This window comes from Papio anubis, chromosome 1 (assembly GCF_008728515.1).
Source record: "Papio anubis isolate 15944 chromosome 1, Panubis1.0, whole genome shotgun sequence".
NCBI classification, from domain to species: Eukaryota; Metazoa; Chordata; class Mammalia; order Primates; family Cercopithecidae; genus Papio; species Papio anubis.
Window position 1 is genome coordinate 155,923,117 of NC_044976.1, and position 60,948 is coordinate 155,984,064.

General features: G+C 40.4%; 2 protein-coding genes and 1 non-coding gene across 12 annotated transcripts in view; all 3 read left to right on the forward strand.

Annotated features, from left to right (window-relative positions):
* The window catches only part of RAB29 (RAB29, member RAS oncogene family), a 9,344-nt gene extending 7,206 nt beyond the window's left edge, over positions 1-2,138 (forward strand). For all 9 annotated transcript variants that reach the window (XM_009188756.4, XM_003893215.5, XM_009188757.4 and 6 more), the window contains one exon: positions 1-2,138. This exon is cut by the window's left edge and continues 309 nt beyond it. The gene's annotated coding sequence lies outside the window, so the exon portion shown is untranslated.
* Positions 2,139-19,573: 17,435 nt separating this feature from the next.
* Positions 19,574-56,664, forward strand: NUCKS1 (nuclear casein kinase and cyclin dependent kinase substrate 1). 2 transcript variants are annotated; one of them, XM_003893218.3, is made up of 7 exons: positions 19,574-19,888; positions 39,590-39,639; positions 41,708-41,813; positions 45,487-45,542; positions 48,884-49,036; positions 50,160-50,309; positions 51,348-56,664. In XM_003893218.3, the coding sequence occupies exons 1-7, from the start codon at positions 19,872-19,874 to the stop codon at positions 51,545-51,547; spliced, it is 732 nt and encodes a 243-aa protein (XP_003893267.1). In that variant the 5' UTR covers positions 19,574-19,871; the 3' UTR covers positions 51,548-56,664. The 2 variants fall into 2 exon arrangements, with proteins under 2 accessions (XP_003893267.1, XP_009187055.1); XM_009188791.2 differs by having other exon boundaries at positions 50,163-50,309.
* On the forward strand, positions 37,873-38,001 carry LOC116272132. Its single transcript, XR_004180855.1, has one exon. It is a non-coding gene; the product is annotated as a small nucleolar RNA SNORA72 (small nucleolar RNA).
* Positions 56,665-60,948: the final 4,284 nt, after the last annotated feature.

Sequence of the window (60,948 nt, forward strand, 5' to 3'; positions counted from 1 at the left end):
CTGGCTCATGTTAGTGCCAGTTAGTGCCTTCTGTGTAAGATCATCTCATCAGCCCTCGATTTGTGATTCGGAATTTTGTGAGAAGGATTAGAAATCAGCACCTGCGTTCTAGAGATGATTCTCACGTACTTTTGAGCTTATTTTTCCATTTGATATTCATTGATATCATGACCTCCAATTGAGAGGAAAATGAGATCAAATGTCATTCCCCAAATTTCTTGTGGGCCATTGTTTCAGATTCTTTCTGTCTTGGAATGTAAACATCTGATTCTGGAATGCAGAAGGAGGGGGTCTGGACATCTACAGATTTTTGGCTGTTAGAAGTGACCCAGAAGTCACTGTATTTTTGAAACTTCTAAAGTCATAATTAAGTTTCTCTTGTCTTGGCATCAAGAATAGTCAAGTTTTTTGGCTGGACATGGTGGTTCATGCCTGTAATCCTAGCATTTGGGGAGGCCAAGACAGACAGATCACTTGAGGCCAGGAGTTCGAGACCAGCCTGGCCAGCATGGCAAAACCCCATCTCTACTAAAAGTACAAAAATTAGCTGGGCGTGATGGCACGTGTCTGTAATCCCTGTAGCTACTCTGGAGACTGAGGTGGGAGAATCGTTTGAGACTGGGAGACAGAGGTTGCAGTGAACCGAGATCATGCCACTGCACTTCAGCCTGGGTGACAGAGCAAGACTCCATCTCAAAAAAAAAAAAAAAAAGTCATTTTTAAACTACCTATTTCATGCAATGAGAGCATTTTCTTCCACAAAGAGCTTAATCCTCATGATGGGGTTGTCTAGTGTCTCCGATTTGCAGGTTTCTGGGTTGATGTCTTAATGCATAATACTGCAAGTGGCATCAGTTGGCTGTGATGCTTCGAAATAGGTCTGCTCCTCACAGCTTTGGGAATCTAAATGGAAGAAGAAAAGGGAGAAGTTAACAGCCTCCACTGGGGCAAGTTTGTGAGCACATAGGCACTTAGTCATAGGAAACATATTACATGCAGGCCCTAGCCTGGGGGAGGAAAGTGGATAGACAGAAAATCATTAGGTAATTTAAGTACTAAATTGGGCAGGGCTTTTTAGTATCAAATCACTACTAGACTGTTTAATTTGTTAAATTCTCTCTAGGATGGTGGCTTATAACCTAACCAAAGTTATCGATATTCTTGGTAAACTCAGAGGCCTGAAGTTCTTTGATAGACCTGAAATAAGTGTGCTAAGTCAGTGGTTCCCAAGTCTGGCTGATCAGGAATACCTGGGAAGTTTGTTAAAATTTTTTTAAATGTTTTAAGATTTTTGGGTCCTGAGCCACATGTGGCAGCTCACGCCTGTAATCCCAGCACTTTGGGAGGCTGAGGCAGGCGGATTGCCTGAGGTCAGGAGTTCAAGACCAACCTGGCCAACATACTGAAACCCCATCTCTACTAAAAATGCAAAAAATTAGCTGAGCCTGGTGGCGGGCGCCTGTAATCCCAGCTACTTGGGTGGCTGAGGCAGGAGAACTGCTTGCACCCGGGAGGTAGAGGTTGCAGTGAGCTGAGATTGCACCATTACACTCCAGCCTGGGCAACAAGAGTGAAACTCCATCTCAAAAAAAAAAAAAAAAAAAAAAAGATTTTTGGGTCCCAACCTCAAACCTACTGAATCAGAATTTCTAGGGAAGAAGCCTAGGACTGTGTTGTTTTCAAAGCTTCCCTGGTGATTGTGATTAGCCTTGTTTGAAAACCATTCCTGGAGAACTTGGTAAAGATACAGAGACCCAGGCCTTTTGTATTTACATTTAAATACAAATCCTGGGTTTCTATATGTTCTGTTAGCTTTTCGGGTGATTCTGCTACAGGGACGTTGAAAACCACTGCCCTAAGAGATCAGAGGCCACATATCAGAGAGAGAAAAGGGGCCAAACCCTTTGGTGGTTTGTTGTGTGTTTTTTGAATGCCAATTATTTTAACTTACACAGTCTTCTGAAACCTTGTATTAATAGTTCTCTTTTGTATTACCATTTTCAGGTAGCATTTTGATTACTATGATTCTGAAGATAATAGTGGAGTAGCAAATTTCATTGATATGAAGAGATCATTGATTTTCATTCATTGGTTTGAACACCTGCAAAATCACAAATAAATGAGAACTAAGTCTTGTATTCATGGTAGTTATTGGCCTTTAATGTGAGTTTGTCAAAGCGCTGTTTTATACTGATAGCTCAAGAGGATTGCAGAAATGGAGACTTTATTTTTTAAATACCTGTTTATTTTTTAAATACCTTTTCATTTTTTAAATTTTCGATTCAAGGGGTACGTGTGCAAGTTTGTTACATGGATATATTGTGTGATGCTAAAGCTTGGGTTTCTGCTTAGCCTGTCTCCCAAGTAGTGAACATAGCATCCAGTAGGCAGTTTTTCAACTCTTTTGGGAGTTCTCTCTCCCCACTTTTGGGAGTCCCCAGTGTCTGTTGTTCTCATCTTTATGTGTGTGTCCAATGTTTACCTCCCACTTATAAGTGAGAAATGCGGTTAAATACCTTCTTTTAAAATGAAGGTAAATATTATTCTGTTTACCTGTTAACTTACTAATATCAATTGCTTAGATCTATCTGCCTAGTACCAATTCAGTACTTGATGTAACATGCCAAATACTGCTTGGAAATGTGACCTTGTTGAAAAACTGAATTTGCTTTCTTTTTCCATTTGCTGACTCAGGATTTACCTGCCTTTTCAAGCATTGCTAGAGGCTGGCCAGTCAGCCAGCCCTTCTGGATATTCTCTCCCAACTGGTGAACATTACAGGCCTGAAACTAATTAAAGAAGGAACTGAAATATAACTAATTCTTCATGCCCCTATCCATAAAAGAAAAGCAATTATGATTAGGAAAATAAAATATTTACATGAATGGAAATGTGATGCTACTAAAAATAATTAGGTCTTATCATTCGGATGCTACCTCTTTGGTGCATTCAAAAGGGGTAGCGTCCAAAATTGTTTGGAACATAGATATTGTAGCCCCTCCCTAGAGATGGACCTATATTTGAGACAAGATGCCTCTCCAACCACTCAGGTGGCTTTTGGCCAAAAAGAAAACACAGTTCCCCAAGAGTGTTCTCAGAAACCCTAAGGGAGGGCTGAGAACACAGCTGTGGGGTAGTGTCTGCCCTGGCTTTCTTCTTTGAATAGAAGAAATTTGGTCACTTAGCTGAGTGACCACATAAGTGGGGCAGAGGAGATTATAGGTCAGGGAAGGCCCTTTAGCAGTAAAGAATGGTTTGCTGCTTTATCACTGCTATTGAGCCAGAATTACCCCCACGATGTTTCCCTGATTCACTTTCTCCAGCTGGGGTCCCTCACTGTTTCCTATTATCTCCAGATTTAACTTTTTCTGTAGGTGGTCTCTCTTCGGTCCTCAGGATACTATCTCATCTAACGTGAGGCCTTTCTTGAGCCTGATACTTTCGTAGGCAGTGGCTAAGGCCGTGGTTAGAGGATGTAAAAATTTCCATAGAATTCTATAAAATCTAGTAACCAAATTGCCCAAGGAAACAAAACTCAATGCACTTTTCCCCTCCACCCATCTTGGTTCACTGTGTATAGGAAGATTTCCTCAGCTGTGTAAGTGACTCATCTGTTAAAGCCAAATAACCCCCAAAGCTGCAGGTTAGAATAGGCAGGAAGTCACTAGAAAATTAGGTATTCTGGAAAGAACTCTACATATAATTATATATATGAGATATATATATCTCATATATATATATAGTTGGGCTTTTTTTGTTTGTTTTGAGACAGGGTCTCACTCTGTCACTGAAGCTGGAGTGCAGTGGCACAATCTCAGCTTACTGCAGCCTTGACCTCCTGGATGCAAGCCATCCTCCCACCTCAACCTCGAGTAGCTGGGACTATACATGCATGCCACTACAGCTGGCCAATTTTTGTATTTTTGTAAAGACAGGGTTTCACCATTTTGCCCAGGCTGGTCTTGAACTCCTGAGCTCAGGTGATCTGCCTGCCTCTGCCTCCCACAGTGCTGGGATTATAGGAGACAAGCCATCGCACACCCAGCCTCTCATTATGTCTTTTTTTTTTTTTTTGAGATAGGGTCTCACTCTCACCCCGGCTGGAGTGTAGTGGTGCGATCTCGGCTTGCTACAGCCTCAACCTCCCCACCTCGGCCTCATGAGAACTAAGACTACAGGCTTATGCCCCTGCGCCCAGCTGATTTTTGTATTTTTTGTAGAGACAGGGTTTTGCCATATTTCTACATATTTTTTTTATTCTGCTATAAATGCCAGAGACTTCAGGATATGGTCAGAATATATGACCTTTGTTGTTAGAAAACCCCTGCCTGCCTTTAGTTTTCCAGCATGACCTGAATTCTCTGAAGTTTTAGCTGCAGTTTTGGTATAATGGTATTTATTGTTCTATATTAGAGTTCTCCAGGGAAACAGAACCAATAAGAGAGATTGGTAAATATTGTAAGTAAAAGATATATAGAAATAAACATATAGGGAGATAGAGATATCTAAATTTATGTGTGTTTATTACAAGGAGTTGGCTTACACAGTTATGGAGGCTGGCAAATCCAAAATCTGCAGAGATTGGCTGGGGGCAGTGGCTCACACCTGTAGTCCCAACACTTTGGGAGACTGAGGTGAGCGGATCCTTTGAGGTTGGGAGTTCAAAATAACCCTGGCCAACATGATGAAACCCCGTCTCTACTAGAAAATACAAAAATTAGCCAGGCATGGTGGTGGGCACCTGTAGTCCCAGCTACTCGGGAGGCTGAGGCAGGAGAATCGCTTGAACATGGGAGGTGGAGGTTGCAGTGAGCCAAAATCATGCCACTGCACTCCAGCCTGGGTGACAAAGTAAGACACTGTCTCAAAAAGAAACAAATCTGCAGAGCTGATGTCCAGCGGGCTGGAAGAGCCAGTGATCCAGTTCAAAGCCTGTCAGGAAGGAGAATTCTCTTTTACTTGGGGGAAGGTAGTATTTTGTTCTACTCTGGCCTTCAACTGATTGGATGAGGCCCACCTACATTGAGAAGAGCAATCTGCTTTACTCTGTCTGCCAATTTAAAGCTTGTCCAAAACACCCTCACAGAAATACCCAAAATAATGTCTGGCCAAGTATTTGGGCACCCTGTGGTCCAGTCAAGTTGACACATAAAATTAAGCATCACATCATGATGAGTACTGTTTTGATTCCTTTTTTATAGTCTAATTTAATTTACAATCAAGTTAAAGTTCATCTGATTAAGAACGAATTATATGTTAATGGGAAAAAAGACAGGAAGAGGAAAGAGATATTTTATGATTTCTTTCATATAGAATTCTTGCCTCAGATCTGTGAGTTGTATATGCCTCTTACACTATCTTTGAAATAAGAAAGTAAGCAATTCCTCCCATTCTGTGTTTCAGGGAACAAATGTCTTGAAATTTGACTGAAAGGCAGCTGGTTGAATTTGTAATACAGCCAAGGCATAACTGCAAGTCTTCTCATTCTCTGTCTCCATTCTGTCATGTAGGTTTCTGGGAAACATTTGGCCTGAAAAACCTATTTTAGAAAATAAGCCCAGACATTTAGAGAAACAGAACTGAGCCCTTTGGGGTTTGAAACTCTTGGTTTGTGTTAGATATCTTTTGAGAACATGCTCATGTGTGAAATAGAGACATGCATGTAATTAAATTTGGGGCCAAATTAGGTGCAGTTAGAATAGCATGCAGTGCAGACATATCCCAAGCTGTTTAATTGACAAGTTCCACTTACTAAGATATGTCACCTCAGTGACTGTCATTTAATTTTGAATATCCCCTTTTTGTTTGCAAGTGCAGAGATTTTGACAACCATTCCAGCTTCAACTGTTGCGGCCAGTAGCTAATGTTCATCCGAGTGTTTGGTATAAACCAAGTTCTCACCTAAGTACTTCACATGGATTATTTGTATTTTCACAATGACCCTGTGAGATAAATATGTAAGGAAACTGAGGAACAAAAAATTTAGACTTTGCTCAAAGATTAAACAGCCAACAAGTGGCAAAACTGTGATTTTTTTTTTTAACGTTAAGTGGTGTTGCCCCAGAAACTGGGCCCTGTCCTGTACTACACTGCCTCCTTGAAGTTTTTCCATTTACCAAGTGTCCAATATGGTGGAAACCGTAAGGTATTAAAGGGGTATATAATTTTTCCAATACTTTTGTAATGAAATATGAAAAACTTACTCATTAAAGAAAATGGGCCAGGCACGGTGGCTCATGCCTGTAATTCCAGCACTTTGGGAGGCCAAGGTGGGTGGATTACCAGAGGTCAGGAGTTTGAGATCAGCCTGACCAACATGGAGAAACCCCATCTCTACTAAAATACAAAATTAGTCGGGCGTGGTGGCACAGGCCTGTAATCCCAGCTACTCGGGAGGCTGAGGCAGGAGAATTGCTTGAACCCGGGAGGCAGAGGTTGCAATGAGTTGGATTGCACCATAGCACACCAGCCTAGGCAACAAGAGTGAAACTCCATCTCAAAAAAAAAAGAAAGGCCGGGCGCGGTGGCTCAAGCCTGTAATCCCAGCACTTTGGGAGGCCGAGGTGGGTGGATCACGAGGTCAGGAGATCGAGACTATCCTGGCTAACATGGTGAAACCCCGTCTCTACTAAAAATACAAAAAAAATAACTAGCCGGGCGTGGTGGCGGGCGCCTGTAGTCTCAGCTACTTGGGAGGCTGAGGCAGGAGAATGGCGTGAACCCGGGAGGCGGAGCTTGCAGTGAGCCGAGATCACGCCACTGCACTCCAGCCTGGGAGACACAGCGAGACTCCGTCTCAAAAAAAAAAAAAAAAAAAAGAAAATCCAAACCTCCTAGGGCCCAGCAACCCAAACAGAACCTCTATTTCCATTTCAATAAATTTGCTTTCAATCAACTTTTATGCAAATATTTTTTCACATAATTGTATTCATATTTAAACAAAACTTTTTTTTTTTTTTTTTGGTAGAGACAGGGGCTTGCTATGTTGCCCAGGCTGGTCTCAAGCTCCTAGCCTCAAACAGTCCTCTCACCTGGGCGTCCCAAAATGTTGGGATTACAGACATGAGCCACTGCACCTAGCCTAAACAAAATATTTTTTATTATACACCTTTTATGTGTCCATGATTACAGGAGGAGTTATAGGGGATATAAAGGCCCATGCTATTGAAGTCCAAAGAAGAAGGAGGTCAAGAAAGAGTTTTTGAAGTAGCATTTAAGATGGATAAAAATCAAGAGGTGAGATAGGTTTTCAGGTTGGGACAAAAGTTTAGAATTCTTATGCAGGTTTGGGAAGTAGCCAGTAGAACCCAGCGTTTATGTTTACAGCAGTGGGAAATAAGCTTAGATTATTGGCAGATTGTTTAGGTCATTAATTTAAACAATAATGGTGTACCTACCATGTGCCAGCTACTTCATTGGGTATGTAGGATACAGGGCTGGGGAAAAGAAGGTTCCTGTCTAGGAAGGGCAGTCCAGAAAGCAGATGGACATGTGTAAAGAATTGTGTCTCCGTGCAGAGAGCACCAAGTCTTTACTTCTTGTAGTGATGGAGGGCAAGGATGAGGTCAAGGAAAGCCTTGTAAAGGAAAGCGTGCTCAAGCTGGGTAAGAGGTTGCCAAATGGAAGACTACAGGAAATTCGGAGAATAGTGGATATTCATTATAGCTGGAGCTGGCAGGAGGACTGTAGCGTTCTCTTTGTTTAGGCTGCTATAACAAAATGCCTTAGATTTGGGTAATCTATAAACAACAATTGTATTGCCCACAATTCTGGAGGCTGGAAGTCCAAGATCAATGTGCCAGCAGATTTTGTGTCTGGGGAGGGCACTGCTGTTCATAGGTGGCACCTTCTTGCTGCTTCCTCACATGGCAGAAGGGCAAACAAGTTCCCTGTGCCCTCTTTCCTAAGGCAGTAATCCCACTCAGGAGCCTTCCACCTTCATGACCTAGTCACCTTCCAAAGGCCCCATCTCCTACTACCAACACACTGGGAAATAGATGGTTTTGTTTTTTTTTTTTTTTTTAAATAGAGTTTCGCTCTTACTACTCAGGCTGGAGTGTAGTGGTGCAATCTTGCCTCATTGCAACCTCCGCCTCCCGGGTTCAAGCGATTCTCCTTCCTCAGCCTCCCAAGTAGCTGGGATTACAGGTACACGCCACCATGGCTGGCTAATTTTGGCATTTTTCAGAGAGATGGGGTTTCACTATGTTGGCTAGGCTGGTCTGGAATGCCTGACCTCAAGTGATCCACCCACCTTGGCCTCCCAAAGTGCTGGGATTACATGCGTGAGCCACTGTGCTTGGCTGGGAAATAGATTTTAACATATGAATTTTTAGGCTGGGCATAATGACTCACACTTCTAATCCCAGCACCCTGGGTGGCAGAGGTAGGAGGACTGCCTGAAGCTAGGAGTTTGAGACCAGCCTGGGCAACAAAGTGAGACCCTATCTCTACAAAAAATACAAAAATGAGGCCAGGTGCGGTGGCTCATGCCTGTAATCCCAGCACTTTAGGAGGACAAGACAGAAGATGGCTTGAGCCTAGGAGTTTGAGGCTGCAGTGCGCTATGATTGGACCACTACACTCCAGCCTAGGCAACAGAGCAAGACCCTGCCTCAAAAAAACAGAAATGAATTTTGGAAGGACACAAAACATACAGACCATAGCAAAGGCAGAGGTGAGAAAATGAGATTGGAGTTTGGGTCAAATTAATGAGAGTTTGTATGCCATGCTGAAGTGTTTAGGCTTCATCTTTTTTTTGTTTTTTTTTTTTTGTTTAAGAGTCAGGGTCTCGCTCTGTTACCCAGGCTAGGGTGTAGTAATGTGGTCATAGCTCAGTGCAGCCTCGAACTCCTGGCTTCAAGCTATCCTCTAACCTTGGCCTCCCAAAGTGCTGGGATTACAAGTGTGAGCCACCACATCTGGCCTGGATTTCACCTGTAGCAGAGAACTATTGAAAGGGCATTTTTAATCTTTTTTTTTCTTATTGAAAAACATAAATATTGCTTCTTTTATAAGTGGCTTAAAACAACACAAATTAATGTATCTTACAGCTCTAGAGGTCAGAAGTCCAAAATGGGTCTCTCTGGGGTAAAATTGGTGTTGGCAGGGCTGCATTCCTCTCTAGCGGCTATTTTAGGGAAGAATCATTTTTCTTGCTTTTTCTGGCTTCTAGAGGCTGCCCACATTCCTTGGCTCATGGCTCCCTTTCTTCATCTTCAAAAGCCAGCTATAGCTGATGAAACCTTTCCCATATCTCATCACTCTGACCTTTTCTGCCTCCCACTTCCACTTGTTTGTTTGTTGTATTTTGCTTTTGAGACAGGGTCTTAGTCTGTTGCTCAAGATGGAATGCAGTGGCACGACCACAGCTCACTGCAGCCTGGACTTCCCAAGCTCAAGCAATCCTCCCACCTCAGCGTCCTTAGTAGCTAGGATCACAGGCCCACACCAACACACATGGCTAATTTTTTTTTCCTAATTTTTTGTAGAGATAGGCACTTTGGGGGGCCAAGGCAGAGGATGCTATGTTACCCAGGCGGGTCTCAAACTCCTGGGCCCAAACTATCCTCCTGCCTTAGCCTCCCAAAATGCTGGAATTACAGGCATGAGCCACCATGTCTGTCTGTTCCTCTTCCACTTTCGTGTTTGTTGTTGCTGTTGTTTTGTTTTGTTTTGGCAGGGGGCGGTGCGGGAAACAGCCTTGCTCTGTCACCCAGTTTGGAGTGCAGTGGCACTACTTGGCCTACTGCAAACTGCCTCCCGAGTTCAAGGGATTCTCATGCCTCAGCCTCCTGAGTAGCTGGGATTACAGGCATGTGTCACCACACCCAGCTAATTTTTGTGTTTTTAGTAGATAGGGTTTTGCCATTTGGCCAGGCTGGTCTCAAACATCTGGTCTCAAGCAATCCACCCACCTCAGCCTCCCAAAGTGCTAAGATCACAGGCATGAGCCACCATGCCTGATTCCTCTTCTACTTTTAAAGACCTTTGTGATTACATTGGACCCACTGGGATAATCGAGGTTAATTATCCCACCTCAAGATCAGCTGATTAGCAACATTACTCTCTGCTCACATATTCACGGATTCCAGGAATTAGGACTTGAACATTTTGGGGTAGTCATTATTGTGCCTACCAAAGATGGGAAAACCGAGTAGTAGAAGAGTTCAGGAACTTGCCCGAGGTCACACAGCTAGTTGGTAGTAGGGCCAAGAATAAGCACTGTTTTTTAAAATTCAAATTATAGACATTTTTAAAAAGGAACCAGGCACAGTGACTCACACCTGTAATCCCAGAACTTTGGGAGGTCGAGGCAGGTGGATCACTTGACGTCAGGAGTTCAAGATCAGTCAGGCCAACATGGCGAAACCCCGTCTCCACTAAAAATACAAAAATTAGCCAGACTTGGCGGTACATGCCTGTAATCCCAGCTACTAGGGAGGCTGAGGCAAGAGAATTGCTTGAATCCAGGAGGTAGAGGTTGCAGTGAGCCAAGATCGTGCCACAGCACTCCAGCCTGGGCAACAGAGCAAGACTCTGTCTCAAAAAATAAAAATAAAAAGTAAGCTGGGTGCGGTGGCTCACGCCTATAATCCCAGCACTTTGAGATGCCAAGGCGGGTGGATCACGAGGTCAAGAGATCAAGACCATCCCGGCCAACATGGTGAAACCCTGTCTCTATTAAAAATACCAAAATTAGCTGGGCTTGGTGGCGCATGCCTGTAGTCCCAGCTACTGGGGAGACTGAGGCTGGAGAATTGCTTGAACCCAGAAGGCAGAGGTTGCAGTGAGCCAAGATCAGGCTACTGCCCTCCAGCATGGGCAACAAAGCAAGACTTCATCTCCAAACAAACAAACAAACAAATAGATAAGAAAGAGAGAGAAATTTCCTCTTCATCACTGAAAGATAACTCAATTAAGAGTTTGAGTATCCTTTCAGAGTTTTCTCTACATGTACAGTACTAGCTGCAAACCATTCCCCTTAAAAAAAAAAAAAAGAATAAATAGGCTCATATTTGGCTTTCTATAGTTTGCTTTTTTCTTTTTAATGTATCTTGGCTATGTTCCCATGTAAGAACATACAGTTCTAGCTCATTCCTTTTCATTGTTGCACAGGACTATATGGATATATTAATAATTTATGTTGCCAGTTATCTTTTTTTTTTTTTTTGAGACAGAGTCTCACTGTGTTGCCAGGGTTGGAGTACAGTGGCATGATCTCAGCTCACTGCAACTTCCGCCTTCCAGGTTCAAGCAATTCTGCCTCAGCCTCTGCAGTAGCTGGGATTACAGGCACTTGCCACCAGGAGCCCGGCTAATTTTTTGTATTTTTAGTAGAGATGGGGTTTCACTATGTTGGCCAGGCTGGTCTCGAACTCCTGCAGGTGATCCACCCGCCTCGGCCTCCTAAAGTGCTGGGATTACAGGCGTGAGCCACCGGGCCTGGCCTTTGCCAGTTATCTGTTGATGGATATTTGAGGTATTCCTTTTTCCTCTATTACAAAGCGTGCTACAAACTAATATAATTACATATTTATAAATTTATGTGAAACTTCTTTAGGAACTCCTAGAAATGGGTCAGCGTATACGCACTTTGATATAAACTCCCACCAGTAGGGTCTGAGAGGCCAGTTTCCCCATATCCTTAACAAGACAGTTTTCAACCTTTACCAATCTAAGAAATGAAATACTTTTTAAATTTTCTTAAAATAATGTACCTTTTCTAATCCTGCAGTGTGCATGCTAGAAAATTTTTTTAATTCGTTTTTTGTTACAAGTGATCATATTTTTAAATGTATTAGTCATTTTCATTGTATGAGTCACCTATTTGTGTCCTATGTCTGTTTTCATTTTGTCTTTTGACTTTGAAAAAGCTCTTTTTATATTGTGAACATTAACCTTTTGTCACACATATTGCAAATATTTTCCCCAGTTCATGGAGGGATTTTACTTATTTTTTATTGAGACGGAGTCTTGCTCTGTCTCACAGGCTGGAGTGCAGTGGCGCCATCTCAGCTCACTGCAACCTCCACCTCCAGGGTTCAAGCAATTTGATTCTCGTGCCTCAGCCTCCACAGTAGCTGGGATTACAGGTGCGCACCACCACGCCCAGCTAATTTTTATTTTTTTTATTTTTTTTATTTTTAGTAGAGATGGGGTTTCACTCTGTTGGTCAGGCTGGTCTCGAACTCCTGACCTCAAGTAATCTGCTTGCCTCAGCCTCCCAGAGCTGGGATTACAGGCGTGAGCCATTGTGCCTGGCCCGTGGAGGTATTTTAAGTAGAGTAATACTAGATTTGGGCTTGAGAAATCTCTCTGGTGGTAGCTTAAATGCTAGTACAGTTTAGCCTTTATTGTGGAAGCTGTATGAACTTATTGAAAAATTGAGTATGAGAATGATATGAGTACTGTGGTTTAGGAAGGTAGTATTGCCTGTTTTATCTACTACAGATTACAGAAAAAGGAGAGAAGAAAGACTGTTCTAGTAGTTTAAGCATGAATGACAGTGTGACAGTGTAGATGGCAAGTGAAAAATGAATTTGAGAAATGCGATGAAGAAGGAATCAAGAAGTTTCCACATTGAAGACTAACAGTGAGGCATAAGACAGAGTCAGTAGTACCAAGATTTGAACACAGATAGCTAAGAGGAAGGTGATAACGTACAGCAAAGAAAACAGTCTACAAAATGAAAAGGCAGCCTACAGAATGGGAGAATATATTTGCAAACCATGTTTTCAGTAAGGCATTAATATGCAAAATATATAAGGAACACATACAACTCAATAGCACAAACCCCCCCCACACACACACACACAAAACCAAATAACCCAAATAAAAAATGGACAAAGGACCTAAATAGACATTTTTCCAAAGAAGACATACAAACACCCAACAAACACCCAGCAGGTGTATGAAAAGGTGCTCAACATCACAGTCATCAGGGAAATGCAAATCAAAACCACGTTGAGCTGGGCACCATGGCTCACACCTGTAATCCCAGCACTTTGGGAAGCCAAGGTGGGTGAATCACCTGAGGTCAGGAGTTCGAGACCAGCCTGGTCAACGTAATGAAACCCGTCTCTACTAAAAATACAAAAATTAGTCAGGTGTGGTGGTGTGCACCTGTAATCTCAGCTACTCAGGAGGCTGAGGCAGGAGAATTGCTTGAACCTGGGAGATAGAGGTTGCAGTGAGCTGAGATTGCACCATTGCACTCCAGCCTGAGGGACAAGAGCGAAACTCCACCTCAAAAAACAAACAAACAAAAAGAAAAAACCACAATGAGATACCACCTCACGCCTGGTAGGATGGCTATTCTCAAAAAGTCAAATGTAACAAGTGTAGGTGAGGAGGTGGAAAAAAGGGAACCCTTATCCATTGTTAGTGGGAATATAAATTGGTACAGCCATTGTGGAGAACAGTATAGAGGTTCCTCAAAAAATTTAAAAGTAGAACTACCGTATGATCCAGCAGTCCCACTTCTGGATACATATCCAAAGAAAATGAAATACCTCAAAGAGGTATCTGCATGCCCATGTTCATCACAGCATTATTTGCAATAGCCACAGTATGGAATCAGATTGTCAGTGGATGAATGTATAAAGAAAATGTGATACGTGTGTTTATATACATACACACACACACAACAGAATATTATTCAACCTTAAAGGAAATTCTGCTATTTGCAACAACATGGATGAACCTGGAAGACATTACACTAAGTGAAATAAGCCAGGCATAGAAAGTCAAATACTGCATGATCTCGTTTATCCAGTGTGTGGAATATCAGAAAAGTGGATCTCATAGAAAAAGAGAGCAGAGGATGGCTACCAGGGGTCAGAGGGTGGGGAGAATGGGGAGATGATGGTCAAAGGGCACAAACTTGCAGTTATAAGATGAACAAGTTTTGGAGACCTAATGTACAGCACGGTGGCTACAGTTCATATTTTATATACTTGAAATTTGCTAGGAGAGTAGATCTTAAGTATTCTCACTACACCAAAAAAAAAAGATAACTGAGGCCATGGACATGTTAATTAGCTCCATTGTGGTAATCATTTCATAATGTATCAAAACATCACAATGTACAACTTAAATATATACAATTTTTATTTGTCAATTATACCTCAATAAAACTGACAGGGGAAAATGATACAGAGGACAGGAATGGAATCAGGAAAATAACGTGGGTGGGAAAGATGATTTTTTTTTGACATAAATAAGTTGAGCTTGTGGACATCCAAGTGGAAATACCTGTTAGGCAGTTAGGGATACCGAGCTGGAACCCATACAGAGTAGAAAGGCTGGCACTAGTTGGTGAAATCATGCCTGTATGGTCATGGTTGGAGCAGATTAATTCTCCTAGGAATAGTTAGGAGGTAGAGAATGTCATTGTCTCTCTGTATGAAACAGAAAATGCATTGCAGTGCTGCAAGCTGATGGTCATCACTGCTCATTACTGCACCTTTTCTTCATCTCATCTGGAAGCTGTGAGCAGTTTTGTTTTGGTTTTTTTTTTTTTTTTTTTTTTTTGAGATAGAGTCTTGCTCTGACACCCAGGCTGGAGTACAGTAGCACCATCTCGGCTCACTGCAACCTCCATCTCCTGGGTTCAAGTGATTCTCCTGCCTCAGCCTCCCCGGTAGCTGGGATTACAGGTGTGCACCACCACACCCAGCTAATTTTTATATTTTTAGTAGAGACGGGATTTCACCATGTTAGCCAGGCTGGTCTCGAACTCCTGACCTCATGATCCGCCCACCTTGGTCTCCCAAAGTGCTGGGATTACAGGCATGAACCACCGCGCCCTGCTGAGCAGTTTTTAACTGTTACCAGTATTTAGGGATGGTTGTATGCTGTTGGAGGAATAAGTCAGCTGTTGGAATTCGGGGTTTTCCTTTGGTGAAGAGAAGGTGATCCCATTCTACCTCTCACAGTGCTTCACAGTCTACAAACTACTTTCGCAAGTGATCCCATTTTTTTTTTTCTTGTTATCATGCTAACCTTGTGAAGTAGGTAAGGACCAGTGTAATTATCCCCATTTCACAGATGAAGGAGCTGAAGCACAGGGAGTTTGAAATTTGCTAAAGGTCATAAGGTAGTAAATTATAGAGCTCGGAGACAGATAATCGTGATTACAAGTTCAGTGCTGTTTTTGTTCTACCTTGAGGCCTTCCTTTTCAGCAGTGTTCACCTCAGAATATTTGTCAGTGGTTTACATAGATAAAGCTCTCTCTCCCTCAGTGTTACAATGGCAAGTTTTTTATGGATTTTTTTTGTGTCCAGTAAAACAGTAAGTTATTCTTGTGGTATTTTTCTTCAATTTAAACTGGACATCTAGTTGTATATCCTTATTGTTTTAATAGTACAAATTCACCTAAGCTTAGCTCTTAATATTCAAAGTAGAGAGGAAGATGGGAATCTGGAGCAAAGAAATATACACTTGAGAAAATGAAGACAAGGGAAAATTTCCTCTTTAATCATGGATCTATCTCCAGGCAGGCTACTCAGCCTCTGGGGTTGTAGAGAGACTGACCTAATACACACAGTTCTTCTATCCCATCCTGTCTTCTAGAGTGGTAGTACAGAGAGAGCCAGCAGGTTGGAGGTAGAAGATTTAAAAATAAAAAATTTTTTAAAAATAAGACTTGGAGAAGCTTTCTTTAACTTCCTGGCAACATCTCCAAAGAGTGGTACCCTTCTGTGGTCCTGTGCTCAGTGGAAGCAGTGTCTGTCTTTAGACCTGGTTAGTTGACTTTCATGAGTTCACAGAACTGGAAGTGCCCAGCACACAATGCTGAAAAATTTTTATGAAGCTCTCAGCTGCTATAGTGTAGCCCTTGACGGAAATGGGGTTTTGTTGGGTATATGGAAAACTCATCAGTCTTACCATCCCAGCACTGCCAGTTCTTACCGTCTAACATATGTGAAGGAGAAGGAAAATGGTACTTCTCAAAACAACTAAAATCATAGGGGGAAATTAAACACTGTGTTTAAAAGGCCATGAGATTTCATTTCCAGGGAAAAGGACTAACTCTGCCTTTTCTGTCTCCTGAGGCTTTTCTGTTTTCATAGTTTCTCCTAGTTTTTTACACGTATTGTACCTTCAGGGTTATCAGATAGTGCTTCTAAAACCTGACCTATCCTACGATCAGCGTCCTTCTTCAGTTTCCAGCAAAATGGTGATGGTTAAGACAGGTACACAGGGCAGATCACTAGGGTACAGGTTAGAGGGAAATGACCTTGGAGACCACATTCCACATTCTTTTGGCACTACTGGCCATAGTTCTGTACTTGTCCACTAAAAAGTAAACTCGAAATTCAAGTCTTATTTCCTCCCTGAGAGACGATGTTGATTGAAATACTAAGTGAATAAATGAGCAAATGGAAGGAAGATATTAGCTGAAGCTGCAGTGAAGAGAAAGGTAGGATATGAGCCTGATCTTGGAAGGGGGAGAGTCTTCATTCAGTGGCCATTTGTATATTGGCCTTGCACTGCACTGTCAGACCAACACCCTGAAGATCTATTCCGAACGTTCCACCTGCCTGCAAATGTTGACTATGGTCATTTCTGTCCACTACCTAATAAATGAGTAACAAGAATTCTTCTGCCCCATCTCACAATACCAAATAATGATGTTTACTAAAATAATAACAATTTGGCCTAATAAAAGAGCCTCCAACAAAGCCACTTGGTGATCACTCTGTCACCCGTTTCTGCCCTGGCATTCTGACAATAGTAGGGATGATAATACACTTAGTCAAAACATATATGGAGCCAGGCACGGTGGCTCACGCCTGTAATCCCAGCACTTTGGGAGCCTGAGGTGGGTGGATCACTTGAGGTCAGGAGTTCGAGACCAGCCTGGCAAACATAGTGAAACTCCATCTCTACCAAAAATACAAAAAGACAGGTGTGGTGGTGCATGCCTGTAATCCCAACTACTCTGGAGGCTAAGGCAGGAGAATTGCTTAAACCCGGGGATGGAGGCTGCAGTGAGCCAAGATCATGCCACTCAGACTGGGTGAGAGAGCTAGACTCTGTCTAAAAAAAAAAAAAAAACACCATACATGGACACTCATTAGGATGGCTATAATATGTTGACAAGGACATGGGGAAATTGGAACACTTGTGCATTGCTGGTAGGTGTGTAAAATGATACAGCTGATAGGGAATCCATATGGCAGTTCTTTAAAATTAAACAGAATCACCATATGATCTAGCAATTCCCTTTCTGGGTATATATCCAGAAAGGAAAGCAGGTACTCAAACATACTTGTACCCCCACTTGCCCAGCAGCATCATTCACAATAGCCACAAGGTGGAAGCAACCCAAGTGTCCACTGATGGATGAATGGATAACCAAAATGTGGTATATACATACAATGGAATATTATTTGATCTTTAAGAGAAAGGAAATTTTGATGCTTGCTACAACATGGATAAACCTGGATGCCATTATGCTAAGTGAAATACGCCAATCAAAATAGGATTAATACTGTATGATTACACAAACGTGAGATTCCTAGAGCAGTCAGGTTCATACACACAGAAAGTAAAATGGTGGCTGCCAGGGGTTGTGGGGAAGGGGGAAAGTGGGGATTTAGTGTTTAATGGGTACAGAATTTCAGTCTGGGAAAATGAGAAAGTTCTGGTGTTGAATCGTGGTGATGGTTGCATAACAATGTGAATGTACTTAATGCCACTTAACTGTACACTTAGAGACAGTTAAAATCGCATATTTATGTTATGTATTATGTATTTTTTTTAACCACAATTTTTTAAAAAATGTGGGGGATGGGTGCGGTGGCTCACGCCTGTAAATCCCAGCACTTTGGGAGGCCGAGGCAGGCAGATCACTTGAGGGCAAGAGTTCGAGACCAGCCTGGCCAACATGGTGAAATCCCGTCTTCACAAAAAAATACAAAAATTAGCCGGGCATCGTGGCACACACCTGTAATTGCAGCTACTTGGGAGGCTGCAGCAGGAGAATCGCTTGAACCCGGGAGGTGGAAGTTTCAGTGCGCAGAGATTGTGCCACTGCACTCCAGCCTGGGCAGCACAGTGAGTGACACTCCATCTCAAAAAAAAAAAAATTAAAAATATGGGTGACAGAGGGTGGAATGACATGGAAGAGACAAAAGATATTAACTTGTTTAATACTTCACTGGTGGACTGTGCTATTCTCTTCTTTTTGAGAAGCCAGATTTTACAAAGGGAGACTTTCAGGAGGCAGATGTGGTGTGTTTTTTTGTTGTTTGGAAAGTGTATCTTCAGTTGGTTATTAACTGACTGCTCATTGGAGACTTCTGCCAGATGCGCCCAGATCATTAGTCCGTTTGAATCATCACGTCTTCCAGGCCCCGCCCTGCTCTCTGATAGGCTCCACCTTCAGCCTGGGATCCTGTTAGTCAAGATGCTCTGAGAGCGCATGGTCACAAAACAAAAATGGTGGGTTTGACTGTGGCAGGGATTGACGTCTATTTTCGATGGCAGACTCAGTCTTAGCCATTCATATAGGAATCCTGAGCTCTGCCTTTGAGAGTGTTAGGCATCCAGCAAATGCTCACGGATTTAAGTGAAATGATGTGCATTACTTTCAGTTATATGACTTCGAAGAGTCTTTGTTTTGTTTTGTTTTTCAAAGTACAAGGGTAAATCAATAGAACTGAAAGGGTCTTGGGCCAGCTCCACCCATCTCTACCCAGGGATGGAATCATCTTTTAAAACTTGAATTTAACAGTTACATAGCACTTACTGTGAGCCAGAGACTATCCTAAAGGCTTTTGATAGATATGTCAACTCATTTAATACTAATAAGCCTATGGGGTTAGGTACCCTTGTTTCCCATTTTACAGATGAGGAAACTGAGGCACAGAGAAGGAAAGTTATACCACTATTAAGTAATGGACCTGGGATTCCAACTGAAATACCTTGTAGCCCCTGAGCTCATGCTTTTAGTTATTGTACACCTGACTCTTAAAATAGTAATGTACCAGACTGGGACTTTAATGACCCTGAGGTGGATCTCAAGGTCCAGAATGGAGAATGGAAATTGGGGGTGAAGATATTCATTGATTATGATCCTGCCTCTTTACTCCAGCAGCCTGATTAGGTCCCTGAGGGCTAATGCTGAAGCCAGGGTAAGGGGCTTGCAGGTTTAAGGTCAAATTTTTTGAACCTAAGGAATTTCCCTCCAATTCTGTAGCAGCCCCTTAGTGACGAATCTGCTACCTACCCCACAGGTTTTGCTATTAGAGGATTTTCTAGGTTATCAAGGCGGACGAGGTGAAACACCATTAAACTAACACTGAGCAACGCTGAACTCTATACAAATCTTTTTTTCTAGTCTTTCTAAGATACGACCCCAGACGAATCTGCAACTCTGGAGTGGAAGCCAGGGGGCGGGCTAAGCAGCGACCATTTTTGTTTTGCGGCCGTGCGCTCTCAGAGCATCTTGACTAACAGGACCCCACGGTGAAGGTGGAGCCTGTCAGAGAGTAGGGCGGGGCCTGGAAGACGTGATGATTCAAACGGACTAATGATCTGGGCGCATCTGGCAGAAGTCTCCAATGAGCAGGCGTGTTGGGGAGGAGCGCACAAACCCTAGTGGGTTTGGTTGCACGGCGGCTTTGGCGCATTTTCGGCTGGTTTGATTCATCCATTTTGAAGAGACGGGGGAGCGGGGGGCTCGTCTGTTCCAGGAGCCCTGAACCAAAGAGCAGCGGAGTTTGAGGAGCCAGCAGCTCGGGGTTCGGCAGCAGCGGTCCCATCGGCTGAAGTTCGGGGGGGGTGGGGCGCCGAGCGCGCGGGGTGGGGGGGGTCCTGGTCTTTGGCTTCTCGACTCGGTCCTGTTTCGACAGCGAACATGTCGCGGCCTGTCAGGTCAGTGCGGAGTCTGAGGCCTGGAGCGGGTTGGAGGGGGCTGGGGGCGAGTGGTGAAAAGAGTGGGGGACAGAAGGCTAGAGTCGGTCATCTCCGGTGCCACGCGCGGCCTCCTCCCTTTCGGGGCCCGCGCGCACCCTTGCGCGTGGGGGGCCCTGCTGGCGCGCGGGGGTGGCGGCTGCGCGCCCGAGCGCGCGCCCCTCCCCGCCCCGCGCCGCTGCAGGGCTCCGGTCTGCTCAGCTGCCTCCCCCACCCACCGCACTGGAGCGGGCGGGGTGTCCCTGAACCGCCAGCGCCGGAGGGGGAGGGGTGTGAAGTCAGCGCCCCCAAGAGGCCCCACCTCCTCGGGGCCGTCCCCTTGGAGCCAGCCCTGGGAGGCGGGCGGACTCGAGCTCCACTCCCCACCTTCAGCGAGGAGGGGCGGAGGCACCCGTATTGCCCCTTCCTCCCGCGACTGGCGCGGGGGTGGGGGCCCTGAGCCCTTTTTCTCTAGCGGACGGGGGTGTTCCAGGCTAAGGGGGAGGGGCAGCACACCCAACCGGCCCCGCGTCTGTCCTTCGGGGTCGCTGCAGGCCCCGCCTCCCGGATTGGGCCGAACGTGGGCGGGACCCGTTTTTTTCCCCCCGGGCAGAAGTGAGAGTTCGGGACTGGATCCTGGAAAATAATGGACTGCTGCCTCTCTCCCCACCTCGGAGTTTTGAGAGAGTTAACCCCAAAGTTCGCTCTTTCTCTCCGACTAGAAATGTCCTTCCTCGGGGAAATGTCCGTACTCAGGGAGGTGCGGGTTAACAGCACAGCCCAAATCCCGTGTGGTTCTCGTTCCACTCTCACCCGCGTACGCGTCTCGGGATATTTTTGTAACCCTCTTGTCCCCGAGTGACTTTAGTAATAAAAGGGCTAGGTTCGGGTAACCATCAGACTCCATTCTCGGAATTTCAACAAGTTTGCTATTCCCCCAGCGGTCGGTGGAATCGTCCTATGCCATCCTCCAGGCTATTGTATGGAATGTGCCATTTATGGAGGGGTGTGGTTTAGTCTAATCTGTTGAGGCCTTGAAAAGGAGAGCTGTTGCAAATAAATATTTTTAATGTAAGGAATTGGCTTCTTTGCATAGTGTGTTTTCTAAATAAATAGATAAAGGCTTAGTTTTTAAATGTTTTTAACAGTTGTTGCTTCCTCTTCATTCCAAGTTGTGTGAGAAACGGAAGTATCTTTAATTAGAGTTCTAAAGAGAGGTTTGGGACCGTGGAAAGGGTTTTGTTCTACACCGTTCTGTCTCCAGACTAGATCATCCTCCAACTGGTGGTGGCATGGGACTGCATACTTCTACACACGGGGTGGGAATGAGGAGAAAGAGCTGCTGTTAGCTCTGTTTCAATCAGCATCTGTGGTAACTCACGATCTCTACTCTGAAAGTTATGCTGGCCTTTTGGTAAGGAGTCTAGATAGCTCTTTCAGAGTTATAGTATGCATAATTTCTTGGCATAAAACTTGACCGATGTATCTCATCAACTCACGTAGAATATTTTCTTTAGGATCAGGTAAAATATACAATAAAATAAAGATTTATTTTACCTGGATTGGATCTTTTGTCTTCTGGAAGTAATTACTGTGTGGTCAAATTAGGTTATTTTTCTCTACCTTTTAAAATTTAATTCACTAAGTTTTGATGACTTTATTTTATTGTGGTGACATTCTTATCTCATCTGCCTGAATTTGTTTTCCCAGATTTAGGTATTGGAACATGAACAGAACATTTTTACTGGAAAACTTGGATTTTTTATGTTACCATGTGGGGATATATATATTAAGCACATTCTATCAGTTTTTTGGAGGCATTGGGACTTCACAACTTTTTTCTTACTCAGTATGTTGTTTAAACTAATTTTGACCTTGTTTATTACCCCTAATTGAAGAGTGAAGTTAATATGTGTGGGCTGGTTTTTTTTTTGTTTGTTTGTTTTTTGCCATTTTCAAATTATTAATTTCAGAGCACGTTGGTTACCGAGTATATTTTAGTCATAAATTCTCTTTGTAATTATTTTTTAAAAGAAGTCTTTATTCATGACCAATAATAAAGCAGAAATAATTAAACTTGAGTTTGGTGGTTTGTTAAATTTTGCAATAAAAAAGTCCTGACTTAGGGAAATGCTGTTGTTTCAAAGTATAATTGAAGAATCTGTGTTAGTGCATTTAACATCAACAAAAAAAGTGATAGACTTGACCTGATTTCAGAATCATCAGCTTTGTTTTAAAAACAAAAAAGCAAAAGTTGGAAAATATTGTCACTGTGTAGTCTTTTGGGGTATTTTTGCCCTTAGGCCTGTGTATGATTTTGGAGCTTTTCTGGTTCTCATTTTACAATATCCATTTTTATTTTAATATGAACCTAAACATTTTAAGAGCATTTGGAAGTGTACCAGTGGCACCTTAACATCAGTTTCCAAATGAAGGGTGGTATGGTGGACCTTTTGGCTACTGCATGGCTTAGCATAGACCTCTGTCTAGCACGTTATGTTTAACTTTGTTCATACAAGATTGCTGTCTTTACCCTTTGCAGTGGCTGACTTCTAAATGAGAGCTCAAATATTTTAGACCTTGGATTCAAATTAATACCTTAAAATTAGTCTTGGAGCTAGGAAGAGGTTTAGGCAAACTCACTTTATTAAACCTAGTTTAATGGGGACCTGAATAAGTGAGGTGCCTTGCATCACGAACTAGCAGGTGCAAATGTTGAGCCGAGAACCTGGATTTCCCAACTCCCAGTTCTGCTGGTCCCCACCCGCATGATCACCGTACCTTCTGCCCGATCAATATTAATGTTATTAGTGCTGATTAAAGAACATAGTGTAGAACATTTTTAACTTTAAAGTACTTTCATGAGTCAGCTTTGTGAGGAAGGAAGGAAAATGCCGTTACTTCTAAGGGATGAGAAAGAAAGCTCAGATTTACTGACTTGCCCAAACTAGAAACCAGATTTCTTGAAATCCAGCTTTGTTACATTCTCCAGAGATCCTCCTCCCTTACTGAAAGTGATCCAGGTTGCTCAAATCAATCTTTTTGCTTCTCCTTGTAACCTAAGTGTGCTTGATACCTTGTCTTTTAACACTTGAGATTGTAAGGAACCTTACCATTGAAAATTTAGATGTGCAAACATAAGCTCTTACAAGTTGTTATAAAATTTATTTTATTGTTTGTCATGTTTACAAGTAATGTTGAGAATTAACTGCTTTGCCAGGATTCCAGTTTGCTTTCTATTCAGAGAGAATTGTTTGGGCCATGCCTGGATTCTAAAAATTAATATTCTCTCCCCCAAAACAGTTAGTTTCAAGAAGTCCTCAGCTAAAGAGAAAAACTAGAAACTTGAAAATTCAAGGTAATTCAAAATTTGTTATCAAATGTGCACACGAAGACACAAGTTTAATATGGTTGTAGATGAGACTGGCTCATTCTCTTCTGTAGTTTGTGTGTGTATGTGTGAAGTGTGAGTTTATTAACCTTGGATCTATACTTCTTAAAATTACATGTCACTTTCCTCTAAGAAGACATAATTCCTTCAAAGACATGCCATCAAAGATACCTTACATAATTTACAACACCTGAATAATGGGGGAGTTATTTATTTATTTGAGATAGGATTTCCCTCTTGTTGCCCAGGCTGGACTGTAATGGTGCTATCTCGGCTCCCTGCAACCTCCGCCTCCCAGATTCAAGTGATTCTCCTGCCTCAGCCTACAGAGTAGCTGGGATTACAGGCACCCACTACCACACTCAGCTAATTTTGTTATTTTTAGGAGAGACAGGGTTTCACCATGTTGGTCAGGCTGGTCTCGAACTCCTGACCTCAAGTGATCCACCCACCTCAGCCTCCCAAATTGCTGGGATTATAGGTATGAGCTACAGCACCGGCCCAGCCGGGAAGTTAATTTTATAAGAAAAGTATTCACTTTTGCTCAACATACATGTAATTAATTATCTGAAAATTACAATGTTTAAAATGTTTTCAGAGTAACTTAACAAACATTGAGAAAAAGTGCAGAGTCAGGAACTGTGCTAGAGGTTTTCACTTTGTTTTATCCTTACTACAACCCTGTAACAAGTATTTTTCTTTATCACCATGTAACATGACAAAACAAGCTTAAAGAATATGTTACAGTTACAGAGCTATAATAGCAGAGCTAAGGTTTGAGCCCAGATCCGAATACAAAACTAGCATTTTTTTCCATGGTACTCATCTTTCTTGCCTAGTATTCAGTGTGAAGATGGTCAAGTTTTTTTATTTAGTATCTCCTCAATGGTGAATACATTCTATATACATTGATTTTTAGCTCTCTGTATAAAACATTTTAGGAAAAACAGCCAAAATGTTTAACATGAGCATTTTTGCTCAACTCAATATTTAAAATAATTTTCAGAGGTACTTTTTGTTTTGTTTTGTTTTTTGTTTTTTTGAGACAGGGTCTCACTGTCACCCAGGCAGTAGTGCTGTGGTGTGATGACAGGCTCACTGCATCCTCCCACCTCAGACTTTCCGGTAGCTGGGACTATAGGTGTGGCCCACCATGCCTGGCTAGTTTTTTGTAGACAGGGTTTCACCATGTTGTCCAGGCTGAGAGAGAGAATTAACAGTACTAAGTTAAAAAAATAAATAAGCTAGAAAGAACTTAAGTCCAGTTCCTTCAGTTTACTAGTGATGACTTTGAACCCAAGGAGTTAGTGTAGAGATAATAGGCCAGATTTAGATGGCATAAATATCCTTTTTACTCTTTGTATTTACAGTATTTGATTCTACAGAGAATGTTTAGAAGTCCACATTCCTAGTTTGAAACCATTGGGACCATATGTGGTTTTAAATTATTGAAAAATTTGGAATTCCCAAAAGGTAATAGGATGCGTGTACTGTATAGTAATGTACCATCACTAGTTTAGAATAGTACTCCTATAAACAATCACATTAGTATCTCTAGTGAGGGCTGGGCGCGGTGGCTCACGCCTGTAATCCTAGAACTTTGGGAGGCTGAGGCGGGCGGATCACCTGAGGCGTTTGAGACCAGCCTGGCCAACATGGAGAAACCCTGTCTCTACTAAAAATACAAAATGAGTCGGGCGTGGTGGCAGGCGCCTGTAATCCCAGCTACTTGGGAGGCTGAGGCAGGAAAATCGCTTGAACCCGGGAGGCGGAGGTTGCAGTGAGCTTGCACCATTGCACTCGAGCCTGGGCCACAAGAGCTCCATCTCAAAAAACAAAACAAAACAAAAAAATCTCTAGTGAATTTAAGAATTTTCACACAGATATGAAAGGCCTCACATTTAGGTCGTCATGTTTTGCCACCATGTAAGTTATGAAAATACTTAATTTTGAGAACTTTTTGGATTTCGAAATTGTGGGTTGGTGATTGAGGACATTTAACAGCATGAGCTGAAAAAAAAACACTTCTTCGCTTAATAGAATTATCAATTACTGAGCAACTCTTAGGTGCCAAATAATTCCACCAGATACTTTATACATATTTCGAAATCATGCACAACTCTTCAAGGCATATGTTATCCTCATTTCATATGTTAGGCCTGAGGCTAGGATAAATAAAGTAACTGACACAGTTCACCTAACTATTAAGAGATGAAGCAGGAATTTGAATGCTACTGTGAACCAACCCAAAGCCAGTTCGTGATCTTTTCAGTGTGACATTGTCACAGGGTACACTTTGTCACGGTGTTAGCACATTTTGTCTTCTTTGGAGCAAGTTACAGTTCATAATACAACTTTTGTGGAGAGGCCTAATTTTCTGGGGAGGAAGAGGAGAAAATGTGAAGAGATTAATGGGAGATAGACCTGACAGGAGGAAAAACCAGTGGAATGTTTAGTGTGAGCCTTTGCCTAGAAAATGTTAGGTGGCATTGTTTTAAGTTTATACATTTCAAAATATGAGGGCATTTCCCCTTGACTAGGTGATTCCAAAGCCACCTAAAGGACAAAAAGGAAATGAGGGACTCATTTTACATAAAAATATGGATGCAAAAAATGCTAAACAGACTATTAGCTAACTGAAACCAATGCGTACAATAACTCACTCATCAGTAGGCTCTTGGAAACTTCTAACTTTAAGCAAAAGGATATACAGTAGGCAGGTTCTTGAATAATGTTTTGTTACAAGGTTGATGAGAAAGAATGGTCTTGTGCAACATTTCGCTTAAGGCCCGGGTTTCTAAGAGCCTGTCGGTGACATTAAGTGAGAACTTAACTGTATTAAAAATATATGTGATCAAGTAGGGTTTGTCCCAAGAACAAAACAATCTGTTTCTGTGAGTCAACATATTGAAAGACTAAAGGAAAAACCATTGCATTTGAAAAAGGTGTAATGCCTATTGTAAAACTTAATGCAAATGGAGATGTTGAACTCCATTGGAGTAATAGTATTTTGCAGTTAATAAAGCATTTTACAATTTTCAAAGCTTTTTCTCACTGGTTTCTTCTAGCCCAAAAAGCACCATTAGTTAAATAAAGCTAATTTTGAATAAAGGTTTTTGCTTTTGGGGGTTTTTTGACCTATTTTCCCCAAAAATGTAATAGTCACCATACTGTGTAACTCTGGGATACTGCACCTGTTATAATCTACGTGAATGTTGTCTCTCTAGAGTTGTATGATTTACAATCTGCATAGCCAAATGGTTTACTTTGGAAACTTTGAACTTAAAAAGTTTTGAGCATGCTGAAAAGTGTTTAATTTGCATTTTTAAAACAATTCCTAGCTGTAAAAGGAAAGTGACCGTATTACTCTAAATTCAGAAGTAGCTATTTGAATTGTTGAGACTGGAGACTGCACCTAGGAGACTCGCATGTTGTGGATAATAGGAGGAAAGCTTGATTTATTTGTTTGTTTATTTTTTATTTTATTTTATTTTATTTTTTGAGACAGAGTCTCGCTCTGTCGCCCAGGCTGGAGTGCGGTGGTGCCATCTCAGCTCACTGCAAGCTCCGCCTCCCGGGTTCATGCCATTCTCCGGCCTCAGCCTCCTGAGTAGCTGGAACTACAGGCGCCCACCACCACGCCCAGCTAATTTTTTTGTATTTTTAGTAGAGACGGGTGTTTCACCGTGTTAACCAGGATGGTCTCGATCTCCTGACCTCGTGATCTGCCCACCTCGGCCTCCCAAAGTGCTGGAATTACAGGCTGAGCCACCACGCCCGGCCCCAAGAGGAAACCTTTTATTTTTTAGCACAAGACCACTTTGGTCAAACTGGGCATCCCTTTGTTTTGTTGGGAAAAAATTATTGCTGTCTAGATTCTAGGAAGTGAAACTAATCGTTATACAGTTATACTGCCATGTTGTAAAATAACTAAATGGTCTTAATTATAAGTCTTTGAAACACTTTAGATGAAGAGGCCACAGGCTGCTTAAGAGTGTTTCAACTAGGTATTGCAGTTTTCAGGTGCTTCTTAGGTATTATCTATTATTTGAATTGTGTATCTGTTCAGTTCTGTGCTAAGCAAGGCGATCTTCAGGGAGATTTCCTTTCCAGCTACCTTTGGTTGGAGTGTTCTAGGTCACAATAAAATAACTTAGGAAATGAACTGCTGAAGAAACTAAATATTAGCTCCACTGAAAGAGTAAAAGTCGGTCCTGCTATCTCTTACGCTGGGATAACATACAGCTGCTTATCTTCCAAAGACTTGCTGCAGCTCTAGAGATTCATAACAACCCCTCTTCCTTGAGTGACTACTGTTTTCTTACAGAGAAACTTGGTTCTGTAAAATCAGAGACTATCAGAAACTTTACTGTTTGGAATTCTATCAGTAAAAATGAAACATCACACTTTGTCAGGAAGATCTAAGTCATTTTGACACAGAAAACTAGCTTTGATTTACAACTTCAGAGCTTTGGATAAAATTCTGCATCTACCCTAACTTCTTTCCCAGGAAATAGGACCCTAGTTCCACTCTGCAGTTCAGACCTGATATTGATCCCTTTAACACAGTTCTGTGCTTATAGTCTATCAAGATACTGCTTCATTTATCTTATTTCTACACTTCTCCAAACTTCTGTAACTTTTTCTGTTATGTGAGATGCTCCACACTTCTCTGATGTGCTTGTCCTTCATTGTATTCAGTTAATAAACCTAACTTTGTCAGGCTACAGGTTTGTCCCTAGCGTTTGAGTTAGACAGTTTCGAAGATACCACCGAGGTTTCCAAGATGATGGGACTCTACTCAGTAATTGCGCATCTGAGACCCCTTCAGTCTCACACGTTGGAGGTTTCTCTGTCTCCAGTTGCATAGGTTTTACACTAAGCTTCCATTAGGAAAAATCTAACCTAGCTGACTTCATTTGTCAAATACTTTATCTTATGCTCATTGAAATTTGTGTGTGACTTTTTTTTTTTTTTTTTTTTTTTGAGACGAGTCTTGCTCTGTCGCCCAGGCTGAAGTGCAGTGGCGCGATCTTGGCTCACTGCAAGCTCACTTCCCAGGTTCACGCCATTCTCCTGCCTCAGCCTGCCGAGTAGCTGGGACTACAGGTGCCCGCCACCATGCCCGGCTAATTTTTTGTATTTTTAGTAGAGACAGGGTTTCACCATGTTAGCCAGGATGGTCTCGATCTCCTGACCTCAAGTGATCTGCCCGCCTCAGCCTCTGAAGGCAGGATTACAGGCGTGAGCCACCACGCCCAGCAGTGTGTGACTTTAAAAGAAAACATTTTCCTATACGGTGAAACTGAACCTGGTAAGTTGTGAAATAAAGTAACTTGAGTCTTGGGAATAAGGAGTGCCTTATAAGAGTTAATACTTATTCATAGGGCTAACCCATTAACAAGTTGGTAAAATATATATATATATATATATATATATATATATATACTTAGTAGGAAATTGTGATCTAGTAAATGTGTCTGGCTTAGTCATTCAGAACACCTTTACCCACCTCCGTTTTCTGCAGAAATTAGAAACATCCGATTTGAAAAATTAGGAACTCTTTTCTATAATACTATTGGGGATTTTGTTTTTATTTTTGCTTTCTCATATCTTGTGGCTTTGTTGTGAATTTTATATTTGTTTTATTTTTTTGAGACGGGGTCTCAATCTGTCGCTCAGACTGGAATGCAGTGGCCTGATCTCATTGCAACATCAGCTTCCTGGGCTCAAGCGATCCTCCCACCTCAGTCTCCCAAGTAGCTGGGACTACAGGCGCGTGCCATCACGACTGGCTGATTTTTTTTTTTTTTTTTTTTTTTTTTTAGAAAAGACAGGGTATTGCCGTGTGGTTCAGGCTGGTCTCGAACTCCTGGTACTTGAGCAATCCTGCCGTGTCCGCCTCCCAGAGTGCTGTGATTACAGGTGTGAGCTACCACAACCGGAGGGAATTTGATATTTTAAATTGTGAATAGGATGGGCCAGGTGTGGTGGTTTACGCCTATAATCCCAGCACTTTGGGAGACCGAGGTGGGTGGATTGCTTGAGTCCTGGAGTTTGAGGGCAGCCTGGCCAACATGGTGAAACCCCGTCTCTACTAAACATTAAAAAAAAAAAAAAAAAGCCGTCTGTGGTGGTGCACAACTGTAATCCCAGCTACTGGGGAGGCTGAGGCAGGAGAATCGCCGGAACTTGGGAGGCAGAGGTTGCAATGAGCCATCATCATGCCACTGCACTGCATCCAGCCTGGACAACAGAGGGAGACACTCTCTCAAAACAAAAAAACCTAAAGTAAATAATTAGATGATGTAAAATACAGTCAAAACAATGTATTTTAGGCCAAAAGGAACTTAAAGGTCAAGATAAGTGAAGCTATTGTAAGAAATTACCTGGAGGTGGCCAGTGCAGTGGCTCACACCTATAATCCCAACACTTTGGGAGGCCAAGGAGGGCATATCACTTGAGTCAAGGAATTCGAGACCAACCTGAACAATAGGGAGACCTCATCTCTACAAAAAAAATAAACAAAGTCAGCCAGACATGGCGTTGCACAACTGTAGTCCCAGCTACTTAAGATGCTGAGGCAGGAGGATTACTTGAGCTCAGGAGTTTGAGACTAACCTGGGCAATATGCCGAAACTCCATCTCTACAAAAAATTTAGCCAGTGTTTGTAGTCCCAGCTACTGGAGTAGGGGGTGAGGTGGGAAGATCGCTTGAGCCCAGGAGGTCCAGGCTGCTATTAGCTGTCATTGCAGAGTGAGACCCTGTCTCAAAAAAAAAAAAAAAAATTTGAGTTGTGTTCAGGCATTCTGCCCTCAATTGTTTTTACATGCTGAGAAAATCTTGCATGTGAGATTTCTTAATCATCTTTGAGGTGGGAAGAGTGGAAAGAGGTAAATGTTCCAAATTTTAAAGGGAAGGTAGCAGTATTTGGTATGCAGCAACTTTAATTGCATCAGTTATTTGGAAGAGTTAGATTTGTAAAGACTTAGGAAAGGAAGGCTTGAGAAGCTGCATCAACAGTGGCATGTGTGGATTATAGGTTTGGAAGGACTTGGGTTGGAAAATTTCTTTTACCACTTAATGGCTTGCAGTAAAGTTACTTGGCCTTTTGAGCATTAGTTTCCTCAGTTAATTAGCTCCTCTTGTGACATTAGGGTGAGAATTAAATGAGGATTTAGACAAAGTAACTAGTATATTTCAAATATCTGAAGTAACTGCTGTTATAATTACTACTAAAAGTCACCGTGGATTCACACACAAAAAGAATATCTTATAGATCAGTAGTCTTCATAATGTTTGCTTTTGCAGGTAACTTAAACATTTGATTCAAATTTTATGTAGTTGTTTATTTGAGACAGGTTCTCCCTCTGTCACCCAGGCCAGAGTGCAGTGTGGTGATCTCGGCTCACACTGCAACCTCCAGCCTCCCGGGCTCAAGCTATTCTCCCACCTCAGCCCCTGGAATGGCTGGGACTTCACAGGTGCGTGCCACCACACCCAGCTAATTTATTTGTATTTATTTTTGTAGAGATGAAGTTTCTTCATGATACCTAGGCTGATCTCTGATCTCAAATTTATGGGCTGAAGCAATCCGCCCACCTTGGCCTCCCACAGTGCTGGGATTACAGGTATGGGCTGTGGACCACCACACCTGGCTCAAATTTTAGTATATGTGTTACTGAAGTGAGCACGCCTGGCTCAAATTTTAAGTATAATTTTGGGCCAGGCGTAGTGGTTCCCGCCTGTAATCTCAGCATGGTGGGAGGATTGCATAAGCCCAGGAGTTGGAGACCAGCCTGGGCAACCTGTCTCTACAAAAAAAAAAAAAAAAAAAAATTAGCTGGGCATGGTAGTGTCCACCTGTAGTCCTAGGTACTCTGGAGGCTACAGTGAGCCACAACAGTCCAGCCTGGGTGACAGTAAAAGCCTGTCTTTTAAAAATAAATAGGCTGGGCATGGTGGCTCATGCTTGTAATCCTAGCACTTTGAGAGGCCGAGGCAGGCAGATCACTTCAGGTCAGGAGTTTGAAACCAGCCTGGCCAACATGAGGGAACCCTGTCTCTACTAAAAATACAAAAAAGTTAGCCGGGCATGATGGCGGGCGCCAGTAATCTCAGCTACTGGGGAGGCTGAGGCCTGGGAGACGGAGGTTGCAGTGAGCTGAGATCACTCCATCTCAAAAAAAAAAAAAAAAAAGATAAATACAATTTTGGAAGTAAAGTTTAGCAGTTTTCTTTAATGTGGAACTTTCAAAGTTTTTCACATTAAAATTCATTTTGAATGTTTATTGGGGAGGTAATATTGATAAAATCCAATTGATAATTACCAGTAAATTCTTAGAAAACCTATTTTGGCAGAACACAGGTTGGGCAATTCTGTAATGAGATAATTTTTAAAATATGATACTATAAGACAAATGTATACTTTTAAAATACTTTTGATTAGCTGTGTTCGATTTTATGATTCCTGGGAAGATTTTGTTCGAACAAAAAGTGTTTACTGCTCAAAAGTTTAACTGTCACTGATTTAAATGAACTAATTTCCTTTTTAAAAAATTTATTAGAGCAAAAGAATTCTGTGAAAATACCGTGGTTTTATTTCAACAAGGATTTTGACAGCTTCACGTAAGGTCCTTGTAAGATGGAGAAATACAGGCAGAATGATAGTTCAGTGTGAGGGACTTTGCCTGAGCAGCCTTACCCAGAGAGGGCTGGCAAATAAATAGTTACCCTGGAAGACTTTCCACTGATGCCTGAAAGGGTTCTGTTCTTGGCGTATCTTATAATTAATGATATGGATGAGGACACTGATGGTGTGCTGATTAAATTTGCAGTTGATAAGAAGTTGGGGAAGATAAATAATATGCTGAAATAGCAGGATCAGGATATCAAATGGTCTTAGATTATGGAAAAGGAGGTTTTAGTCATTGGAATTACAATATGTAGTCCACTGAATGATGGAACAGTCCAAAAGGGAACTGAAATCTTGGACTGCATTTAAGTATAGAGTAGAATAGGAAGAGGAGGGTCATAATCCTGATCTGCTCCGCTCCCCATTCCCTATCTTTTTATAACCATATTATGTTTCATCCTGGGCGCTGCTTTAATATTTACTAAATCCAAGGTGGTATGGAGGAAAGCAGCTAGAGCATGAAGAGAGTACTTGAAATATGAGGAAGTGTTAAAAAGGAACCCTAGTATTTAGCTTCAAAGAAAAAGTGGGAATAGTCATATAAATTTAAGGAATGCTCTGAAGAGGAGGGGTTAGATTTAGACTATGCTAATCCCAGGAGGTAGAACTAGATAGAACCAGTGAGTGGACATTAGAGGCAGATTCATCTCATTGTAAAGAACTATTTAATTATTGGAATTTTCTTTCTTTTTTTTGAGACAGTTTTGCTCTGTCGCCCAGACTGGAGTGCAGTGGTGCAATCTCGGCTCGCTGCAACTTCTGTCCCTGGGTTCAAGCTATTCTCCTGCCTCAGTCTCCCAACTACCTGGGATTACAGGTGCCCACAAACACGCCTGGCTAATTTTTTAACTTTTTTTTTTTTAGTAGAGATGGGGTTTTATCATGTTTGCCAGGCTGGTCTTGAACTCCTGACCTCAGGTGCTCCACACACCTCGACCTCCCAAAGTGCTGGGATTACAGGGTTGAGCCACTACGCCTGGCAATTACTGGAATTTTCTTAGCATAGGCTGCCTTGGAGATCACGAGAGGTTCTCAGTCATTCCCTTCTAGGGATATTTATTAACAGGATACAAGCTAAAGGTTGAATTAGATTGTCCAGGAGCTCTACTATATATAATACTCTCGGCACCACCATATCTCCCACCCCATTACCATCAAGCTTTGATAGGCTTTATGAATGCTTTAAACTTAAAAAATGGTTTAAAAATTTTTAGTCTAAATGGTAACCTGAACTTTGCCATGAAGTCAGAAATAAAAATAGAGAAGGCTGGATGTGGTGGCTCATGCTTGTAATCCTAGTACTTTGAGAGGCCAAGGAGGGAGGATCACTTGAGGCCAGGAGTTCAAGACCACCAGCCTGGGAAACAGCAAAACTTGGTCTCTACAAAAAAAATTTTTTAATTAACTGGCCATTGTGACACACACCTGTAATCTCAACTCCCCAGGAGGCTGATTTGGGAGAATTGCTTGAGTCCAGGAGTTTGAGGCTGTCGTGAGCTATGATCACACCACTGCACTTCATGCACTCCAGCCTGGATGACAGAGCAGACCCTGTCTCCCAAAAAAAAAAAAAAAAAAAAAAAAAAAAAGGATATATTTTGGTATCACATTTTAGTGAAATGAACAGGAAAACAAAGACAATCTTTCTGAATGATACTAGAACCGATACTTTTAAAACTTACGTATTTTTCAACAAAGTAATTCATCATCATATCCAAATAGAAGTTAGTTATGCGTTCAAAATTACAGTGGTATTCTGGGTGGAATGAGTTAATACTTATAAGTAATAATAGCTATTTTTGATATTTATATACCTTGCATAAATGTTCTGAAATGTTCTCAACACTCTTGTTATTCCTATAACAGGTATTGTTATTCCTGTTTTACAGATGAGGAGACTAAAGTTCAGTGAGGGGAAGTAACTTGCTTGAGGATATACAACTAGTAAGAGTCAGGACGTAAATTCAAGAATCTGTGTTTTTAACCTCTATGCTATATTGAAATTTAATGCTATCCTCCAGTTCTAGTTATTGATACTCATTTTACATTGAAGAGTTAGTTTAGCTTGACATTTAACTTAATACATTTAACTTAATACAATCATGTGTCATATAGCACCAGGGATACATTCTGAAAACTGCATTTTTAGGCGATTTGCATGTATTTCCACAAAACCAAATGGTATAGTCTCCTGCACACCTAGGCTGTATGGTATAGCCTATTGCTCCTAGACTATAAACGTGTATAGCATGTTACTGTACTGAATACTGTAGGTAATTGTAACACAGTGGTAGGTATTTATATATCTAAACATAGAAAAAGTACAGTAAAAATATGGAACAATAATCTTATGAGACTGTTGTCATGTATGCAGTTCACCATAATGTCATGCAGCACATGATTGTATTGAAGAAATTAGAATGTTTCTTTGTTTTCACCTAGAAATAGAACCTCTCATGCCCTGGGACTTATGAAATTCTTAAGTGCTGGATTTCTGTCCTATCCTCTCATTAGGAACAAATTCATCAAAAATACATTTCAACCCTAGACAAAGCAAGCCTCTAAATGGTGGAAATAATGTTATTTATATTATTTTGAATAAGCATCTTTAGAAGACAGGACATTGTTTGGGAAATGAAACTTTTTGTTGTTATTTTTTATTTTTGAGATGGAGTCTCACTCTATCACCCAGGCTGGAGTGCAGTGGCACAATCTTGGCGCACTGTAACCTCTGCCTCCCAGGTTCAAGCGATTCTCGTGCCTCAGCTTCCCAAGTAGCTGGGATTACAGGCGACCGCCACCACACCTGGTTAATTTTTTGTATTTTTAGTAGAGATGGGGTTTCTCCATGTTAGTCAGGCTGGTCTTGAACTCCTGACCTCAGGTGATCCACCCGCCTCGGCCTCCCAAAGTGCTGGGATTACAGGCGTGAGCCACTGAGCCCGGCCTGAACCAAATTATTATGAGTCATTATGAGTCATCATGAATGGCCCTTGTTATCACAGATCTTTTATTTATTTAAGTTATTTTATCTTTTCCCTCTTTAGCATTTATGGATGACTATATTTGTTTCTGACTGGTTGTCCTTAATAAGGCAGAATTGCTTCTATATTCATAATTTGCTTTACACTGATTTTATGGTTTTTGTGATAAATGGCATTGTATGAGATAATTCTGGCTGTTTTCAGATCATTGAAAGTTAAAATATTTTGTATTTCAATGGAAGGGGGATAGTCTTTCAATTTAATTTTGAAATTTAATTTTTTATATAATGTCAATATAGTCTACATGGCATTTCTCTAGTTCTGTTTGTTGAAAAGTAGGATAGAAAAAAATGTACTAAATAAAAAGTATCCTTTTTAATGTCTTAGGTTTAAAGTAACAAGTTACAGGCCAGGCCTCACAGCTGTAATCCCAGCATTTTGGGAGATTAAGGCGAGATGATTGCTTGAGGCCAGGAGTTTGAGACCAGCCTGGGAAACATAGAAAGGCCCCGTCTCTCCAAAAAAAATTGTTTTTAAATTAGCCAGGCATGGTGGCTGTGTGCCTTTCTGTAGTTCCAGGAGCTGAGGTGGGAGGATCACTTGAGCTCAGGAGTTGGAGGCTACAGTGAGCTATGATTGTGCCACTGCACTCCAGCCTGGGTGACAGAACAAGACCCTGTCTCGATGGATGGATGGGTGGGTGGATGGATGGATGGATGGAAGGAAGATAGGTAGGTAGGTCTGTCTAGATAGATAGATAAGGAGATTAAGTTTTCTGTTGTGAAGGGCAGTTAATTTTTAATGACAGATACTATGAAAAACAGTATTGTGATCATAATGCAGTATGATCATTTGCAATGACCATTTTCTGTATTATATTTTAATATAATGCCAACCGTTATATTTATTAATTTAATATTTATTATTTAATTTATTATTTAAACTTATTTAATTGTGTAGAATATCTTTTAAATTTGTCAAGCAATTTAGGTTATCAGTTCCAACAGAGGAAGAACTAAGTAAGGCCCAGAGGAATTACATGATGTTCTTGACATTCTAGAACCAGAACCCAGGATTCCTAGTACAAAGATTCTGTACTAATACCTTTCTTGAGTGTTTCTAGTGATAGACTAAGGAAGTAGCCATTGTTAGCAAACAGTTAAAGCTCTTTATGTCGAACCTACACTTAATGTGGATTGCTGAAGCTCAGCTGTACCTCTACTACTCCTTTCACATCAAAGCCCTAAAGTAGCTAACATGTTTTCCCATTTTGCAAGTTAAATATTCTCAATTTATTCATTTGTACTTCATATATCATTTACCATTCTGATTGTCCATTCTTACATAGTTTCATAGGATATATCCATTGCTACGTTGTACCCAGAAACTGGGTAATAATGTTAGTTGCCACCCCACAAGCATGAGATAAGCTAGAATTATACCTGCAAGTTCAGAACCTGTATGTTAATTATTAGAGGATAAGATGTAAGAGTTCCTCTTCTAGATACCGTCCTTCCCCTGTTTCCAGGACCCTCCTTTTTTTAAATCCTAAATAATACAGAAAATGGTCATGTTTGCATTATCATCATCATGCTATTTTTCATGGCATTTGTCATTAAAAATCACTGTTTTGCCAGAACATGGCAGGCATTTCCATATTAGCCCAAAAATATTAGATTTTTTCATAGTCATATTTTTAAGAAAGAAAATATATTTTTATTGTAATAAAATATACTTAGCAGAAAATTTACCATCTTAACCTTTTTTTTTTTTTTTTTTGGAGACAGAGTCTCGCTCTGTTGCCAGACTGGAGTGCAGTGGCGCGATCCCTGCTCACTGCAACCTCTGTCTCCCGGGTTCAAGCAGTTCTCCTGCGTCATGCTCCCGAGTAGATGGCACTACAGGCACGCACCACCACACCCAGCTAATTTTTGTATTTTTAGTAGAGACGGATTTTCACCATGTTGGCCAGGATGGTCTCGATCTTTTGACCTTGTGATCCGCCTACCTTGGCCTCCCAAGGTGCTGGGATTACAGGCATGAGCCACCACGCCTGGCCCATCTTAACCATTTTTAAGTATATAGTTCGGGACTGTTAAGTATTTGACATTGTTGTAAAGAACTCTTAATCTTGCAAAACTGAAACTAAACCCACTAAACAATAGCTCCTTATCCCCACTCTTCTAGCCTCTGGCAACCACCACTCTACTTTGTGTCTCTAGAATTCATCTACTCTAGGTCCCTCATGTATATGGAATTAATGGTCATATTTAAAGTTAGCTTCCCTAATAATACGGTATCTTTGGTAATATAAACTCAGCTTCTTACAATAAAATATATAGTTGGAGTATATTTAATGGTTGTGATTAAACTAAAGAAAAACAGAAGGTGGAACTCCATAAGAGCCTTGTTTTTTTCTCTTTCTAATGCTGAGTATGTAACTATATCTTCCTCTACATATAAGCCCAAGCCATTTTTTCCATAATTCACCTCCATCCATATCATCTCCACATACTATACTAGAAGGTGGACCAGTGTTTGCATTCTGACCATCGTGTCTTTGAATTTAAATGATGTCTTAATCTATACAACCAAGAATATCCCTCTGCTCAGGTTTAAGTATAGGTGGTAGCATATATTTCTCTTAATTTTTTAAATTCACTTGATTGATTTAGGCCTACAGTAAAAGTGCATTTTTTAATCTAAGGCTCTTTTGCCAGGTAGGCTGTTTGGGTACTAACATGGAAGCATATATATATCTCTCTCTAGAGAAGGAGTATTAAACTTTTAGATTTAGAATGCAAAGTACAAAAATAGAAATGAAGCTTTGTTTGAGATGTTAAAGGTACCTTACTTGCTAGGGAGTACTTAAAATCATTTAGAGTCAAATAGATTGTGCAAATATTCTTACTGTTTTGACTTTATAATAGGACAGGCTAACCATTCACTTTATTAAGATCATGCATATATCCCCAGAACTAGTTCTTTCCCTAGGTCTAGTTTTATAAAATGCTGCTGATAAACCAGGTCTGTAAAATTGGAAAAGGAAAAAAAAGTTTAGAAACAAAAGAATAAAGTCAAATACATAGATATACATAAATTTGTGAGGCTTTCATAGTTTTTTAAATAAAGCATCTTTTGACTGGACCAATTAATTTGTTTCCTTCCCCTTCTGTATAAGGCTTAACATTACCATAATTTTTGTGCATTATAATGTAACTGTACTATACCTAAAAATTGCCTTTGCCTTGAAAAGCTTAGTAATAACTTTGTTTATCAAGTATACATATATGTGTGTGTAGCAGTAAGAGTAAGATATCATTTACAATGTTAGCTTATAAATATGGTATCTTTGTATATAATGAATATATAGGTACATGGTGATTTGATTCATTTTGCTGTTTTATGTATATTTGTTTGGAGAGACGGGAGATTGTTTTGTAGAAAAGAATGGTATTTGAGGCCAGGCGCGATGGCTCATGCCTGTAATCCCAGCACTTTGGGAGGCCAACGCGGGCAGATCACGAGATCAGGGGTTCAAGACCAGCCTGGCCAATGTGGTGAAACCCTGTCTCTACTAAAGATACAAAAAATTAGCTGGGCGTGGTGGCGGTTACCTGTAATCTCAGCTACTCGGGAGACTGAGACAGGAGAATCACTTGAACTTGGGAGGCGGAGGTTGCCGTGAGCTGAGATCTTGCCATTGCACTCCAGCCTGGGCGACAGGGCAAGACTTCATCTCAAAAAAAAAAAAGAGAAGGAAAGAATGGTATTGGAATTATCACTGAGATGAGCAGTATGAGAATTGTAGCTTGACATACTTGTGGTTTACACTATGCTTTCTTGTAACAGAAAGTTAAGTATTTTGGCTTGAGAAGTGGGGGCCCTTAAAAAACACTTTTTGGCTGAGTGCAGTGGCTCGTGCCTGTAATCCCAGCACTTTGGGAGCTGAGGCAGGATGACTGCCTGAGCTTAGGAGTTTGAGACCAGCCTGGGCAATGCAGGGAGACCCTGTCTACAAAAAATGAAAAAAATTAGACAGCATGCGTCTGTAGTCCCAGCTACTCAGGAGGCTGAGGCAGGCGGATTACTTGGGCCCAGTAGGTCAAGGCTGCCGTGAACCATGATTGTGCCACTGCTCTCCAGCCTAGGCGACAGAGTGACACCCTGTCTCAAAAAATTAATTAAATAATTTTCTTTTTCTTTTTTTTTGAGACGGAGTTTCACTCTTGTTGCCCAGGCTGGAGTGCAGTGGAGCCATCTCAGCTCACCACAACCTCCACCCCCTGGGTTCAAGCGATTCTCCTGCCTCAGCCTCCCAAGTAGCTGGCATTACAGACATGTGCCACCACGCTTGGCTAATTTTGTGTTTTTAGTAGAGATGAGGTTTCTCTGTGTTGGTCAGGCTCATCTCGAACTCCCGACCTCAGGTAATCCGCCCGCCTTGGCCTCCCAAAGTGCTGGGATTACAGGTGTGAGCCACCATGCCCGGCAATTAAATAGTTTTCAAAGAGCTACTTCAGTTCTGTTTATGAAAGAGAAATGTGTGTTCTGATGTCTTAGAAAAATCCTACAGTTTTATGATTTTAATTGGAGTCTCTTCTTTCTACAGAAATAGGAAGGTTGTTGATTACTCACAGTTTCAGGAATCTGATGATGCAGGTAAGTTTTATGGTTTCAACAAATTGTAAGTTGAACCAGTGGAGGTTACCAGCTTATATACTTTTATTATGCTTTTGGAATAAGTTTTACTTTTTTATTTTAGAGTATTTACCAAAACTATGTCATGATCTGTGTCAACCAAAGCAAAAGTTAAACTTACATGGATTTTAACTTTTCCATGGTAAATCATTTATAATAAACATTAAACCATTTTTTTCTTACTTGGTTTTGGAGTCCAAAGTTTAAATGTCCAGTAATTCTGATATAGTGTTCATTACTTAAAATATCTCCTGCTGTCAGCCAGGCGCCATGGCTCACGCCTGTAATCCCAGCACTTTGGGAGGCCAAAGTGGGCGGACCAGTTGAGGTCAGGAGTTCCAGACCATCCTGGCCAACATGGTGAAACCCCATCTCTGCTAAAAATATAGAAATTAGCCGGGAGTGGTGGCATGCGCCTGTAATCCCAGCTACTCTGGAGGCTGAGGCAGGAGAATCGCTTGAACTCAGGAGGCGGAGGTTGCAGTGAGACGAGATGGCACCACTGCACTCAAGCCTGGGCAACAGAGAGACCCTGTCTGAAAAAAAAAAAAAAAAACCATTATTCTACAAGCCAGGCACAGTGATTCACGCCTATAATCCCAGCACTTTGCAGGGGGGAAAAAAGCTCCTGCTGTTATTACAATAAAACTTGTGCCTTGTATTATGTTTTTACATAATAAAGCAACTAAGATGAGAGTCTGTTTTGTGAAACAGCTTTGATTTGTGAACTAATTCATCACAGAATGAGTGTTGTAGCTAAGTCTTAGTCGTAAGAGGTTTTTTCAGAGTTGTCTCCTTAATCTCACTACTTTCCAGATATGTTTACTATTCTTTTTTCTTTCTTCTTATTCTAACTTTTATTTATAAAGATAATATGTGCCCTTTGGGAAGACTTAGAAAATACTGAAAGATACAAAGAAGAGTAAAAAAAAAGTAATGTGTAGCACTAATATTTATTAAATGCTTGCTACATGTCAGGAATTGTTTCAAATGTTTGTATTTCTTTTTTTTTTTTTTTTTTTTTTTTTGAGACGGAGTCTAGCTCTGTCGCCCAGGCTGGAGTGCAGTGGCCAGATCTCAGCTCACTGCAAGCTCCGCCTCCCGGGTTTACACCATTCTCCTGGCTCAGCCTCCCGAGTAGCTGGGACTACAGGCGCCTGCCACCTCGCCCGGCTAGTTTTTTTGTATTTTTTAGTAGAGACGGGGTTTCACCGTGTTAACCAGGATGGTCTCGATCTCCTGACCTTGTGATCCGCCCGTCTCGGCCTCCCAAAGTGCTGGGATTACAGGCTTGAGCCACCGCGCCCGGCCTGTATTTCATATTTACTTAGAATAATCCTGTTAATATGTGATATACTGTTATTTTTATTTTGAGTATTTTATGTTATTAAAAGGTATTTGGAAAATTCCTATCAATGGTTATATAATATCCCATAATGGAATTTATAATGTTTCTGACCACCTAATAATTGCTGATGCTCTGGACTGCTTCCAGCATCTCGCCATCGTGTGTGTGTGAGTGTGAATGGTGCAGTAAACAGTTTTGGAAATAATTTCCTTTTAAGGTAGAGTCATTTTCGTTAGTTTTATAGGGCTTTTGAAATTGGAAATATTTTCTTCAAATGCAAGATTATGTTGTATTTAATACTTTAGTTTAAAAGTAATTTGCTTAGTAATAGTAATTGTGTTTACTTCCTGAAATGTTGGTAATATAACCATATTACGATAATTTTCAAATAAGTGTGAAGGTGTTGAAATCAGAAGGGGAGGGTATAAAATGATAAGAGAGGCTTAGCTAAAAATAGATGAAATATATATCATAAGGACTAGAGGGTAATATGCAAAAATGAAGTTAAGGTGATAGGACTTGATTTGGAAATAATTTAGTTTTTTAAAACTGAAAGAAACTTTGGGAAATCCTGCTCCTCTCACCATTTAAACAGCATGAGAGATAATTGTGTCAGTAAATATAGTGGTGATTTTAACATGCAAAAATCATAGTTAATTAAGTTTGAAAAACACTGTTTAGATGAAGATTATGGAAGAGATTCGGGCCCTCCCACTAAGAAAATTCGATCATCTCCCCGAGAAGCTAAAAATAAGAGGCGATCTGGAAAGAATTCACAGGAAGATAGGTAAGAGGCATTGTTTTTCTGTTCCTGCTTATATTGTCACCACTCTGAGATGAGAGTAGTCTCTGATCTCTAAATTGTTGGAATCTCATACTTTTGAAAAGTACTTACTGTCCACTTACTATTTTGCATATTTCATATTATCTCAGGCTGTGCTTGAGTATGTAACTTGTTATCTAAGGTTAATATTGGCACTTTCATTGTAGTGATAACAAAAAATAAGTGGTATATCCCATTCAGTCACAAATCACTGGCACAATTATAACTAAAGCTTGTAGAATCTTAAGTTGTATAGCCTGCTGCATTTTGCTGTCTCATAATCAATTCTCCTTTGTTTAAATAATTTAACCATTTTGGAGAGTTTCTTTTCCCTTCATTTTACAAATGAGTTGTGATTTTAACTATAATTTTGCCTCATAAGACCAGGATATTAGGAGGACACGGTGGCTTATGCTTGTAATCCCAGGACTTTGGAAGGCCTAGGTAGCAGGATCGCTTGAGGCCGGGAGTTTGAGACTAGCCTGGGCAATATAAGGAGACCAGGTCTCTACACAAAAATATAAAATTTGGCCGGGAATGGTGGCACTTGCCTGTAGTCCCAGCTACTCAGGAGTCCGAGGCAGGAGGATCCTTTGAGCCCAGGAGTTCAAGGCTGCAGTGAGCTATGATTGCACCACTGCACTCCAGCCCAGGTGACAGAGCCAAGACTGTCTCGGGGGGGGAAAAAAAAACAGGATATTGTAATTTCTGTCCGCTTAGTAAAGGTATACACACTCTCACACTTGGTATAATGTAACTTTAAGACCTTCTTGGTGATAATGGTGATTATAGTGATGATGATGGCTACTGTTTATGATTATTATGTGACAATCTCTATTATGTGTTTTACATACACTATCATTTAATTCTCACAACATCTCTATTTGGGTAAATATTAACTTAGAGGGGTTCTGTGATTTAACCAAAGTTATCCAGCAAATGAACAAACAGGTTTTGAAACCATGTCTGTTGGACTCCAAAGTACATTTTTTAACCATTAGAGCTCTATACGCTTCCAAATAATACTATTACAAATGAGCAGTTCAAATAAATGAAATATTTCTCACTAGTTCTCCTAAGAATCCTGGAGCACCAAAATCATTATTAAATTCATATATTTACCTAGTAATTTTATTTATGTTGACAACCTCTAATACTTTTTTTTGCTGGAGCATTTCAGAAATGTGCTTTTAAGGAAAAATAATACAGAATTATACTGTTGGGAAACAAGGCATCTAGAGCTTCTTGGTATATGTCTAACATAGTTGTTGTTTGTTTTTAATAGAGATGGGCTCTGGCCATGTTGCCCAGGCTGGTCTCAAACTCCTGGGCTCAAGCAATGCTCCCATCTCAGCATCCCAAAGTGCAGGGATTACAAGTGTGAGCCACCATGTCTAGCCTAAAATAGTTTTTTGTTTGTTTTTTGAGACAGTCTCACTCTGTCACCCAGGCTGGAGTGCAATGGTATGGTCTCGGCTCACTGCAACCTCCGCCTCCCAGGTTCAAGTGATTCTCCTTCCTCAGCCTCCCGAGTAGCTGGGATTACAGGTGCCCACCACCACACCCAGCTAATTTTTGTATTTTTAGTAGAGATGAGGTTTCACAGTGTTGGCCAGGCTGATCTTGAACTCCTGACCTCATGATCCACCCACCTCAGCCTCCCAAAGTGCTGGATTCCAGGCATGAGCCACCTCACCCGGCCGAACAGTTTTATATGGCAGCCCAACTCAGAACTATTTTTCATTATGTTCATTATCTTATTTCTCCTAGGAAAGACCTGCTTTGTGGCATGTTATAATGTCTCATTTACATAATTAACTTTTAGCTTACAGTTTTTCTTGTTGCAGTCATTTGATTTTATTATTCTAAGTGCTGGAAGGATTGAAATAAATATAGGTTTTATTCCTATCTGTATGCCTTGTGTATTTATTCTCAGACCAGTACTCTGTTGATTTTTCTGTTTTCAAAGTTCAGCCTTCACTTAATTTTGCTGTAGTGGTGCTCAAAGATTAATGTAGTCTATAAACTCAATAAAAGAGGTAGAAAAAATAATATAATTCATCATTGTGTTAGAATTATGAATTTGGTGCTTATTTTGCATAAAAAACATTTATACAGAATAGTCACAGATTTCAGAATTATAAAGTGTCTTGGATTCAAGTTGCTTAGTAAAGGAATATGTTTGATCATTCTCTTTGCTTAGGAATCATGGATTCAGTATTTTCTCATTTGAGTGTGGTCTAGATTATGGGGAATACCAAAAGTGATTTATAAGACCTGCTATTTGAGAAAGGAAAACTTTGAAGGCAGTTTTTATGTGCGAGTTTTTGGTTTTTGCTCTTCAGAATTTTGCATGGAATCGTAAAATTGTAGCACTGAAGAATATCAAGTGATTTGCCTAAGATCATACAACTAACTAATGACAAAGAGATAGACTACTAGGGGCTGGGTATGGTGGCTCACACTTATAATCCCAGCACTTTGGGAGGCCAGGACAGGTGGATCACTTGAGCTCAGGAGTTTGACACCAGCCTGGGCAACATGGTGAAACCCCATCTCTATTTTTAAAAATACGTAAATTAACAAAGAGAGATAGGATACTAGAATCCAGATTCTGGAGTTAAGACTTATGAAGACATAATGTGTTAGGTTGTGACTAAAAATTGTTTTTAAAAACTTCCCATTGAGCTTTGAAGCTCCTTAACATCTTATTTTACTTTGCAGAGTGATTTTGAGCTCACTTTTATTTTCTCCATGGTACCACCAGGCAGGACTATATGTTGATGTTTCTGATGCAAAGAAATATTGGAAGGAAATATTAATAGGGGATAATTCAATCAATTTATTTTCCATTTTGTTTTAGGTACATTTTTAGGCATATTGTAAGTTAGATAACTGAACTACAATTCCTGTTTCTGGTTGGTTTGTTGTTTTTTTTTTTTTTTTTGAGATGAAGTCTCGCTCTGTTTCCCAGGCTGGAGTGCAATGGTGTGATCTCAGCTCACTGCAACCTCCACCTTCCGAGTTCAAGTGATTCTCCTGCCTCAGCCTCCTGAGTAGCTGAGATTACAACCATGTACCACCACACCCAGCTAATATTTGTATTTTTAGTAGAGACAGAGTTTCACCATGTTGCCCAGGCTGGTCTTGAACTCCTGGCCTCAAGCGATCTGCCTACCTCAGGCACCCAAACTGCTGAGATTACAGGCATGAGCCACCATGCCCAGACTACAATTCCTTTTAATAATTTTAGATATTTTAGCAGTTTTTCACGTGTATATTTAATGATCTTTTAGTATTTTACTATTTTATACTCTGCCTCTATTCAGGAAATATTTTTCTTATTAAATATTCTTGTGAACCAAGCTTTGTCCGTAGGTGAAAAAATTCCAGCCTGTGTTGAGACACCTTTTTTTCCTTTGAGTCTTTGGAAGCAGTATTTTGTAACGTAGATAAAATTGTGCTTATTCACCAGCATCCCTGTAAAGTAAGGAAATAAAGTATTCCTTAGCATTTGTTTGAACATTTTATATAGAAGAGGTATTTTTCACTTCTCAAGTCAGAAATCAGAGATCTGTGTTCACTTAAATTTTGAGCTAAGACTTACATGCATTTGCTTTTTTGCCTCCCTTTTTAGTGAGGACTCAGAAGACAAAGATGTGAAGACCAAGAAGGATGATTCTCACTCAGCAGGTAGTAAACTATTTTAAATGTAAGAGATATAATTCTGTTTATATATTATTTTATTAGATGTTTTAATAAGCAATTTGTATGCCAGGTACTGTTGCAAATCTGGGATTACAAAGATGTTTCCATCTTCAAAGAGCTCCTAATGATTCTCAGTCCTGGTGGCTTATTACAGTCATCTATGAATCTTTTTAAAAATGCATATTCTGGGTCCTGTCCCAAAATTTCTGATTAAATAGATCTCAGTGGGATGTTGGGGCTTGGTTTTCTTTAAGTATCTACACATTATTATGCATGGTCAATATTAGAAATCATTTACATAAACAAAAGACATCAGACTAAATAGAATAATATATAAATATAAAACTTGGTAAAATAGAGGCATTAAAAAGGGGGAGTGGTGGACTCTGGGTGGAAAAGCAAATGAAAGTTTCATTCCCACTGTTTTTAGCGGAGACATAGTCTTTTGAAACAGTAGCCATAGAGAAAGCTTTTTTTGTAAAAATTTTAACTTAAAAGAATTAATATGAATTAATGCAGAGTTTCCATGGCCAAATAAAATGTTCAGTCCTGATGATTCTACTTGCTGTTGGTATTTATTTTTAAATTTAATCTTGTAAGAATTGAGATTTTTAATCCATATTACTTCCAGCCATGTTAGTTTTCACTTACTTTCCCTTGCTGTTGTCTCCCTGGATCTCCCTTTAAATGAGACTGCTGTTTAGCTGATACAAAGGGGAGAGACAAAGTTCAGCTAAATTCACTCTGCTTGGCTGTTTTGCTTTCCCGTCTGTTCAAGTATACTATCTGGCTACCTAAGTTGAAAAGAAACTATATTAATCAATTTTGCACTATCTGGTGATCCTGTGATAATATAGTACATGCTTTCACTCATCTGCCTTGTAAATCCTAATTTGAATCTCTTACACTTGCTAGTTTATTGAGCACTTCTGGATAAATAACTCTGTACTAGTATTAAGCTAAGCTTCTACCAAGTGGGTTTAGTTTTGGGTCTGTCATGTCAGCTTTACTCTGTTTGTCTCTAGATGAGATTTTTAAAAGTGAAAGAGATGACTTGAACACTGACCATGGCAAGGCTCATAGGACTAGAAGTGTTTTCAGAAGAGTGACCACTTAACCTTGACAGAATAAGGGAGCCTAAAACTTCAGGAGAAGGACTGTAGGTAGAGATTAATGCAAATATGGTTTACTCCAGAGGCAATAGGCTGGCAGCCTACCCTTTAACCAAATTTATTCACAAACACAACTGTGTGTTTAAAAAGTTTTTTTTAGGCTGAGCATGGTGACTCATGCCTGCCATTCCAGCACTTTGGGAGGCCAAGGCGGGTGGATCACCTGGGGTCAAGGGTTCAAGACCAGCCTGGCAAACATGGCAAAACCCTGTCTCTATCAAAAATACAAAAATATGGCTGAGCCCAGTGGCTCATGTCTGTAATCCCAGCACTTTGGGAGGCCAAGGCTGGTAGATCACCTGAGGTCAGGAGTTCAAGACCAGCCTGGCCAACATGGCAAAACTCCTTCTATACTAAAAATTAAAAAAATTAGCCAGGCGTGGTGGCGGGTGCCTGTAATCCCAGTTACTCAGGAGACTGAGGCAGGAGAATCACTTGAACCTGGGAGGCAGAGGTTACAGTGAGCCAAGATCCCGCCATTGCACTCCAGCCTAAGCAAGAAGAGCGAAACTCCATCTTAAAAAACAAACAAACAACAACAACAGCAAGAAATTAGCCGGGCATGGCAGCACGTGCCTGTAGTCCCAGCTACTCAGGAGGCTGAGGCAGGAGAATAGCTTGAACCCAGGAGGCACAGGATGCAGTGAGCCAAGATTGTGCCACTGCACTCCAATCTGGGCGACAGAGTGAGACTCCAAATTTAAAAAAAAAAAAAAATTATTTTTAATTAATAGACTCTAAGAATATGTGAAAGTAAATTTGTTATAGGCTTCTCCAAACATCTTTCACTAGTTGATCTAAATATGTATTTTAAAGATTTTCCAGCTGGGCACAGTAGCTCACGCCTGTAATACTAGCTCTTTGGGAGGCCAAGGAGCGTGGATTACCTGAGGTCAGGAGTTTGAGACCAGCCTGACCAACATGGTGAAACCCCGTCTCTACTAAAAATACAAAATCAGCCAGGCATGGTGGCATGCACCTGTAATCCCAGTTACTCGGGAAGCTGAGGCAGGAGAATCGCTTGAACCCGGGAGGTGGAGGTTGCGGTGAGGCAAGATTGCGCCATTGCACTCCAGCCTGGGCAACGAGCAAAACTCTGTCTCAAAAAAAAAAAAAAAAAAAAAAAGATTTTCCTCAATCCCCTCTAAATTGAAATGGTCACAAGCCATTCATTATAAAGGATAACAGTTTGACATTATTTTAGGGTTTTCATGTTTTATGTCTTAGAATAAAGATTATTGGAAGACATTCTTCTTTCCCTCTCATACTATGTTAAGATATTTTTCTAACTAGCTTTTAAAAACAGTGAACATAGATTTGAATGTAATTGAGAATTTTAGAGCAAAGCAGTGATGTAACTTTAAAGTATAGGAGTTATGTGTTCATGCTTTAATTCAGCTTAGCTACTGCTTAAAATTACATGTCTTTGTTGCTTTATATGTATTAGTGGGTACATAGTCTTGTCCAAGCTCATTCTTTATGAATTTAGGTCCTCCTTTATACATTTTGTAGAATTTTTTTTTAATTTTTATTTTATGTTCTGGGATACATGTGCAGGATGTGCAGGTTTGTTACATAGGTAAATGTGTGCCATGGTGATTTGCTGCACCCATCAACCCATCACCTAGGTATTAAGCCCAGCATGCAGTAGCTGTTTTTTAGTGCTCTCCCTCTCCATCCCCCTACCCTGCCCCCTCCCTCGCCACAGGCTCCAGTGTGTGTTGTTCCCCTCCCTGTGTCCATGTGTTCTCATTGTTCAGCTCTCACTTTTAAGTGAGAACATGCAGTGTTTGGTCTTTTGTGCCTGCATTAGTTTGCTGAGGATGATGGCCTCCAGCTCCATCCATGTCCCTGCAAAGGACATGATCTCCTTCCCTTTTTATGACTGCATAGTATTCCATGGTGTGTATGTACCACATTTTATTTATCCAGTCTATCACTGATGGGCATTTGAGTTGATTCCATCATTTTGCAGAAATGAAGGATAGAATTTGCCCTTTTACAATGAAATAAAGCTGCAGATTATATCCTATATTGGCCACTATGTTGGCTTTTTCAGTCAGTTACATTTTCAGTCAATTATTAATCTTTTGCACTATCTTGTCAAATACAAAATTCTTTAATCATTATGTCATGGTAATTCTGATATTGCAGAGGATAGTGAAGATGAAAAAGAAGATCATAAAAACGTGCGCCAGCAACGGCAGGCGGCGTCTAAAGCAGCTTCTAAACAGAGGGAGATGCTCATGGAAGATGTGGGCAGTGAGGAAGAACAAGAAGAGGAGGATGAGGCACCGTTCCAAGAGAGTATGTGAAGTTGTTTTGTGTACTTTGGTCGTTTGATCATAATTGTAGTTTGTGACCTTGGTTACTTTGGCATTTTCTAGGATGCTAAATGTTATAACCAGTCCTTTAAATTGGATAGATACTCCCTGTTAAAAGAGATGACTGTGTTGGTTCCTGTTAATATTTTAAAGGTTCAGAGATTCTCACAATTGCCCACCATTTGTAATGGTTGCACTCTTTATTTAATGATGTTTGTGTTCAAACACTGAATGAACAGTTGCTAAAGTAACAGTCACATTAGGCACTGTGATAGAGATTTGTATTTTGCCCTGGTGGAGGAGGTTGTAGACCTCTTTTCACAGAAAAAAAAAATGTTCATAACAAAAGTTAGGTGTTTCACAGGTTAGTCATATTAGTTCATTCTTTTTTTTTTTTTCTTTTGAGACAGAGTCTCGCTCTGTCGCCCAGGCTGGAGTGCAGTGGTGCTATCTTGGCTCACTGCAAGCTCCGCCTCCCAGGTTCACGCCATTCTCCTGCCTCAGCCTCCCGAGTAGCTGGGACTACAGGTGCCCGCCACCACGCCTGGCTAATTTTTTTGTATTTTTAGTAGAGAGGGGTTTCATTGTGGTCTCAATCTCCTGACGTCGTGATCCGCCTGCCTCGGCCTCCCAAAGTGCTGGGATTACAGACGTGAGCCACGGCACCCGGCCCAGATTAGTTAATTCTGTGTATTTTTGTTTCATGTTTGGTTTTCTTGTTTCACTTATTCATAATTGGACCAAAAAGGCCCTGTCGGTTCAGTTTTGTTTCCCTGGTCTCAACCAGTACTACATGGAAATGATAGAACTACCAAAAGTTATTTGATAGTTTCAGTTTTGATTCAGATCAGCTCTTACTCTTCCTGTTTTCAGTCTACTTTTCAAACACATCACTCGTGTAACTCTCTCATGTAAGGTTCATGCAAAATCCATTTGACAACTGAGGCTGGTGATGACTCCAGTCAAATTGGTGCTACAGCTCCAAATAGAATCCAAGGGTGTTTGACTCCCATCCCATCCTCTAGTCATTCTTAGTACTCTCTTCCTTTTTCACTTGGAAGGATACGTACATTAAGTTAGACGTTGAAATTCTTCTTTCTTCTCAGAAGATTCCGGCAGCGATGAAGATTTCCTAATGGAAGATGATGATGATAGTGACTATGGCAGTTCAAAAAAGAAAAACAAAAAGATGGTTAAGAAGTCCAAACCTGAAAGAAAAGAAAAGAAAATGCCCAAGCCCAGGCTAAAGGCTACAGGTAAGTTCTGCAGAAGTGAAATTAAATGTACTGCTTTAAAAATTTTGAGAAACATTATTTTCAATACAGAAATTCTTCATTAGGATTTGGCATTGACCTGATGTTTAGCAGGAATACAAGAAATCTAAAAGGGTCTTGTATTCTGCAACTGGAAGTATCTCTTATTAATAAAGACACTAGCCTGTTTAAGAGTCTAGTGGGCTTAGCCATGTTCTTCAACTATTGCTAGTACTTGAGCAAGATTTCAGAGAATGATCTGTTTGTTTCAGACACAGTGGTAGAAATGCTGTATCATCATAGCTGTTACTGCTCTTTTTTCCTCACTGGTATCACAGTCTCAGCAGCCAGCAAAGACTTAATTGTGAAAATGCACAAACCTAGAGTAATACATTTAAGTTCCATGTTCTGAACTCCGCCCCATCCTCTGTGCTATCAGAATAAAACCACACTTGATGACATGAGTTAATTTTTTTCTGCGCCCTAATGGGTTCTCCTAGTTGGAACTAATTTGTTAACTAAATCAGAAATCAATTTGCTTTTTGTGTAGGTGGTTTTATTCTGTTAGGTAGAACTAGTCATTGTTAAACTTCTGTTTATCACTTCCTACTGTTAGGAATGATGGAACTATCAAATGTTTATTTGATAGCTTTAGTTTCTGAATCAGATTAATTCTTTTCCTTCCCTCTTTTTGACCTGCTTTTTATAAACAACTTTTAGCATAAACAACTGTTAGTTTACCAAGCAATTAAGGATGTTGTACACGTGCTTCTTCATTACAGGTATTACTGTTAACATCATAGAGTGTTGGTAAAAACTGATGGGAAATACTGCAACACAGTATAGTAACTTATGAACAGTTTAGAAATTGAGATAGATTTACTTAGGGATATATGCGCTCCCTCGTGCCCACCTTGATTTTTAGTAAGTTGCGTATTGTCTTTATAGATTTTATTCTTACAGATTGTTTTATTTTGTAGCTGACTTGTATTAAAGACATTTTTTTCTCTTCCCTTCCCCAAATTATTTTTCTATTTTCAGTGACGCCAAGTCCAGTGAAAGGCAAAGGGAAAGTGGGTCGCCCCACAGCTTCAAAGGCATCAAAGGAAAAGACTCCTTCTCCCAAAGAAGAAGATGAGGAACCAGAAAGCCCGCCAGAAAAGAAAACATCTACAAGCCCCCCACCCGAGAAATCTGGGGATGAAGGGTCTGAAGATGAAGCCCCGTCTGGGGAGGATTAGAAGTGATGATGGTCTGGGGAGAGATTTTATTAAAAAAAAAGAAAAAAAAAAAAAGAAAAAAGAGGGAGGAAAAAAAAGAACCTACTTAAGATAGAACATGGTTTTGGCTATGGCTTGACTCATGGGCTTTCAGTGCTTTTTTCCATTTGTTGAAAGTAACATTTCTCTCTCTCTCTCTTTTTTTTTTTTTTTAAAAGCAAACCATTGTATGTTTAAGTGTTTAAGTCACCTTTTTGTCTATTGGTCTCTTTGCCAGCCCTCCCCTTTCCCAATGAAAGCCATGTCAAATTAATCACTGGATTGACTGCTTCATCTTTTTGTTTTTAATGAAAGGTGTACCACAGTTGTAAAGCAATAAGATTTGAGATGAACATTATTGAAACCTTGCTTTTTGCTAAAAAATAGCAAGTTGAATAGTAATCAAAAAACATAGATTTTAGTTCAAAATGATTGCTCCTTTCTCTACCTGGACTTTTAAAAAATCAATTGTCATCTAATAGAGTTTATTTGTCTATAGACACAAATGTCAATATCTAAAAAAAATCAAGACCTTAAACTTCCACTGATGAGGCAGGTAGGAGATAAAGATGAATTCTGAACTGTTACTAAAAGTACTCATTTTTTTACCTTGTGGGGAGGGTGGGCAATGGGGTTACCTGACTTTATTTGAGGGTGTGGGCTTTCTTTTTTATTTCATCACTTGTTATCTCAAAGAGACTCGGAGCCAGTGATCCTTTTATCCTGCTACAGTCTTTAGGGAGCTAAATAAATAAATAAATAAATAAATAAATAAGCAAGGGCCTCCAAAACTGAAATCACTCTTGATTTCATATTTCCTTCTCTAAATATATATGTATTCTGTTTTTTGGATAAAATTTTACCAAGAATCAAAAAAAAAAAATCTAGAATTTAATCGACGAGATCATTCTACACGTCACAGTGGATTTCTTTTCAAACTGACAATGGGTTTTAAGCAAATAAAGTTCCAGTTAATGTGAAACTCAGTCACAAAGAGTTGAGATTTTTCCTTTATGAGATAGAATTGACATTCTTTTATGCTATAAATGTGCATTCAGGTCCCATTAACCATGTTCTGCTTTTATTTGGGGCTAGAACATTTTCTTTTTCATATCCCAATCTTCCCATTTCTTCATAGAAATGTGATAAGAAGTACATCCTTGTGATCCTGCTGCTTCGTAGGGCACCACTGCACACTCTGCCCTGAGTGCCGACCACCTGTGCTATAGGACACTATTTTCCTGGCCCTATTCTTCACTTATTTCCCATCCTGTCCTTGACTAGGAATATGTTAAATGCTGCTCCCATACAATTCAAGTTAGCTCTTGTCTTTTTAGTTGGTCCAACCCCTGCTTTACTGCTTATGCTGCTTAAAGCAGGGGGGACTAGAGAAACCAGGCATTTTAGCAGGCCTGTGTGCAGTTGATAACAGACTTTTTGCATGCCTTATAAAAGCAGTCAGGAGATAGATCCATAGGTTTGATCCTTCACATCTGATACCAGGCGCTAATGGGAACAAGGTTTAAAGGGTCCTGGTATGCTAATAAATTGAAAAATTAGTGAAATTTAACTTCTGCCTTTTTTTTCCTGCCTTTTAATCTAGATTTGCTTCCTCAATATCCTACTTTGTGGTTTACTAGGAACATGCTTACTCTGATTTTTTTTTAAAAAACACACAGTGGCAGAGTCATTTCACTATTGCACTGTGTGTTAAAGAATGAATAAGGAGTTTTCAGTACATGGCCAAAAATACAGGACTTGAACATAAATAGCAGTTGGATCATTCTCTTTCATGATGGTTAAATTCAGAGTTGTGAACTTTGTAATGAGGGTGTTAAAGATTAATCTATTTGCCTAAATGGGTTTGTTCAGGTATCCATTTTTAACAAAGAGGTTTGTGTTCATATAGTAAAAGACCGACCAGTGTTTCCACCATGCACTTCTATTTTTTAGGAGTTTATAATTTTAAGTCTTACATTCCTAGTAACGTGGGCTTTTCCTAGTAACGTGGGCTTTTCTTAGGTTACGTTTCGTGAAGATTCGGGGGGAGGGCGCTTTTAAAACTTCAGCCTCAATTGTTTGTGTAATAGTCTGTTTAATATATTAATCTGCACTAACATCTCTGTGATATACACACATATTTTAGAGGTAATCATGTCTTCTAGGTTACTTGTGTGCATTTGATTGGGCTTCTTGTTTAGAGTCCCTTTTAAAATTAATTCATTAGATTGAAAAATGTACTCTATATTTCTGATAGACTGGACAGAAGGATCTGTGTCCCCAAGTGAGACAGGCTCTGAATAACCTTTGTTTTCTCCACTTTTTATTGATGATTTAAAACACTTTAAAAGTCTTCCCCTCAAATCATGCATGCAAATTGGAGGACAGTGGTGGTGACTCAACTGGATACAGGTGCTCAATAGTCAGGCTTGATAGTGATGTCAGAATGCATTACAAGCTGTAAGCCGATACTGACTGGCCATTGGCACCACCCTTGACTAACCTTCCTCTTTTTCTCTAGTGTGCCTATGGTGAAATGGCAATAGCATTCACTGTCGTATTTTGCAGTGCTCAGGAAGTGGGACGTTAACTTTGAAGGTGCTTGTTTGTATTAGCTCTGCTAGGTTTACCTCTACAACGTAGATTTCGGCAGCTATGCTGACTGACACTACATTCTAGTTCTTAAGATTTTTTTTCCAGATCCCCCCTTCCCCAGCTAGACATACGTAGCATACTTACACCTTATTCAATCTATCTGTAACCTGCTGCTGCTTTTAGTCCTCCTCACCTCAGATCGGAATCAATGGAGTGGGCCCAGAGGATACATTTTAATTCCAGTAATGGTAGGTAGATTTGTCTTGCTTTCTAAAACATCTCCCCATTTCATATTTCCACTCCATATTGATTCCATAAGGGAAAATTAAAGGGTGTTTCCTCCTGTAGGGAGGTAATGTAATGAGTGTGGACATCTTTTAATCTTGAGGAATAGTAGTTGATTTCCCTTGAAGGAGCTTACATACTGACTGTTTCCACAGTAACGTGTTTGCCCCAGTTCAATCCTCAGTTTAATACTTAATTTGGTACTGGCTCAAATAGCATTTTCTTATAGATAACAAATCAAGAGTGAAATTTGAGGTTATACACCAGTAAAGTTTTTAACACTTGTGAATGTGGTCAGCTAGACTAAACTTGATTTTTTTTTTTTGGATGATTTTTTTATCTGTGAACATTCAGATAAGTGGATTTTCAAGTACTGGTTGGGGAAGGGAATCGTGCTTTTCTTTAATTACTTTTACGAGATGCTTTGAGCGTAAGACAAAAGCAGAAATAAATATCAGGAGCAATGGGGAAAGCTTTATAAAAGATCATGGTGGCCATTGTTGCAGCTTTGTAGAATGAGTGCTGGTTTGAACAGATCTTTGCCTGCATCATTGGTAGCTGCACTGAAAAGAAAAAACTTTCACCTTAAGAATTTGAAAGGGAAGAAACCTGGGCTCTGGTCTTCATGGCATTTAGACTGAGATACTTAAACAGAACAGAAGTAATATGCATTTCCTGCCACAGGATAGGGAAAATGTAACAAGCTGGTTGCTCTTGAGGTTAGAAAATTGTCTGTTTCTCTGTGGATGAAGCTGGATTTACTTGAAAATGGAGAGTTGGTTTATTGTTTGAATATTGGGACATCAAGCTATAGCCAAGTTTCAGTTGCAACCAGTTTTCCCTTTGTCTGGGATAAATTCGATACAAATTATTCTTTTTGAATCCTGAATCCGTAAATTATACTTTTTTTTTTTTTTTTCAAATTCACAGAATTCACAGTGGTGCTGACTGTGTAATAACCACTATTGGGAAAAATCCCGTAAACCTGCCTGTTGCCATGCCAATGGAGTGACTGAACTGGTGACATCTGTTTGAGCATGCTTTGTGTGGCTGGTAGAATGCCACCGTTGTGCATACACTTTGTACATCAGGGGTGAAGGGAGGGTTTTCTAGATTACTGGGGGAGGGTGAAATTGGGATTTTTTGTTGTTCCTTTTTTGATGGGGTGTGGGGGTATAGTACTCAGCTTATGCCCTAAAATAACATGTATAAAAACCCCTGAAGTATTGTGTGGGTGTGTGTGTGAGTGTGTGTTTGTATACGTCTGGCAATTAAAGCTTTGTCTTCTGGAACTTAGTGAATTCTTTTCTCTTTTTCCTCCAGAAGTATTTGTTACAAGATTTGTAAATAAGAGCTCTACTTAGTTTGTTTACCATGAACATGTTGCAGCAAACCTTATGCATCTAATTCCTACAAGGTTAAAGAAAGACTTTTAGACTTGCCAGGTTAAGCAACAGCCAAGTTCTCAGTAATTGTTTGCCTTGATTTATCTTTTAGACTTCATTTTGCCAGCTCTAAAACTCCCAGTTGCTTGATTTTAGTCCTTAATCTTTTATGTTCTGAGCAGGAAGGGTAAAAGACAGGAACCTGCTTTACTGTATTAACTAGTCCATGGGCTGAGACCGGGGCATCTCTTTTCTTCATACTGCAATGTTGCTGGATACATGATCAGACACCAGAGGGTTGGGCGTTCTTGCAATACCTTAACAGTGCTGAAATCTGCAGCATGGTACTAAGGAAGTTAAAGTTTGAATGTAACCACTTTATTTAAAGGGTTTTTTTCTTTAATTTAAATGAAATGAGGTTGAAGTGAACATGATTTTGTTGACCATGTTCGTGAATTATAGATGCAACATGCATTGGTAGAATCGTGTGATGGTCTTTTGTGATCCTTAATTTTTACATATCCCAGTCTCTGTATGTATCTGCATAGACAAAGAAAAAACAAACTCCTGCTTTGCTTTTATTGAAGGGTTTCCAGGACTGCGTGTCTGCTCCTGAGCTCTGTTTTAAGTATGTGTATCCTTTGCTTGTATTTTGTATTAAAAAAATAAGAAAAAGAACCCTTTATTGTTGAGCATGTTGGCATAGTCCCCTTTATTTTTTTCTCTTTTTGGGACATATGAAGCAAGTTATTCTTTTTCTGTATCTTTTTTCTTTTGTAAACTTTTTTTTTGTTTTGTTTAAAAATGGCTTTATAAAAGGGCTTTTATAACCCAGATGTGTGCTCTGTGTACTTCTTGTAATACTTTAAAGCAAACACACTAACTTACACAGCTTTGATAATCGGCTCTCAGTCCAGCCTGACTTTGGGGGAACTTATTTCCCTAATAAATTATTTAGAAACTTTGTGACCCTCCCTGTTGTTGGTAAAAGATAAGCATGTCTTGGTTCAAAAGTCAATACCTCAGGATGGAATCAAGAAGCAGTGGATTTACCAGTTTCTGATTGATTAAGGGAGCACTGGACTGGGTGCATAAGGATTCTTAATTAGCGTTTTTTCTCATGTTTACATCCAAGATTATGAAGTGTTGTGGAAAGCAAAGTTTAACAATCATATATAATAAAAGATAATGTTTATACTCAAAAACACACTTGGATTCAATTCCAAATACCCATAAGAACTACACTGAATTTTGAATTAAAGATTACTCCTTAGGTGGAGAATGTGGTACAAGATCCCTCTTTAGAACAGGGCTGATATTGTAGCTATTAGGCCTTTTTTCTTTTCAACTTTTCCCCTTGTTTACATACTTGCCTTGTCAGCTAAATACTATAATTTAAATGCAAATTTGGCTTTAAATTAAATGCTTCTAGCTAACTTTACTTTTTTTTTTTTTTTTTTTTTTTTGAGACGGAGTCTTGCTTTTGTCGCCCAGGCTGGAGTGCAATGGCATGATCTCGGCTCACTGCAACCTCCGCCTCCCGGGTTCAAGCGATTCTTCTGCCTCAGCCTCCCGAGTATCTGGGATTACAGGCGCCCGCCACCAGACCCGGCTAATTCTTGTATTTTTAGTAGAGATGGGGTTTCACCATGTTGGCCAGGCTGGTCTCTAACTCCTGGCCTCCCAAAGTGCTGGGATTACAGACATGAGCCACTGCACCTGGCCTTATTTTTCATTTTTTATATTTTTTTGAAATGGAGTTTCACTCTGTCACCCAGGCTAGAGTGTAGTGGTGCAATCTCAGCTCACTGCAAACTCCACCTCCTAGGTTCAAGCAATTTTCCTGCCTCAGCCTCCCAAGTAGCTGGGATTACAGGCATATGCCACCACACCTGGTTAATTTTTGTACTTTTAGTAGAGACGGGGTTTCACTATGTTGGCCAGGCTGCTCTCAAACTCCTGACCTCAAGTGATCTGCCCACCTCAGCCTCCCAATGTTCTAGGATTATAGGCGTTAGCCACCCCTCCCAGCCATTTTTTTCTTTTATAGAGATACGAGAGTCTTGCTATGTTGTCTGGGCTGGTCTCAAATTCCTGGGCTCAAGGTATCCTCCTGCTTCAGCTTCCCCAGTAGCTCAGATTATGAGTAGCTGAGATTACAGCTGCAAGCACCCTACCCACATACATTTATTTCTTATATAATGAGTTGTCTCAGGTTAACGTTGACTTTGGATGAACATTAACCATCTACTTTTCCTCATAATCCTTAGGTATTTTATGGATGACATAGACAATTTTATGTTTCAGGACAGTGCTGAAGAAAAATGCAGTCTGATTTAAAGGATTTCAAAAACCAACAAGTGGATAAACAGATAAAGAGAGGTAAAACACAACTTGGAGCTACCTAGACTCCTATCCATGAACATTGGTATGGAGTACTACACTGTAGTTGTGCAACACATATTACATTTAATTTTTCCAACAGTGTGAGTTCAGCAAGTGTTTGTTCTTCCAATATTGTAAAAAATAATCTGGTTCAGTTTGAGGTTTGATGTGGCACCTGATGTAGCTAGTATGTAGTACAACAAAGGTTTGAATCAGTTCTGTGTGCTTTAAGTTATCACAGTTGTTCGTTCTAAAGCCAGCTCCATTTGGTATAAATGGGTCCGTTAAACCTTCTTCCTGGTATTGAGCTTTTGAGCATTTTGCTGTTCTCTCACATCTCCCAGTAACAGTGATACTTGAACCAGTCCAATGAGTTGCATCAAAGATTTAATGGGAAAAATCGGAAACCATTGAGTAAGGAGATTTCTCATTGAATATTTCAGTTTGCTTGAAAATCCTGGTAACCCCTAGTTACAAAACCTCAAATTATTTAAAAGCTTTTGTTTTCTGATTATGTCTCATGATAGTGACTGTTGAGGAAAATGTTCATCATATTGACTATATAGCAGTTACAGTCTGCCAGTAGAGGGCGGTGTTTGTCCTCCATAGATAGTGGAGTGCTTGCTCTTCTCATCTCATTTTTAGATACTATGGGCTAGGCTCAGGACATTTTTAGATACTGTCAGCTAGGCTCAGTTGATACTCTGCAAGTGTATCAACACCTTGCCACTTACTTGGGTTATCGAAGCTCTGTGATCAGTGTACCCAGTTAACAACCTAGTGTATGTAGCAACAATCTTTTCTGAATTTTAAATAGGAAATAGAATTTCTTGATTCATGCACATCTGTCCTCTTGTGGTGTTCCGTCTTTACATCTCCTAAGCCTATATGGATAACATCCCGAAATAAAAGTGCACACTGAAATTTCAAAATGCAGCTGTGAACTCTTTGCCCTATTTTGAAACAGGTGTTGTCTTTTGAAATTGCCTTCCAGCTCAAAAGCCTTGTTTCTTGCACAAGCAGCACTGATAATGTGTTCACACACAACAAATACTCAGATTTGTTTTCAAGGTAATGTGGTAGTTTGTGTTCCTTTATCTTGATGGCATGCTTCTCTTTTCCTCCATTATCTTAATAGAATAGATAGGTACTCATTTTGACATGCTCCGGCTGGGTCACCACCAAGAGAAATCAATGTTACTCATGGGTGTGTCCCCTGGTTCAATAAAGCCCTGCACAAATATTGTGAAATAAATGCTGTGTTAAATCTGGGGCCAGGGAGTGAGAGGGTACAGCCAGAGTTCCCATCCTAATAAAGCAAATAATTACTTTAAAATAAGATAACAAAATGTTGGAAATAATTGTTTGCCTTGATTTAGCAGTAAGCTGGCACCCAGAAGGGATTTGTTTAAAAATCTAACGTTAAGGAATAGGTTGATCAAGGAAGAGTACACATATATATTATTATTGGTAATGTTTTAGCTATTAAGTTGAATACACAAACCCTTTTATTAGAATGTGTAAGACCACCTCCTTGGCTGATGTGCAATGCAATGTGTCTAATAGTTACACTTTTTCCATCTTGGGTAGAAACAGAAATACATAGTCTATATGTAGTCAGAGCTCTCCTGATTATAAGAGATTGGGTAGATGGGTAAAGTAAGGCTCTGAAGGAGATAGAAAGTCATTGATCCAAGAAAAATGATGGCCTAAATTTTAGGATATGATAACTACCAATTTGGTAGCCCTACCTGATTGGATATCCGGTAAGAAGTATCCATAATGAACTGAACATGTGTAGTAATATAATTAACAAAAAATAAGGTGCAATGGCTCACACCTGTAATCCCAACATTTTCAGAAGCTGAGGCAGGAGGATCGCTTGAGGCCAGGAGTTCAGACCAGCCTGGAAAACAGTGAGATCCCATCTCTACAAAAACAAAATAAACAAATTAGCTGGGTATGGTGGCATGCACCTGTAATCCCAGCTACTGGGGAGGCTTAGGAGGAAGAATCACCTGAACCCAGGAGCTCAAGGCTGCAGTGAGCTATGATCGCACCACTGCACTCCAGCCTGGGTGACAGAATGAGACCCTGTCTCTTAAAAGATTAACAAAATAATAATTAACAAAAAATAGATTGTGAAACACTGGTGTTTACTAAAAAGTGTGTAGACGGTGACCCACACTAGATCCTCATTTTGTGGCTATAAATTGGGTCTCTTGTAGTTTACTAATTCAGCCTAGAGGTATACAAATACTGAACACTTTAAAAATATCGTTTTACTTCTGAGGTAGTTAGGAATAATGATATAGCAAAGCTCTTTTATAAGGCATTAAATGTCTTTAGGAATCAAAGACTCAATGGACGTCCTGTTTAGACCTTGGAACATAACCTGGGGCTTCAGTAACCTGACTTCAAATCTAATGCATGCCACATCTCAGTTACAAACCCCAGGCTCCCCCTGTTTTGTCTTTTCCTCCTACCTCTGACCTAATTTGCCCCATCTTTCTTTTCCTTCTTGTGTGTGTGTATGTGTGCATGAGTGCGTGCACGCGTGCGCGCACGTGTGTGTGTAGATGAACAATTAGTTTCCATGGGGTTAGTGTTTTTGATGCAAAAATACTGTTTATACATGAACTAGGTAGCCCTAGAGGTGGATGGGGAACCAGCTGTTCAGTAGAGAGCCACACAGTTGGCCTGAGTACAAGATAAATAGCATTCCTAAGCTCT

Coding starts and splice junctions, on each gene's coding strand:
- NUCKS1 (XM_003893218.3), top strand. Junction 41,814..45,486: donor AAGAATTCACAGGAAGATAG/GTAAGAGGCATT, acceptor CTCCCTTTTTAG/TGAGGACTCAGAAGACAAAG. Junction 45,543..48,883: donor GGATGATTCTCACTCAGCAG/GTAGTAAACTAT, acceptor CTGATATTGCAG/AGGATAGTGAAGATGAAAAA.